General features: G+C 41.8%; 1 protein-coding gene across 1 annotated transcript; it reads right to left on the reverse strand.

Moving 5' to 3' along the window:
• Positions 1-27,768: 27,768 nt before the first annotated feature.
• On the reverse strand, positions 27,769-43,386 carry f2r (coagulation factor II (thrombin) receptor). Its single transcript, XM_072257159.1, has 2 exons — positions 43,006-43,386; positions 27,769-29,064 (listed from the first exon to the last, which is right to left on the reverse strand). The coding sequence occupies exons 1-2, from the start codon at positions 43,070-43,072 to the stop codon at positions 27,857-27,859; spliced, it is 1,275 nt and encodes a 424-aa protein (XP_072113260.1). The 5' UTR covers positions 43,073-43,386; the 3' UTR covers positions 27,769-27,856.
• Positions 43,387-72,089: the final 28,703 nt, after the last annotated feature.

A 72,089-nucleotide genomic window follows, 5' to 3' on the forward strand; every position in this document is an offset into this window, starting at 1 on the left:
CACCATTCACGGTAAACTGGGTGAAAGTCCTACTTTAGCAGGCCCTGTAGCTAACCCTGACCTTAAATTTACCTTATGCAAATGTACCGGCATAAGGGCACTCCCAGCTCCTCGTACATAGTTTACCTCAATGTCAGACTCATCACTAAACTTTAGAACACTCTCTAATATAAGTGATTGAGAAGCCCCAGTATCCCTGAGTATTTTTTTTGGCACAGGATTGGATCCCTCTTGCAAGGATACAAATCCCTTTGTTATAAAATGTTCATATCCCCTCTTAACTTGGTCAGACTCTAGCAAAACTTATTTTGTATTTATCGAACTCTGTGAATTTACAGGTTTTTCAATACGCTGCACACAAGCATCTGGGACTGCTTCCTTCTCTTTCTTTTTCAATCGAAAACAGTTAGCTATTACATGTTCAGGTTTCGTACAATAATTACAAATAGTACCAAAATGTCTTTCCTTCACATTTCTCCCTTCATCCTTACCTTTCTCACTAACTTCAGATTTAATTTCTGGTTTACCCTGACTGTCTGTGCTATTTTTCCTTTTAAAAATCCTACCTGGAGAAAATTTACTCTTGTGAATTAAAGCATACTCATCAGCTAATTTAGCAGACTCCTGCAATGTAGCGGTGTCCCTCTCATTTAAGTATGTCCTTACTTCAACAGGAATGCTCCTTTTAAATTCCTTCAATAAAATCAACTCTTAATTTATTATGCTCCCCATTCACATTTTTAGAGGAAATCCATCTCTCAAAACACACTGATTTACTGTAGGCAAATTCCACGTAAGTTTTCTCAATGGATTTCTTCAAATTTCTGAATCTTTCTCTAAAAGCTTCTGGAACCAGTTCATATGCTTTCAGTATATGCTGCTTCATATGTGATTCCACGATTTTTCTCTGAATTACGGGCCTTGTTGTAACTTTCGTAATTCCTTTAAGATCCAACCTTCTAGCAATCTCGGATACATCACCTTTTTTCGCCTTTGTTAATAACTCTGGGTCTGGCGATTCCATAAAGTCGTCAATATTCATTGCTGCCGAATACCACCCACAGTCCAATCAAACAAAAGAATCGGGTCTTTCTCTTTTCCAAATCAGATTGATAATTAAACAAGCACTTAGGTTCAAAATTGGGACAATCCCATGAGCCCCCAATTTACGTCACGTGATCGGCAACAATGAAGTTATCAATTGAGGCAGGTTTCATAAAAACAAACAAACATTTATTAAACTCTGCTCAACAAATAGCGAAAAGTATTCAAACGACTAACATAACCAGAAGTTAACTGCTATACGGCAACTCTGTTCTTGAAAGGGTAAATGTGAAAACAGTTCTTAAAGTGGTAAATTCGAACCAGTCTTAAATGGTAAATTCGAAAGTCCAAATGATTTACACAGTCAATAAGGAGAGACTTCTCTGGAAACTGATTTCTTCGAAGACGTGACATTACGCTGATTCTCCAAAGGATTCACAACGAAGGAAATAATATGGCTTAAAGGAAGTGACCTTGTCCTGGCAAGTGAACACTGCACAACTTCCCCACTTTTGCAGGAGTCATCTCAGATACAGGTCACTATATTATGAACGAATCCTCAATAAGATCGACCCTTTATAAAGCCACCGAACGACTCCAACTTTATTCCGATCCTTCATGTTCCCGTCCTTTAATAAAGTCTTCACTCTCCAATACTACTGAAAAGGGAAAATTATAGATGCAACACACAAACCTGGCAGCAACTGGCGAAACTGCCAGCACCAATCTTTGCACCTTAAAATAGAAAGGAAAACCCCGTTTTAAAATGAGACTGCATCATGACAAATACGCAGCATAACAGAGTAACTGACGAACTAACACAAATCTAAACTGAAAACTAACTGTGTCATGCCAGGGGTCTCCTTTATACCTGTTGAGAACAGATCATCATGTGACCTCACTGGCGGGAAAATTATATCGTGATCTCCGCAAGACCATTACCTCATGCTCATAAGACAGTCACAAGATACCCACGGGGTATGTAACACTATCAAAGAGCAAATATCCATTATGAAGGAAAGCTTCAATATGCTTCACATGCAGAAATGATTGTTAAGCATTTTGATGTAATTTTGGATCATTGTTATCAAATCTGTTGCTAAAATTCATGGCAGGCAGACGTACTTATTTTTAAGACAGCTTTGTCTTTAGGTTGGAGGAATAGTCAAAGCAGAATATTGTCTTGAGTATTCTCATTATCCATAAAGAGGAAGCTGCTTTCAAGAATTAAATTTTTCTGGTGTCAGTGTAGATTATTACGTACCTTATTTTGCAGATGGAAGTTGAACTATCCTCTGCTGGGTTGTGTTAATCATGCCAATTCAAAGTAATTGAAAAATGTTTAATTATTTTAATTGCTTCAACATAAGAAAATACACTTAGTGCCCTCTTTATTTGGTAGCTGTTATAACTAATAGTGACCATTCAGTCGATATTTATGCTTTTCTGCAGCTGTAGCCCATCCACCTTAAGGTCGCACATGTGCATTCAGATTTTTTTTGACAAAATTATAATGGTCTATTTACAACACATATACACAAGGTACAGACTTCCAATATTTACAAGACAGTAAGCATACTCAGATTATTACCATCTATGAAACAGTCAGTTACCCACGGGGCCCACCGCTCCCAGAAGTCCCCCGGTGTGCCCATTGCGACTGCGTGCTCCCTCTCCAAGGACAGGTGTGCACGAACATATTCTCGAAAAAGGGGTAGGCAGTCAGCCTGGGCAGCATCCTCCACTTTTTGATGCCTAGACCGTGAGTGGCCATCTTGGCCAATCCCAGGACCAAGTCCACCAGGAGATCCTCCTCACGCCCTGTCCCCTTCCGAACTGGGTGCCCGTAGGTGAGGAGCGCGGGACTGAAGTGCAGCCAGAACCTCAGCAGCAGCCGCCCCTTGAGAAAATCAAAGAGCGGCTGCAGCCTCTCACATTCTGTGTAAGCACGGCACACTGGCTCCTCCCACCAACAGAATGGACAGGTGCCCGGGGTGTCAGTGAACCTGCTCAAAAACCTATTGTATGGTACTGCCTGATACAACACCTCCTCCTCTGCCAGATGGCAACACGGACCACCAAGGCGAGTCTGGTTACCAGACAAAGGGAAGGAAGTGAAAGGTGTGAAGGTGCAGCCTGTACAAGAATCGCTTTGGAGCGTCACGGTGGGCATTGCGGAACCGACATTTCTCTACACCTGGCAGCCAGACAGCCACCTCGCGCCTGCCCGACCCACCTCAAGTTAGTGCGGAATGGCTCGGGAGTCGTGGCGACAGACTCGGACGTGAGCAGTGGCCTTTGTTTGGGGTAGGTATGGCAGAATTTGATTTGGCCAGGCAGGACGTGGATTTTCTCTCTTGTTCAATGCCTCCTGTTATCAGCACGACTGCCACTGGTCACACTCACCATGTGCCGCAGTCGCGACCTCTGTCACCTTCCTGTCAGCTTGAACCGGTCTGACCACTCTCCTCTGACCTCTTTCATTTACATGAGTTTTCGTCCACAGAACTGCCACTCACTGAAGGTTTGGGTTTGTTCGAACCATTCTCTGTAAATTCTAGAGATTGCTGAGCATGAAAATCCCAGGAGAACAGCAGTTTCTCAAATATCCAAAGCACCCTGTCGGGCACCAACTTTCATTTCACAGTCAAAGTCCCTTAAATCACATTCCTTTCCCATTCTGATGTTTGGTCTGAACACCAACTGAACCTCTTGATTCTGTCTCCATGCTTTTATTGGTTGAGTTGCTGCCACATGATTGGCTGATTAAATATTTGCATTAAAGAGCAGGTGCACTTAATAAAATGGCCCTTGAGTGTAGATGTATAACAGGCAGCAGCCTTAGTTGTTTATGAAACAGTTGGAAATAGTTCCCTCTAGTCATCAACAATGTGCATCCCATCAAAAAACAGTGAAAACTAGTAAGTTTCACATCCATTTTTGTTTTAAGATTGTTTATATACATTATGAGTTAGCAGTTAGCCATCATTTTCATCCTGTTTCTTCATGCTTCTGTAATGTCATCTCACTTGTAAAACAATAGGCTGTTAGATAACACCTATACTAATGTAGAATAGTATACATTATGTGTGGGCTAATTAAGATGCATGGTCCCCAGCATATATCGCTGCACTGAGATGCCAGCAGCTAAATCTATAGGAACAATGAAATGCAGAGCTGTGCATGTTTAAGTCCTCAGGAGACTTGAACACAATGTGAAGGTGCCAGCAAATGCTCAGATTATAACAATGTTTCAGCAAGTATCTTCCAATTTTATCAGAATGACGTTGTAAAGTTTTACTGTAAAATATACAGTAGATATCAGTTCAGTTCCGTGCTATTTCAAACAAAATATGCTTAAGTACATCTTGATGACATAGATGATAAACTATAATATTCATTACATTTTAGTTTCCTGAAAAGATGTTGAGAAAAATGAGGCACTGTCTTATAGCATTGAATACAATAACAATTGCCAAACATGGGTGTTTCATAAATGTGCTTGCACTAACATGATTTAGTAATATACAGTGGCATGCAAAAGTTTGGGCACCCCTGGTCAAAATTTCTGTTCCCGTGAATAGTTAAGTGAGTAGAAGATGAACTGATCTCCAGAAGTCATAAAGTTAAAAATGAAACATTCTTTTCACATTTTAAGCAAGATTAGTGTATTATTTTTGTTTTGTACAATTTTAGAGTGAAAAAAAGGAAAGGAGCATCATGCAAAAGTTTGGGCACCCCAAAAGATTTGAGCTCTCAGATAACTTTTACCAAGATGTCAGACCTTAATTAGCTTGCTAGGGCTATGGCTTGTTCACAGGCATTGTTAGGAAAGGCCAGGTGATGCAAATTTCAAAGCTTTATAAATACCCTGACTCCTCAAACCTTGTCCCAACAATCAGCAGCCATGGACTCTTCTAAGCAACTGCCTAGCACTCCGAAAATTAAAATTAAAATAAATGATGCCCACAAAGCAGGAGACGGCTATAAGAAGATAGAAAAGCATTTTCAGGTAGCCGTTTCCTCAGTTGGTAATGTAATTAAGAAATGACAGTTAACAGGAACGGTGGAGGTCAAGTTGAGGTCGGGAAGACTAAGAAAACTTTCCGAGAGAACTGCTCATAGGATTGCTAGAAAGGCAAATCAAAACCCCCGTTTGACTGCAAAAGCCCTTCAGGAAGATTTAGCAGACTCTGGAGTGGTGGTGCACTGTTCTACTGTGCAGCGACACCTGCACAAATATGACCTTCATGGAAGAGTCATCAGAAGAAAACCTTTCCTGCGTCCTCACCACAAAATTCAGCGTCAGAAGTTTGCAAAGGAATATCTGAATAAGCCTGATGCATTTTGGAAACAAGTGCTGTGGACTGATGAAGTTAAAATAGAAATTTTTGGCCGCAATGAGCAAAGGTATGTTTGGAGAAAAAATGGTACAGAATTTCAGTAAAAGGACACCTCTCCAACTGTGAAGCACGGGGGTGGATCAATCATGCTTTGGGCTTGTGTTGCAGCCAGTGGCACGGGGAACATTTCACTGTTAGAGGGAAGAACTAATTCAATTAAATACCAGCGAATTCTGGAAGCAGATATCACACCGCCAGTAAAAAAAGCTGAAGATGAAAAGAGGATGGCTTCTACAACAGGATAATGATCCTAAATACACCTCAAAATCCACAATGGACTACCTCAAGAGGCGCAAGCTGAAGGTTTTGCCGTGGCCCTCACAGTCCCCTGACCTAAACATCATTGAAAATCTGTGGATAGACCTCAAAAGAGCAGTGCATGCAAGATGGCCCAAGAACCTCACAGAACTAGAAGCCGTATACAGGGAAGAATGGGCAAAAATGCCCCAAACAAGAATTGAAAGATTCTTAGCTGGCTACAGAAAATGTTTACAAGCTGTAATACTTGCCAAAGGGGGTGTTACTAAGTACTGACCACGTAGGATGCGCAAACTTTTGCTTCGGGCCCTTTTCCTTTTTTGTTATTTTGAAACTGTAAAAGATGGAAATAAAAAAGTAATCTTGCTTAAAATATTAAAGAAATGTGTCATCTTTAACTTTATGCCTTTTGGAAATCAGGTCATCTTTTACTTGCTTAGCTATTCACAGTAACAGAAATTTTGACTGGGGTGCCCAAAATTTTGCATGCCACTGTATAATCTGCAACTGCCTATTAATTCCCAGAATTAGTATGAGTAAATTAGTTGCCTGTCAAATCTGAGATGATGAGAAAACAAATAAAGGAAATAAAACCTTCCATATTGTGTTATTTCATATATTTAACTGGAGAAGCTTCCTCATCTGATAGTTGTTATAATGTTAAATACCCATGGCAAGTTGAGCCTTTAAACTACTACTGATTAGTATTATGTAAGTATCTTAATAATGATCTGAAAATTGAATTTGGAGACACAAGAGTTTACCAGATCCTGGAATCTGGTGCAAAAAAAAACAAACTGCTAGAGAAATTTGGCTGGCGTCAAATGAGGGTCTCAACCCAAAAAGTGACTATCTATTACCTCCACAGATGTTGACTGACCCACTAGTTCCTCCACCAGTTTGTGTTTTTGTTTTGGCTAAAATCAAATTTTCTATTTTCTGACAACTGTAAGGATGTGTCTTCTAAATTAAGCAAAACTAGGAGGAAATATCCTGTAATTGGATGTAGCCAATTTAAAAAAGAATGTCTTCACAGCCCCAAAGAATGATATACAGTAGTCAATTTAAAACTTTGTTTATTTTAATCACTGAATGATGCAAGGAAAGTCATGTTAAGGAAATAGAGAGAGACAAGTCAAAAAATGTTTTGTTTGAGGAACATCACTGAAATTTTCAAAAGCTCAGCATTCTCCAAATTTGTGGTTTGTCATTTTGGAATATACAATTGAAATTGCGTTAGAACAGGTAGAAGAGGAGAGTTCAAAGAAAAGAGCTTGGAGTTGGGAAATGCATGGAAGAATATGAGAATCATTTGGGAGTGTGATGATATTGGATTTGCTGAAGGTCTTCATTTCAAGGTTGAGTAGAGACAATAGGCAATGCCAGTAATCGCAGTAGCCAATAAGAATGGGTCTATCAGGATCTGTGGTGATTTTCAGGTCATGATCAATCCAGTACTGAAGATAGATCAATGCCCTCTGCCCAGGATAGATGACATCTTTGCAAACCTTTCTGAAGGGAAACAGTTCATCAACTTGGACTTAGCTGCGGCCTACCTGCAGATGGAGATGGAAGAAGACTCCAAAGTGTTTTTCAACATAGACATTCACAAAGGCATCATCGCTATAATAAGCTCTGGCAGAAAGCTATGGACCAGATACTGCAAGGATGCCTGGGGACTCTTAAATGGATGATATCTGTGATACCGGTTAGGATGATAAGGAACATCTCCAAAATCTCAAGACAGTGTTAAAAAGATTAGAAAATTATGGGCTTAGAGCAAAACATAGAACATAGAATAGTACAGCACAGTACAGGCCCTTTGGTCCACAATGTGCTGACTTTCAAACTCTGCCTCCCATATAAGTCCCCACCTTAAATTCCTCCATATACCTGTCCAGCAGTCACTTAAACTTCACTAGTGTATCTGCCTTCACCACTGACTCAGTCAGTGCATTCCACGCACCAACTATTCTCTGAGTAAAAAACCTTCCTCTAATATCCCCCTCGAACTTCTAACCCCTTACCTTAAAGCCATGTCCTCTTGTATTGAGCAGTGGTGCCCTGGGGAAGAGGCGCTGGCTATCCACTCTATCTGTTCCTCTTATTGTACACCTCTATCATGTCTCCTTTCATCCTCCTTCTCTCCAAAGAGTAAAGCCCTAGCTCCGTTAATCTCTGATCATAACGCATACTTTCTAAACCAGGCAGCATTCTGGTAAATCTCCTCTGTACCCTTTCCAATGCTTCCACATCCTTCCTATAGTGAGGCGACCAGAACTGGACACAGTACTCCAAGTGTGGCCTAACCAGAGTTTTATAGAGCTGCACCATTACATCTCAAACTCTATCCCTCGACTTATGAAAGCTAACACCCCATAAGCTTTCTTAACTACCCTATCCATCTGTGAGGCAACTTTCAGGGATCTGTGGACATGTACCCCAAGATCCCTCTGCTCCTCCACATTACCAAGTATCCTGCCATTTACTTTGTACTCTGCCTTGGAATTTGTCCTTCCAAAGTGTACCACCTCACACTTCTCCGGGTTGAACTCCATCTGCCACTTCTCAGCCCACTTCTGCATCCTATCAATGGCTCTCTGCAATCTTTGACAATCCTCTACACTATCTACAACACCACCAACCTTTGTGTCATCTGCAAACTTGCCAACCCACCCTTCTACCCCCACATCCAGGTTGTTAATAACAATCATGAAAAGTAGAGGTCCTAGAACAGATCCTTGTGGGACACCACTAGTAACAATTCTCCAATCTGAATGTACTCCTTCCACCACGACCCTCTGCCTTCTGCAGGCAAGCCAATTCTGAATCCACTTGGCCAAACTTCCCTGGATCCCATGCCTTCTGACTTTCTGAATAAGCCTACCGTGTGGAACCTTGTCAAATGCCTTACTAAAATCCATATAGATCACATCCACTGCACTACCCTCATCTATATGCCTGATCACCTCCTCAAAGAACTCTATCAGGCTTGTTAGACACGATCTGCCCTTCACAAAGCCATGCTGACTGTCCCTGATCAGACCATGATTCTTTAAATGCCTATAGATCCTATCTCTAAGAATCTTTTCCAACAGCTTTCCCACCACAGACGTAAGACTCACTGGTCTATAATTACCTGGACTATCCCTACTGCCTTTTTTGAACAAGGGGACAACATTCGCCTCCCTCCAATCCTCCGGTACCATTCCCGTGGATGAGGACATAAAGATCCTAGCCAGAGGCTCAGCAATCTCTTCCCTCGCCTCATGGAGCAGCCTGGGGAATATTCCGTCAGGCCCCGGATTTTAACAACTCCAACACCTCCTCTCCCTTAATATCAACATGCTCCAGAACATCAACCTCACTCATACTGTCCTCACCATCATCAAGTTCCCTCTCATTGGTGAATACCGAAGAGAAGTATTCATTGAGGACCACGATCACTTCCACAGCCTCCAGGCACATCTTCCCACCTTTATCTCTAATCGGTCCTACCTTCACTCCTGTCATCCTTTTTTTCTTCACGTAATTGAAGAATACCTTGGGGTTTTCCTTTACCCTACTCGCCAAGGCCTTCTCATGCTCCCTTCTTGCTCTTCTCAGCCCCTTCTTAAGCTCCTTTCTTGCTTCCCTATATTCCTCAATAAACCCATCTGGTCCTTGCTTCCTAAACCTCATGTGTGCTGCCTTCTTCCAACTGACTAGATTTTCCACCTCACTTGTCATCCATGGTTCCTTCACCCTACCGTTCTTTATCTTCCTCACCAGGACAAATTTATCTCTAACATCCTGCAAGAGATCTCTAAACATCGACCACATGTCCAAAGTACATTTCCCTGCAAAAACATCATCCCATTCACACCCGCAAGTTCTAGCCTTATAGCCTCATAATTTGCCCTTCCCCAATTAAAATTTTTCCTGTCCTCTCTGATTCTATCCTTTTCCATGATAATGCTAAAGGCCAGGGAGTAGTGGTCACTGTCCCCCAGATGCTCACCCACTGAGAGATCTGTGACCTGACCTGGTTCATTACCTAGTACTAGATCTAGTATGGCATTCCCCCTAGTCGGCCTGTCCACATACTGTGACAGGAATCCGTCCTGTACACACTTAACAAACTCTGTCCCATCTAAACCCTTGGAACTAATCAGGTGCCAATCAATATTAGGGAAGTTAAAGTCAGCCATGATAACAACCCTGTTATTTTTGCACCTTTCCAAAATCTGCCTCCCAATCTGCTCCTCTGTATCTCTGCTGCTACCAGGGGGCTTATAGAATGCCCCCAATAGAGAACTGCTCCCTTCCTGTTCCTGACTTCCACCCATACTGACTCAAAAGAGGATCCTGCTACATCACCCACCCTTTCTGTAGCCGTAATAGTATCCTTGACCAGTAATGCCACCCCTCCTCCCTTTTTTCTGCCCCCTCTATCCCTTATAAAGCACTGAAATCCAGGAATATTGAGAATCTATTCCTGCCCTGGTGCCAGCCAAGTCTCTGTAACGGCCTCTACATCATAATTCCATGTATGTATCCAAGCTCTCAGTTCACCACCTTTGTTCCTGATGCTTCTTGCATTGACGTACACACATTTCAGCCCTTCTACCTTACTGTCTTTACACCGTTTATTCTGGTTCTCTTTCCTCAAAGCCTCTCTATATGTTAGATCTGGCTTTACTCCATGCACTTCTTTCACTGCTCTATCACTCTGGGTCCCATCCCCCTTGCAAATTAGTTTAAACCCTCCTGAACCATGCTAGCAAACCTACTTGCAAGGATATTGCTCCCCCTCGAGTTCAGGTGCAAACTATCCAATCTGTACAGGTCCCACCTTCCCCAGAAGAGATCCCAATGATCCAAAAATCTAAAACCCCGCTCCCTGCTCCAACTCCTCAGCCACACATTCAATTGCCATCTTCTCCAATTCTTACCATCACTGTCACGTAGCACTGGCAGCAATCCTGAGAACGTCACCCTTGAGGTCCTGTTCTTCAGACTTCCGCCTAGTTTCCAAAACTCACAGTTCAGGACCTCATCCCTCTTCCTGCCTATGTTGTTGGTCCCTACATGTATCACGACTTCTGGTTGCTTTCCCTCTCGTACCAGGATGTCATGCACCCGGTCAGAGACATCCCGGACCCTGGCACCCGGGAGGCAACAAACCATGCAGGTGTCCTTCTCACGTCCACAAAATCTCCTGTCTGCTCCCCTGACTATAGAGTCTCCAATGACGACAGCTCTCCTCTTCGCGGTCCCACCCTTCTGCACCACTGGGTCAGACTCAGTGCCGGAGGCCCTGCCACCGTGGCTCACACCTGGTCAGTCGTCCCCGCCAACAGTATCCAGGACGGTAAACTTATTATTCTGGGGAATGGCTACAGGGGTGCTCTGCACTACCTGTCTGCTCACCTTTGCTTTCCCCCCGCTGACTGTCACCCAACGACCTGCTTCCGACAGCCTAGGTGTGACTACCTCCCTGTAGCTCTCATCTATGACTGCCTCATTCTCCCTTATGAGTCGAAGGTCATCCAGCTGCTCCTCCAGATTCCTTACACGGTCTTCCAGATCGCCCAGCCATATGCACTTCTAGCAGATGTGACTCTGCGGGAGAGGGGCATTCCCCCAAGACTGCCACATCTCACATGAGAGGCATATCACCGTCTCAGGAGGCATCGTAAGACTAACTGCGAGCAAGCTTCTACTCCGCCTCTTCTCTTCGAAGCCTCTCGAGTCAAAGCCTCAAAGCTCCACTCCTTCACTGGCCCACTCACTCACTGGCCGCTTTCCACAAGGCAAGTGTGAATTCTTTAAACCAATCATCACTTACTATGATCACACCATTGACACACAAGATTTACTCAAGCATGCTGAAAAATTTCAAGCAGTAGTAGATGCCCCAAGGCCAAAGGACATGTCACAGTTGCAGTCCTTTTTAGGATTTGTCAATTACTATAACAGGTTCCTGCCAAACCCCATTTCTATGCTCCATCCATTGAACGCATTACTACAGATCAGAAAGAAATGGCAATAGAGGAAGTAGTATGAGATGACTTTCCAAAAAACAAATGAAATGGTGATGTCAGACACTGTATTCACACATTATGATCCACATTGTCCAATGAGGTTTGCCTGTAACACCTCACCTTATGTTGTAGGTGCAGTCATGTCACATGTTATGAGTGATGGAAGTGAACTTTGCCTCACGTTCCTTTATTGCTTCTGAGAAAAATTATGCACAGATTGACAGAGACCTTGAGTCTAGTTTGAGGTGTAATACATTTTAACCAGTACCTGCATGGGAAAGAGTTTACCCTCATTACTGATCATCAACCACTAGTGTCCATTTTCATTCCACAGAATGGTGTTTCACTAACAACAGTAGCACGAATGCAGAGATGGGCTCTGTTTCTTGGAGGGTACTATTAAAAAATCAAATTCAAGAGGACAACTAATGTGAAAATGCTGCTGGGCTGCACCCTTGGAAAATGAAATACCTGAAAAATTTACGGAAGAGGACATTTTCCTTGACATATTGCAAATTGAAAATCTGTTATGGCAGAGATGATCCAAAGGGAAACGAGAAAAGACCCAACACTATCTCAGGTCTACATGGACACCCAAAATGGCTGGAATATACAGCAGAAACTCCAGTTCCTCCAATTTTACCAGTGCTGGGATGAACTTGCCTTTGATGGTCCCAACACACTACACCACAATAAGGAATGCCCATTGTTCCTTTTCAAGATCACATTTTGGTATGTCAGATCATTCCCATAAGACCATAAGATATAAGAGCAGAATTAGGCCATATGTCCCATCGAGGCTGCTCCATTCCATGATGGCTGATCCAACTTTCTTCTCGGCACCAATCTCCTGCCTTCTCCTCGTATCCCTTCATGCCCTGACCAATCAATAATCTACCAACCTCTGCCTTAAATATACATGAAGACTTGGTCTTCACAGCTGCTTAAGGCAAAGAATTCCAAAGATTCACCACTCTCTAACTAAAGAAATTCCTCCTCATCTCTGTTCTAAAAGGATGCCCCTCTATTCTGAGGCTGAGTCCTCTGTTCTTAGACTCTCCACCAAAGGAAACATCATCTCCTCACCCACTCTGTCAAGGTCTTTCACTATTTGATAGGTTTCAATGAGGTCACCCCCTCATTCTTCTGAATTCCAGTGAATACAGTCCCAGAGCTATCAAACGTTCTTCATATGACATGACATTCAATTCTGGAATCTTTTTTGTGAACCTTCTTTGAACCCTCTCCAGTGTCAGCACATCCTTTCTCAGGTAACGGGCCCAAAACTACTCACAATACTCCAAGTGAGGCCTCACCAGTGCTTTATAAAGTCTCAAAATTACACCCTTGCTTTTATATTTTAGCCCTCTTGAAATGAATGCTAACATTGCATTTGCCTTCCTTACCACAGACTCAACCTGCAAATTAACCTTTAAGGAATCCTGCACAAGAACTCCCAAGTCCCTTTGCATCTCAGCTTTTTGTATTTTCTCTCCATTTAGAAAATAGTCAACCCTTTTATTTCTTCTACCAAAGTGCATGACCATAGACTTCTTGACACTGTATTCCAACCTGCCATTTTTTTGCCCATTCTCCTAATCTATACCTCTCTACTTCCTCAAAACTACCTGGCTCTCCACCTATCCTCATGTCCTCTGCAAACTTTGCAACAAAGCCATCAAATCCACCATCCAAATCATTGACATATAATGTAAAAAGAAACAGTCCCAAAATAGCCCCCAGTGGAATACCACTAGTCATCATCAGCCAGCCAGAAAAGGCTCCCTTTATTCCCACTCTTTGCCTCTGGCCAATCAGGCACTACTTTGCCCATGCTTGAATCTTTCCTGTAATACCACGGGCTAGTTACTTGTTAAGCAGTGTCATGTGGCACCTTGTCAAAGGCCTTCTGCAAATCCAAATACGCAATATCAACCAGTTCTCCTTTGTCTATCCTGTTTGTTATTTCTTCAAGGAATTCCAACAGATTTGTCAGGCAAGAGTTTCCGTCAAAGAAACCATGCTGACTATGGCCTATTATATCATGTTCCTCCTAGTATCCCAAAACCACATCCTTAATAATTGATTCGAATATCTTCCTAACCACTGAGGTCAGACTAACTTGCCCACATTATCCCACAACAGTACGAAATTGTCCACAGCGATTAAAGCTTTAGGCCTGAATGGGACAATATAAAATTTACTATGTTCTGGGTGTCTATATAATAAGTATATTATTTAGCATACTGTGTAACCCTTTGTTTACATAAATGTGTATTCCAAACAGGGATTTTGATCACTTTAACAGAGAGTTTTTATTTGAGAATCACATGCTTATTTTTTCACAGTAGAGCCCAAAAAACAAGAAAAATCATAAAGCATAAGGTAAGACCATCAGACCACAAGATATAGGAGAAGAAGTAGGTCATTCGGCCCATCAGGTCTGCTCCACCATGCAATTATGGGCTGATCCAATTCTTCCAGTCATCCCCACTCCCCTGCCTTCTCCCCAAACCCTTTGATGCCCTGGAACCTATCTATCTTTGAAACCTATCTATCTCGGCCTTAAATACACCCAGTGACTTGGCCTCCACAGCTGCTTGTGGCAACAAATTCCACAGATTTACCACCGTCTAACTAAAGTAATTTCTCTGCACCTCAGTTCTAAAAGGTCGTCCTTCAATCCTGAAGTCATGCCCTCTTGTCCTCTACTGTGGGAAATAACTTTGCCATATCTAATCTGCTCAGGCCTTTTTAACATTCGGAATGTTTCTATGAGCTCCCCCCCTTATTCTCCTGAACTCCAGGGGATTTAGCCCAAGAGCTGCCGGACATTTCTCATATGGTAACCCTTTCATTCCTGGAATCATTCTTGTGAATCTTCTCTGAACCCTCTCCAATGTCAGTGTATCCTTTCTAAAATAAGGAGCCCAAAATTGTACACAATACTCCCAAGTGTGGTCTCACGAGTGCCTTAAAGAGTCTCAACATCACATCCCTGCTCTTATATTCTATACCTCTAGAAATGAATGCCAATATTGCATTTGCCTTCTTCACAACTGACTCAACCTGGAGCTTAACCTTTAGGGTATCTTGCACGAGGACTCCCAAGTCCTTTTGCTTTTCTCCCCATCTAAATAATAGTCTGCCCATTTATTTCTTCCACCAAAGTGCATGACCATACACTTTCCAACATTTTATTTCATTTGCCACTTCTTTGCCCATTCCCATAAACTAGTTAAGTCTCTCCACAGGCTCTGTTTCCTCAAAACTACCCGCTCCTCAACCTATCTTTGATTCATTGATAAATTTAGCCAAAAGTCTCTTAATACTATAGTCCAAATCATTGACATACATTTTAAGAAGCAGCAGTCCCAACACTAACCCCTGTGGAACTCCACTGGTAACCGGCAGCCAGCCAGAATAGGATCCCTTTATTCACACTCTCTGTTTTCTGCTGACCAGCCAATGCTTCACCCATGCTAGTATCTTCCCTGGAATTCCATGGGCTCTTATCTTGCTGAGCAGCCTCATGTGTGGCACCTTGTCAAAGGCCTTCTGAAAATGCAAGAACACCACGTCTACTGCATCTCCTTTGTCTACCCTGCTTGTAATTTCCACAAAGAATTGCAATAGGTTTGTCAGGCAGGATTTTCCTTTCAGGAAACCATGCTGGCTTTGGCCTATCTTATCATGTGCCTCCAGGTATTCCATAATCTCATCCCTAACAATCAATTCCAACAACTTCCCAACCACTGATGTCAGGCTAACAGGTCTATAGTTTCCTTTCTGCTGCCTCCCACACCTCTTAAGTAGTGGAGTAGCATTTGCAATTTACCAGTCATCCAGTACAATGCCAGAATCTATCGATTCTTGAAAGATCATCGATAATGCCTCCACAATCTCTCCAGCTACTTCCTTCAGAACTTTGATGCCCTGGCTAATCAAGAACCTATCTGTCCCTGCCTTAAATACACCCAATGACTTGGCCTCCACAGCTGCTTTTGGCAACAAATTCCACAGATTTACCACCGTCTGACTAAAGTAATTTCTCTGCATCTCAGTTCTAAAAGGCCGTACTTCAATCCTGAAGTCGTGCCCTCTTGTCCTAGAATCCTCTACCGTGGGAAATAACTTTGCCATATCTAATCTGTTCAGGCCTTTTTAACATTTGGAATGTTTCTATGAGATCCCCCTCATTCTCCTGAACTCCAGAGGGTGCATTCCATCAGGTCCAGGAGATTTATCCACCCTCAGACCATTAAGCTTCCTGAGCAACTTCTCAGTTGTAATTTTCACTGCACATACTTCACTTCCCTGACACTCTTGAATATCTGGAATACTGCAGACATCTTCCACTGTGAAGACAGATGCAAAATATGCATTCAGTTCCTCTGCCATCTCTGCATTTCTCATTACAATGTCTCCAGCGTCATTTTGTATTGGTCCTATATCTACCTTCGACTCTCCTTTACCCTTTATATACTTAAAAAAATGTTTAGTATCTTCTTTGATATTAGTCGCCAGCTTCCTCTCATAATTCATCTTTTCCTTCCTAATGAGCTTCTTAGTTTCCTTATGCAAGTTTTTAAAAGCTTCCCAATCCTCTATCTTCCCACAAGCTCTGGCTTCCTTGTATGCCTTCTCTTTTGTCTTTACATTGGCTCTTCCACAGCAGTATCCTTCCTTTTGAAAATTTCTTCTTATTTGGAATATATCTGTATTGCACTTCCCTCATTTTTTGCAGAAACTTCAGCCATTTCTGCTCTCCTGCCATTGTAATTTCCTTTATTCCACTGAAATACTGACACATTGGATTTTATTTTTCCTGTCTCAAATTTCAATGTGAACTCAATCATATTGTGATGAAGGGTCCTGACGAAAGGTTCCGGCCTGAAACGTTGACTGATCGTTTCCACGGATACCAATCCACTTTCATGTTAAAATCCCCTTTCGTATTAAAACTCCCAATGATTATCATGACATTGCTTTTCTGACATGCCTTTTCAATCTCCTGCTGTAATTTGTTATCCACATCCCGGCTGCTGTTTGGAGGCATGTATACAACTGCCATTAGGGTCCTTTTACACTTGCCATTGCTCAACTCAACACATAGAAACTCTACACCTTCCAGTCCTATGTCATCTCTTTCCAATGATTTAATATTATTTCTTATACACAGAGCCACACCACCCCCTCTGCCTACTAAGCTATCTTTCTGATATACCGTATATCCTTGTACGTTCAGTTCCGAATGGCAGCCATCCTTTAGCCAAGTTTCAGAGGTGGCCATAATGTCATATTTATCTGTAGCTGAATTTCAAGACCATCCATTTTATTCCTTATGCTGTGTGCATTCAAATATAACATTTTCAGTCCAGTATTTGTTGCTTTCTGTTTTAATTGTACCACGCCTCTATTGCCCTGTAACTCATGCCACTGGCTTTGATTAAGCCTCATCTCCTGCATGTTCTTTCTATAATTTCTGTTGCACGCTATCTTTGATTTATTTCTGTTTTCCCCTTCCTCAGTCCTATCACTCCGGTTCCCATTCCCCCTGCCAAATTAGTTTAAACCCTCACTAACAGGTCTATTAAATGTGCCTGTGAGGATATTGGACCCCTTTGAGTTCAGGTGTAAATATTGAAATGAAATGGAATATTCAAAAACTGAAATGTAAGCATTTAAGGTTTCATTCCCCCTTTACTCAGTACTTAGTTGAACCATCTCTCGCAACTATTACTGCCAGTAATCTTTTTGGATAAGTCTCTATTAGCTTTACACAATGTGATGGAGAAAGCTTTGCCCATTCCTCACAAAACTGCTTTAAACTGTGCCAGGTTAGTTGGGGAATGGTGGTGGACAGCAATCTTGAGGTCTTGCCAGACATACTTGACTGGGTTAAAGACAGGATTCTGACTGGGCCATTCAAGGATATCAATTTTCTTCATTTGAAGCTAATCCATGGTTGCTCTGCCAGTGTGCTTTGGGTAGTTGTCCTGCAGAAAGTGGAACTTCCTCTGCAGTATAAGCTTTCTGGCAGAGGCTAGCAGGTTTTTTCCCCCCAGGATCTCGCTGTATTTGGGAGCATTCATCTTAGCATCTATCCTAACCAGATTTGCAGTCCCTACTACTGAAATGCATCCCTGTAGCATGTCAGTCCACCATACTTTACAGTAGGAACGGTGTTACCTGGCTGATGTGCAGTATTAAATTTACGTCACACGTACTGTTTAAAAGAAACATATCCTTGCCCATAAAAACTTTGCAAAGCATCACTTAGAAGATATTGTAAGCTGTGGAAGAAGTACTTGTGGTCAGATGTGATGAAAGTGAAGCATTTTGGCCTCAACACTAAGCCGTACATGTGGCACAGATCCCCTTTGTTCTCTGCAGAGGAGCTGATGGTGGAGGTCCTGTCTACCAAGGCCCTGGTTCACCGAAGCCATAATGTTTGGAAGAGGGCATGGAAGGCCATCCTCATTGCCAACCATGCCTACTGCCATAGATGACTCCGGCCTGGGGACTGCGCCTGGCTGTCCACCCGAGATCTGCCCCTATACACCAACTCCTGTGGACTCTTGCCCTGGTTCATTGGTCTCTTTGAGATTACCTATCTTATCAACCCAGTCACTTACCATCTCCATCTGCCACCCTCCCTCAGGATCACACCTACTTTCAACATGTTTTGTCTCAAGCCTGTTGTCCATAGACCATGCAATCCAGTTGAGCCCGCACTTCCGGAAACAAGGATGGTGGAAGGTCGTCCAGTGTACAGTACACGGTTCTCTGGTTGATGGATTCACATTGTTATAGATGCGGTGTGCATTACCTTGTCCGATGGAAAGAATACAGCCTGGAGGAGAGGTCTTGGGTGCCGTCTAGTTTCACCTTGGATCCATTGCTCATTGAGAAATTGCCCTGGGTCATCAGGTGCTTGCCTTGGAAGTGAGCAGGTGGGGATCCTATCAAGCCTGCATGGTCAAGCCCCTCCTAGCATCCAGCCAGCTAACAGGAATCACCTGCTACTAGTTTCCAACTTCTTCTTCTTCCTTGAATTTTTACAGCAGTTGGCATCCACAATGTTGCATTACTGCCATCTTCAGGATTTATTGTCCCTCATTGTCCAATCACTTTAAAGCTGTCTTTCCAGTCCCATCACCCTTAAAAAACTAAACAACCATTTCCTCCCCGATCACTCTCCCCATATTCCAATACACCTTTAACACTGTTCTCTACCAGTTCTATTTTGCATAATTGTTGTAACATTTGTTGTCTTTCCTGTGCGAATTTCCTGCATGAAATAAGGATATGCTGTACTGTTTCAGTCTCCTGACATAGATCACAAAAACCTGTTGGATGTTTATTTATGATGGCCAGAGTACCATTAAGGTTGTCGTGCCCAATTCTCAGTCTACTTATAATTACAGGTACTTGTTCCTTCTGCTTTACTCCCCTACTTCTTCCCATATCTACTCTGTTCTGAATTGGATGTAAATGTCTTCCTTTTATTGCTCTATCCCAATGCCGCTGCCAGTGTTGATTTATCCTTCTCCACACTATGCTCTTCCCCTCTGATTTTGATAGTTTAATATTGACCTCTACAGATCCTTTTTTGACTGCTGCTTTTGCCAGCTTATCTGCAGTCTCATTTCCCATAATACCCGAATGTGCTGGAACCCACATGAATGCGATATTTTTGCCTTGTCTAGCCAGTCTTGAATTTGCAATCAGGATTTCATAAAGCGGATCCTGGTGACTCTAGCTGTACCCGCCGTAATGCTTGCAAGGGCCGACACAGAATCGCTACATATCACAATACTATTACAATCAACCTGCTCACTCCATTCTAGTGCTAACAATATGACAAACATTTTAACTGCATATACAGTACACTCAAGCAATCAGGTGTTCTCTTGCTAATTTCCACTTGATAACTTGGCACAACAATTGCAGACCCTGTTGCACCTGTTTCTGGATCCTTTGATCCATCCGTAAAAATCTGTATGTCTTACCTTATACTTTATACTTTATTGTTGCCAAACAATTGGTACTAGAACATACAATCATCACAGCGATATTTGATTCTGCGTTTCACATTCCCTGGATTACAAATATTAAATATTAAAAATAGTTAAAATTAGTAAATATTAAAATTTTGAATTATAAATCATAAATAGAAAATAGAAAAATGGGAAGTAAGGTAGTGCAAAAAAACCGAGAGGCAGGTCCGGTTATTTGGAGGGTACGGCCCAGATCTGGGTCAGGATCCGTTCAGCAGTCTTATCACAGTTGGAAAGAAGCTGTTCCCAAATCTGGCCATATGAGTCTTCAAGCTCCTGAACCTTCTCCCAGAGGGAAGAGGGACGAAAAGTCTGTTGGCTGGGTGGGTCGTATCCTTGATTATCCTGGCAGCACTGCTCCAACAGCGTGTGGTGTTAACTGAGTCCAAGGACGGAAGATTGGTTTGTGTGATGTGCTGCGCCGTGCTCACGATCTTCTGCAGCTTCTTTTGGTCTTGGACAGGACAACTTCCATACCAGGTTGTGATGCACCCTAGAAGAATGCTTTCTACGGTGCATCTATAAAAATTAGTGAGGGTTTTAAGGGACAGGCCAAATTTCTTTAGTTTTCTCAGGAAGTAAAGGTGCTGTTGGGCCTTCTTCGCAGTGAACTCTGCTTGGTTGGACCAAGTCAGGTCATTTGTGATATTGATCCCAAGGAACTTAAAGCTTTTGACCTGTTCCCCTTGCGCACCACCAATGTAAATTGGGTCGTGCGGTTCGCTACTCCTTCTGAAGTCAACAACCAATTCCTTTGTCTTGCTGACATTGAGGGATAGGTTATTGTCTTCGCACCATGCCACCAGGTTCTTAATTTCCTCTCTGTACTCAAACTCATCATTACCCGAGATACGGCCTACAATTGTTGTGTCATCAGCAAACTTATATATTGAGTTCAATGGAAACTTGGCTACACAATCATGGGTGTAGAGAGAGTACAGCAGGGTGCTGAGTACACAGTCTTGTGGGGCACCGGTGCTCAGAGTGATTGTAGAGGAGAACTTGTCCCCTATTTTTACAGCCTGGGTCCTGTCTGTGAGGAAGTTGAAGATCCAGCTGCAGATCTGAGTGCTAAGGCCCAGGTTCTGGAGCTTAGGAATCAGTTTATTTGGAATGATGGTATTAAATGATGGTATTATATTTACATTCCCTATAACTATGATGTTCACTGAGTATATCAGCCATCTTATTACTGTGTTTAATTTTAAGCAATTCCAAATCTACAGAGGGATTTTCTAATACCCAGAAAGGTCTGACAGGCCACACCACATTTGGACAAACTCTTCATTGTATACACCCGTATCTTTTGCTGTTTCCTCTCCTGTCCAGCCAAAACTTTCTTTTTGTGTCCTCTCTTTCTCCCAGCATGTCTGCAACACCCTTTTTGTAGGATGGCTATCACCATGCCCCCTTAAATTAATCCAGTAATTGGCCTCCAGCTGCTTACGCCACAGCCCCAGTGGCATTTCATTTGCTTCAACTTGGAGTGCACACACTGGGGAAGTTCTAACCGCTCCCAAGCACCCTCTTAGGGCCCGAGCTTGCATGATATCCAGTTCTGCTAGCACAGATTTTGCTGCTGACCCATATACAATACTTCCATAGTCTAATCTTGTTCTTATTAATGCTACATAAATATACTTCAGTGATGCAAAATCAGCACCCCATTCCAATCCAGCAAGACACCTCATGACATTTATCACATTTTTACATTTACTAACTACATATCTAACATGTTCTCTCCATGTTAATCTCAAGTCAAAGTGCACTCCCAAAAATGGAAAACTTCAACTCTCTCCAGGTTACTTCCATACAGATTCAAATTAAGTCCCCTGAGCTTTTTCCTTGTAAAGAACATGGCTTTTGTCTTCTCCACTGAAAATTTAACACCCCACTTTGTCCCCCACTCTTCAACTTGATTAATTCCATCTTGCACTTCTGTAACTATATGTTCAATATTTCTCCCTCTCTTCCACAAAGCCCTGTCATCTGCAAACAATGACCTCCCCGTTGGAATATTTACGAATATATCAGTTATCAAAATGGAGAATAAAGTTGGACTCACTACATTCCCCTGAGGCATCCCGTTTTCTACAACATACTGGCTTGATAGCTCTGATCCTATCTTCACCTGAATAGTTCTCCTGTTTAGAAAGTCCTTAACCCAATTGAACATCACCACCCCCTCCGATTCCCATTAAATGTAGCTTGATTAGGAGCCCCTTTTTCCATAACATATCATAAGCTTTCTCAACATCAGAAAAAACTGCAACCACTGTCTCTTTATTTACTTGAGCTTTTCTTATTTCATCCTCTAGACACAACAGTAGTATTCCTTCCTTTCCTGAACACGCTTTGATACATAACCACCATAGCTCTACTTTCCAAGAAGTTAAGCCTATTTAAATCCAGTTCTCCGCCACAATCCTTGACCAGTCATACAAATCAGACAGCCTCAACCAGTTCCTGGTCTTCAGATCTGTTGTGAGTTAAGATTCTGTTCTCTCTCGCTTTGTGGCCCCTCGTGGCTTGTTATTTTGCAGTCTATTATTAAAGTCATCGTTCTCCGCTGAATCTTCTCCACTGCTCTGTCATGAGCCCTGTGGGCCTGTGCAGCAAGCCATGGGATGTTTGGTTCTGAAGTTTCTAGCGCACCTGCATTTGTTAATTGTTGGCTTAACTAGAGTGTTTAAGCCCTTGTGCTTTCTGTTTAATCTTGTCAAGTTTACTTTGACTTGGCACAGGTTTTCCACGTATTGTGATTATTTAAAGCAGCCTCCTGATGAGCATTTATCATGGGGCCCTTGTTCTGAGAATGATTTGTCTCATGGTGTTGCTCAGTTGAGCCACAGATGATCTGGCGGAATTCTGATGTACAAGTCCTGTTTCTGTCTCTAGGTGGGAGTCTGTCATTCCTCCACACCTCGGTTCGGTCATCGCCAGCATTCACTGTGACACTCCTCTGCATTTACATTTTCTGACATTGGATAAATCAGCTCAGGTGCTGTGGCCAACACCTTGTGTTCTATAAACAATGCATCTGTTTGTAAAGCTGTCCTTTTAACTTCAAACTGATTATTGCTTGTCATTTACATTAACAACTGAAAGCTGGCTGTTTACAAGAAGCTAAACAAAGAATAATAGTTTAGAAGTTTCTTACTCAAAAACAACCCTTTGATCTCTAGAAGTTTCATGGGCAATGTTAGAAAGCTGAGCATAGCAAAGCAAAAAAGATAGACCCCCCCCCCCCCCCCCGGACGGTGAATATCCATCACAGGAGAAGCAAAGGTTGGGAACATTGAGACCTAGGGAATAGGCTAATTTATCAGGTAAGAATCTCAATCAATTGCTGATATCAGGCTAAGCACTTGAGGGCTGGTGGTTAAAAGAGTATTAGACTGAGGATGACGTGCAGTGGTGGAGAGGGAGATATATATATGAGGAAGAAAATAAAGCAGAGGTACGGGATATCAAACTCTGAGGAGTCAGCGGATGATCAAAGCAGGACAGCAAAACAATGAAAGAAGATGAGATTAAAGCAATTATAAAACTAAGTGAAGACGGGGCGTCATTTGGTGATTGGAACCCGATTCGTTTGACGACGATGCTCAACAAAATTATAGGCGAGATTAAAGGAGCAAAGATTTTATGAAATGGATCACTATTAGTGATTTGTCGGGATAGCGCTCAGCAAGGTAAAGTGATAAGATTAAGTAAAATAAACAGCAAAGAAGTACAATGCTCAATACCCAACAATAGAAAGTGGACTAGAGGAGTTATTTCGGGGATACCAACAAAAGTTACTATGGATGAGATTAAACAGAACATAAAAGGAGCAAAAATTATTGAGGCCAAATGTTTGAAAGTTACAAGAAACGGGAGAAAGTGTGATAGTTTATCGGTAATGATTAACTTTGATGAAGAGAGATTGCCGACTAATATTTACTTAAGGTATATGTGTTATGCGGTTAGAATATATACACCATCGCCTTTAAGATGCTATAAATTCGGCCAGATTGCGGCGGTGTGCAGAGGAAAACAAAGATGTGTGAGATGCGCTGGAAAACATGAATATGGGAAATGTGAAGCGGGAGCTAGGCTGAAATGCTGTAATTGTGGCGAGGAACATAGCGCAGCTTATCGAGGGTGCATTTATAGCAAGAAGGCGGCTGAGATACAATATGTAAAAGTAACTCAAGGAATCAGTTATGCAGAGACAGTGAAAGAATTTGATGAAAAAAAGGCTGTCAAGCAAACAAATACAGGGAATAATAAACTGGTGAATTGTGAGAGCTGTAATGTGAAAAATAAGGATACACTATTAATGAGTAGAAAGGAGTTCGTGCTTTTTATGGTGGATGCAAGCAAGTGCTAACAAGCAAAAGAACTGAGAAAATTAAAACGATCGTCAAGTCTGCAGAAAAGTATCTTGGTGTTAAAGGAATTAGGTGGGAAGAAGTTAAAAGAAACGCTGAATGGAGGATCCAACAGTTCACAGGCAGGGGAGATGGAATCTTAATGGCAGTATATTTATCGCAAATGGTCAAGAATTTAAGAAATGTTTCAGAATTTAAGGAAAATCCTCAGATTTTATGGTTGAAGCCCAGGGTAAATGTGCAGAACTCCAACAACAAATAGAAGTACCCGACAAGAACAACTGTGAGTTGGAAAGAGATTGGAAAATGGAGGAAATTATTACAAGGATACAAAAGGAAAAGGAATTTGTTGCAAAGTGAATTATCCACATTCCGGTTATAAAATGAAAACATGGAAGCAAATGAAGAACTCCGAGGTCTCAGTAAACAACTGCAGGCTACGATCCAAGCAAAGGAAAACCTGAAAAAGCAGATAGACTTGGAAAAACAGCAATTTTAAAAGTATAACGTGCGATAATTACTATTCTTTAACAAGACGATTTTAGTCTTACAAGTGATGTAGATGAAATCAATGTAATTGGGGTAATGCAACTACGCAAAAACATGTGACATAATTAGGGAAGAATAGCAGTTTGCGGCATTATCTGATGAGCGGATTAAGCACTAACGAGGAATTGCAACTACAGAGTGATGCTAATAGAGAACTGCAGGCTGAACTAGATTGTTTTTAAAGTAGAGAACTCCAGGACATATTTGGTTGGAATACCACAAGTCTAGCAGGTAGCGGTAATGCCCTGAAAACGGGTTGCCAACCGCCATAAAACAAAAAAGAAGAAGAAGATGATGATGACTGGGGAGTTGGTGGGAAGTGAGGTCAGTTGGTAGATTAAGTAAAAGTTCTGGTGTTGGGGGTATCTGAAGAACAGATCAGTGGTTTCTGGAGATGATAGCATCTGTCAGACACACATATTGACCTAGATACACATTGATGGTCTGCTACATCAATGAAAAAGGCTGAGCAAGTTGGGTCTTTATTCTTTGGAACGTATAAGGTTGAAGGGGGACCTGATAGAGGTATTTAAAATTATGAGGGCGATAGATAGAGTTGATGTGGATAGGCTTTTTCCATTGAGAGTGGGGGAGATTCAAACAAGAGGACATGAGTTGAGAGTTAAAGGGCAAAAGTTTAGGGGTAACATGAGGGGGAACTTCTTTACTCAGAGAGTGGTGGCTGTGTGGAACGAGCTTCCAGCAGAAGTGGTTGAGGCAGGTTCGATGTTGTCATTTAAAGTTAAACTGGATAGCTATATGGACAGGAAGAGAATGGAGGGTTATGGGCTGAGTGCAGGTTGGTGAGACTAGGTGAGAGTAAGAATTCTGCATGGACTAGAAGGGTCGAGTTGGCCTGTTTCTGTGCTGTAATTGTTATATGGTTTCATAGCTCCAGATTATTCTATGTGTCAGTGCACTGTGTACTTGGAGAACCTGGAAGAAATGTGGTGGACATCTTGGTGCTATAACTCTATGCATTTCCTCTGAGAATTACTTTTCATTGAAATTTAATCCCTCTGGCATACAAAAAAAAACGTAATTCAGTTTCTGGGCACACCATTTTCAGTTTTCTCTTGCATGTGATAGGCAAAATGCATAGACGAATGCAGGTGCAGTACAAAGCTTGAATAGTGCAAACGGGCTACATCCCAGAAGTGAAGTTATAGATTACCTGGATCACTTTAATCTACATCACTAAAATAACATGAGATCTGTTGTATTTAATTCCTTATAAGTGTGAAAAAAATGTCTGACTACAGGTGCTTTGATAAGTTATGAATTTATAGAAAAACATAAATCAGAATCTAATTTTCTGAGGAAGCAATTAGATCACAGCTTTTCAATGAACGGGGATATTCAAATCTGTGGTACCAGATCTAAATATCAAAGCAAAGTATAGGTCAGGGGTCGGCAACCTTTTTGCCTCTGTGGGCCGGATCGCATATTACTGAGCAGACGGTGGGACAGATAAATGCCATTAAAAAACTTGAAATATGGGAATTATCCATTTAAATACATCTAGTTATGTTTTGCCTCAAATTAATGAATTACACATGATAGAAAATCATTTGTACTTGACTAAGGATGCCAATTAGTAATCAAAGAACTCAGTTTAGTTGCAATTTATTTCTACCATCTTTTGAATCTATTAAAAGGACACAAAGAACCTTTTAAACATAAAACATATGAACATGATGCATTGAATGGTGGCAAATTAAGTATAATAAAAAAGAAAATTTTAATGCAAAGAGTCGATAAATCAATGTAAAACTTGATGCTGTTTGTTGCTTGAAACTTCTCAATATTGGGTGTCAGACTTGTTGATGCCAAGAGCAAGACATTGTCCAGATGGGCATCAGTCAATCTTGTTCTCAAATGGTTCTTGGTGTGCTTCATTTTTTAAAATAATTGCTCACACAGATAAGTGCTGCCAAACAATGATGCCATCTTATTTGCATGGTCCATTAAGTTAGGATACTTCCCACTTGGATGAATATATTTTCTATAGAGGTCAAGCACTGACACATCTTCAGAATGAAATTTCAATCTCAATATGTCATCACACTGCATCTCAATCAATTCCATTTGAAAAATTTCTGATGCAGTGTCCACTTCCACATCAAATGGAGTAGCAAATAGCTTGAACTTATTTGCATGCAAGCGAAAATCAGCAAAACAAGATGAAAACTCTTTTCTCAATTCTTGGACCATAAGCGCAAAAAAAAACTCGTTTCCCAGCTTGCTCGATGAAGAAGTAATCTAGTGTCCAAGTGTCTTGGAAATTTTAGCACTCAGTGTCTACCTTCCTGCGTTTTGCATTCATTGCCATTGGAATTTTTTTCTTCGATTTTATTTCAAAATGTGAGTTATTCAACAAGTATCATAGTACATGTAAATATCTGGATATTTAGCATGGATTTCTTGTTAAAACACAGTGACGCTGTTTCTGTTTACAAATTTGAACGATCCCATTGGAAAACCTGTGCGTACACAGAGTATCTAATACATATTAATAAGGTAATCTGCCTTCCCGTCATTCATATATACTAGTGTTTGGTTTGGAACAAAACAGAACCTGGGGCCAGTGTAACAAGACACCATGCACATCCATCAGTGTGGTCGCTTGAAACACTCAGACTAAGGAAAAATCGCTCACAGGCCGGATAAGCATAGTATCCCAATATTTGCTCGAGGGCCAGTCAAAATACCTCCGTGGGCCGGATCTTCATGGGTAGGTTGCCTACCCCTAGTATAGGTCAAGAGCAACGAAGTATAGAGGCTGGTTTTAATCAAACCCCACGATCCAGATAAGCATGTAACTAATATTAAACTGTATGAAATGTGCAATAAAGTGTGTAAGCAATATTTACACTGAGTGGTAGTGAAATTGTGCTGATAACCATATTCTGAATGTACTCAACAAATATAATGTGCAAAATGAAATATTACCAAAATTGGTAAGTTTTAATTACATCATATTTTATCACAAGATAGATGTAGATAAAACAAAAAAAGCAACGAGCATAAAAATACAATGAAGCTAAAAAAAATTAGAGGATAGTTTATATATTTTCTTCCAAATTACATTTTACTGTACCTTTAATAAAATAAAAGATGGGAGTGCTGTAATAGATTTAAATTAGCAATTTTTTGTAGGCACTATCATTGAGAGGGGTATTTGTTGTTTTGCAGCTCTTGGATCCTGTTTGACTACTCCCAGATTTAGTAACATCCTGGGAACAAAAAAGATTCTTAAACTGCTTCTGGAACAGCGATGAGGCATAATAATAAATCAGCGGATCAAGGCAACAACTCAAGCTGCCCATGCACACACACAGCATATAAGCAAAGTAGAGGGCATCATTTGCTGCATGCTGAATATAAAGATAGTGTATGAGCAAAATGATATTAGATGGTGCAAAGCAGACAATGAAGACTGAAAGCACAATCACAGCCAAATTGATGGCTGATGTTTTCTTACATTCGCTTGCGACAGTTGTTGAAGAGAGGGTTGAAATTACACCCACATAACAGACTGTGGTCACCACCAGGGGAATGACAAAGAAAAGAGCACACAGAATGGGAAAGTAATAGGTGAAGTAGCTTTTTAGGGTAGAGGGGGGAAGCACATCATGGCAAGTTGTAATTTTCAGATTAGTGATGTACACTGTTTGCTCAATGAAGAAAAGTGGCATTGCACCACCAATGGCTAAAAGCCACATGATGACGCAAAGTCCAAGCGCGCGCTGTGGGCTCCTCCAGGAGGACGATCTTAATGGAAAAACGACAGCAATAAATCGCTCAATGCTAATACACATCATCAGTAACACTGAACAGTACATGTAAGCATAAAACCCGCCATTGACCAATCGGCAGAGGAAAGAACCAAAACTCCAGTCATTACCAGAAAGATAGTAGGAGATCTTCAATGGAAGCAACAGCACAAATAATAAATCTGCCAGGGCCAAATTTAACATGTAAATTATAGTTGGCTTGTCAAATTTAATTCTGAAGTGAATAGTTAAGATTGCGGTACAGTTGAAAAGCAGCCCGACTACAAAAATAATGGTGTAGACAGAGGGGATAAATACAGTAATCCATTGGCTGCTTAGATATTCTCTTGCTGAGGCAGAGATGACCAATTGGAGTTTCTTGGAGCCTTTACTGAGCACATCGGATCTATTTTCATCCAATCCAAATCCTCCTCCAAGTCCACTTCCATCATATTGGCCCGAACTCTCATCTTCAATTTTCCCTTCAAGATCAATATATTCACCAGGGTCAGGATCCAAACTAATACCTGAAAAGGTTCTGGGTCCAAGTTTACCTTGTGAATGGTTCCCTGAAAACCAAAAATAACAAGTATGAAATTGTCATTTTCTGAATTAATAAGCTATAAAAACATTAATTTCTCATGTACATTAAATTCATGAATTGCCAAGCATTGAAAGAGCCCAAGTTATGCAAGATAATAGATTATTAGGCTCTCCTGGAACAGAGGAACAACCAAAAGCAACGTTTACAAAAATCATAAAGCTTTTATTTCGGATTTCTGTTAATCTACTGTAATCAGTTAGCAATCCACTAATATGGAGAAAATTCCCAGCAAATGCCTCAACTATGAAGTGCTGTGAGTCAGGATTCCAGAGGAGATTGGAGCTTGAAGGTGTAGACACCCAGTGATCTGCCTGCTACACTGGACAACATTTTTTTTCTAAAGTGTTACCTCCTCAGAATTTTTGTTTGTTTGTGATAGACCACTTAAAGCTGAAGACAAATATAATTGCAAGACTCCTGTAAAATGTAGGATTTTGGAGAAACAAGAAACTAACTTTTATTGAATATAGAACATAGAACATTGAAAAGTTACAGCACATTACAGGCCCTTCGGCCCACAATAAGGTGCCGACCACGTAACCTACTCTAGAAGCTTCCTAGAATGTCCTTACTGAATAGCTCTCTATTTTCTATGTATCTATCTAAGAGGCTCTTAAAAGATCCTATTGTATCCTCCTCTACCACCATCGCTGGCAGTACATTCCACGCACCCATCACACTCTGTGTGGAAAAACTTAGCTTTGACATCCCCCTTGTACCTACTTCCAAGCACCTTAAAACTATGCCCCCTTGTGTTAGCCATTTCAGCCCTGGGGAAAAAGCCTTTGGCTATCCACACGATCAATGCCTCTCCTCATCTCTATCAGGTCACCCCTCATCTTCTTTTGCTCCAAGGAGAAAAGGCCAAGTTCACTTAACCTGTTCTCATAATGCATGCTCTCCAATCCAGGCAACATCCTTATAAATCTCCTCTGCACTCTCTCTATAGCATCCACAGCCTTCCTGTAATGAGGTGACCAGAACTGAACACAGTACTCCAAGTGGGGCCTCACTAAGGCCTTCTATAGCCCTAACATACCTCACGGCTCTTGAACTCAATCCCATGGTTGATGAAGGCCAACACACCATTCGCCTTCTTAACAACACATAATGCATTTAAATGGCATAACAGTGCAAACAATTTGCAATTGTTCAACTAAGCTAAAATATTTTGTTGATGATTTTCACTTGTACTCAGTGTCTGAGGTTTTTTCTGCACGTGTCCAACAATAATCAGCCAGCATTGATGGATTCCAGTGGCCCTGATACCATTTCTCCATGATTGCAATGTCCTGGTGAAATCTTTCACCATGCTTGTCACTGACAGTGCCAAGATTTCCAGGGAAGAAGTGTAAATGGGAATGCAGAAAATCAATTTTTAGTGACATGTTGCACTTCATACTTTTATATGCTTGAAGCATGTTGTTGACCAGCTGCGTGAAGTTTGGTGCTCTGGAGTTGCCAAGAAAATTTTCAACAACAACCTTGAATGTCTTGCATGTGATTTTTCTCCAGTTTCACTAGAAGTTCTTTGAATTGCCTGTCATTGATGACTTGTTTGATTTGCGGACCAACAAAAATGCGTTCCTTAATCTTAGCATCGGTTATTCTGGCAAACACCTGTCTCAAATATCGAAATCCTTCAAAGAAATTTTTGTGCCTGGTGACAGCAGATTCCATCCTTGCAGTCTTGAACCCAGTAATTCTGCTTTTGCCTTTGACACACCTAAGTCTCTGACTACATCATTTAACTCAGATCAAGTTATCAAATTTGGCTCACTTAACATAAAGGCTTCCAAATCTATTATCAGTATCAGTGTCATTTTCCATTCCTGGCTTGTGTGTCATAGCGTCTTCAGCTACCTCCTCCAGAGCCAATGTTTTGTTTTTCTAAAACCTGTTTGTCATACAGCATCCTAAGTGAGCCCAGGCCAAGATTAAAACTTTTCAGCTTATATTGTCGGCAAAATTTTAATTGACTTGAATTATGAATTGAAATTGATTAATCCTCCTACCATATTTCATTGGTTTTCTCAAACCATGTTGTGTTTAAATTTGGAAGAAATTAGAAGTGTTGTTTATGACCCCTCCATTAAATTCAAAAAGACTTAGAGGCCATTTATTCAGCATTTTCATATGATGTAATTTAACCATTTCCAAACCTACTTTACTTCTCTGTAATGTTGGTTGAGAGGAACGGAGTCATTGACACTAGGGATTTCTTTTCTCCCTTTTTTTACAATGTTACAAAACAGCCCAGGACTTTTTTTTTTCAGCTTCTGTTTAGATTAGTTTTTTTGGGGGGGGGGGGGTTATTTTTTTTTCCTTTTTCATGACTTTAAGGATATTTTTCTTTGTTTTATATTATTCATTTGTATCTTATATGATTGGGAGTTTTATCATTTAAGTGTTATCTGGCTTTATAATCACTCATGTTAATTATAACAATGTATTCCCAATAACTTTGTACTACTACCATGTTGTGTTTATTTTTATGAAACTAAAAAAAATTGAAAAAGAAACAATGAAATAACAAATATAGACGATTTCAAAAAACTGCTATGTGATAGGTAAATTTCATGATGATTTTCAAGATCAGCAGCCCAAGGTCCATAAGATACACCTAAAGTGTTCAGGTAGCAAAAACTTTGTTGTCTAGTGTATTTGTTCTTGGTTGTCCTTTGCTTCAGATAATTTTTGGTCACTGAGACCAAATAGTTTTGATAAATCAGAATCAAGTTTACTATCACTGACATATGGAATAATTTTTTTTTTGTGGCAGCAGTACAGTGCATTAAAATTAAATAAATAGTAAATAGTGCAAAAGAGGAACAGTGTTGATGAGTTCATGGACCATTCAGAAATCTCATGGCGGAGGGCAAGAAGCTGTTCCTAAAGTTAAAATGGGGGTAGCACTGTAGCATAGCAACCTGGCTTCAATTCCACTGCTGTAGGTATGGAATTTGTACATTCTTCCTGTGACTGTGTGGGTTTCCTCCAGGTACTCCCATATTCCAAATATATGTGGATTAGTAGGATAGCTGGTCACCTGGATGTAATTGGGCAGCAAGTGCTCATTGGATCTGAAGGGCCTGTTACTGGGCTGTATTTCTAAATCTAAACCTAAAATTAAAACTGTACCTTTTATTTCCTGATCAATTTCATATAGGAACCCAACTCATTAACACCCAGTGAGTTTCTGACTGGCCATATCAGGATTATATTGTTCATTGAATTGTGTACTTTAATAACTATACTTGTTCATATCTTGTAGTTACTTCATTGACCAGACTCTTATCTTCTCCAATGTCAGCATTTTGGAATCACTGTTTCAGAGATCTGATTGAAATCCCACTATATAATCTACATTCCTTTCAATTACGTATAAATGCCTAAAATTATGTTTAAATCAATAAAGCATACATTCGTCAGGAAACAGCTGTGTTGTCAAACAGTTTTCATGGAATTGAACTGAAAATTAAACAATTTTATTTTAAAACAGATCATTATAATCTGGCAAATGTATTAGCTCATTCAAGCTATTGGCAATGCAATATTTAATTTATATGAGTAACTACTGTACCTTTCAATTTCTGTTACTGATAATGATTATCAACCTAGAACAACAAACTTTGAAAAAGTTTAAGAAAATGCATTTTATATATAAATTGTAAAATGAATGATTAATTCCATTCACCAATGAGAAATGTCTCCTGAATTAATTTACTTACCTAGCTCTGATTTGCCAACTTCTTCACAATAAAGAAAAATACTTTGGCTTGTATCTGTAGGCTAAAAAATGTGGGTAATTGGATTGACAGTGTCTATTGTTTTGAATAGAGGTCTACTGAAATGTGAGCTTGCACACCAGAATATATGTATGCCAAAAGTTGTGCACCAATTACTAAATCCATTTGCAAGAAATCTCTAAGTAGACAAAAAAAACCTCAAAGCACTTCAGATTTGCAAAAAGATTATTCTCATGCCAAATCAGCAATCTTACATTCTAAATCCTTGTGTGAAATTTGATTGGTTGACACTCTAGCCTCTAATTTTGAATTAGTAGAAATGTTCATAAACTATTTATGCAGTAATATAAAAATAGAAATAATCTAACCCAAAATATTGAATATGCAAGCTTCAAAGTGTTTGTATCCATTTACATAGCTGTAATACTTTTGAAAAGTATTGTGGTGGCCAGTGCTATCATGTTTGCTGTTGTGTGCTGGGGCAGCAGGCTGAGGGTAGCAGACATTAACAGAATCAACAAACTCATTCGTAAGGCCAGTGATGTTGTGGGGATGGAACTGGACTCTCTGACGGTGGTGTCTGAAAAGAGGATGCTGTCTAAGTTGCATGCCATCTTGGTCAATGTCTCCCATCCACTACATAACGTACTGGCTGGGCACAGGAGTACATTCAGCCAGAGACTCATTCCACTGAGATGCAACACAGAGCGTCATAGGAAGTCATTCCTGCCTGTGGCCATCAAACTTTACAACTCCTCCCTTGAAGGGTCAGACACCCTGAGCCAATAGGCTGGTCCTCGACTTATTTCATAATTTACTGTCATAATTTCCATATTACTATTTAACTATTTATGGTTCTATTACTATTATTTATGGTGCAACTGTAACGAAAACCAATTTCCCCCGAGATTAATAAAGTATAACTATGACTAAAAGGAGGAAAAAGTAAACAGTATGTCTTAAATGAGAATGTGCAGTAGAATAAGAGCTAAACCAGGTAAGAGGCCAGTGAAGCAAATTTCTTCCCTTAGTGTTCTTTACCCTGAAAGCTATGGAGGCATAGCCATTGAATATGTTCAAGGCAGAGAACGATAGACATTTGAATTACATGAGAATTAATGTGTTTTGCTGAAAAATACATGAAAACGAGATTCAGGCTGTAAAAATTTTTGGAGGAAAGATTCTGTTATCTCCCTTGTCCACTCAGCCCTCCCCACTGATCTCCCTCCGGGTACTTATCCTTGCAAGCGGAACAAGTACTACACCTGCTCCTACACCTCCTCCCTCACTACCATTCAGGGCTCCAAATAGTCCTTCCAGGTGAGGCGACACTTCACCTGCAAGTCTGCCGGGGTCACTTACTGTATCCAGTGTTCTTTGTGTGGTCTCCTGTATCTCGGTGAAATCCGAAGTAGATTGGGAGATTGCTTTGCTGAGCACCTATGCTCTGTCTGCCAGAAAAAGCGGGATCTCCAGACGCCACCCATTTCAATTCTACTTCCCATTCCCACTCCAACATGTCAGTCCTTGGCCTCCTCTACTGCTGTGATGAGACCACACTCACGGTGGAGGAGCAATACCTCGTATTCCATCTGGATAGCCTCCAACCTGATGGCATGAACATCAATTTCTTGGACTTCCAGTAATTGCCCCCCTCCTCCTTCACCATTCCCCAGTTATGTTTTCCTCTCACCTTACCTCCTTACCTGCCCATCACCTCCCTCTGGTGCCGCTCCTGCTTCCCTTTCTTCCATGCTCGTCCATCCTCACCCCTCCCCCTCTCCCAGTTTCACCTACCACCTATCTCCTTGCACTTCTTCCTCCCCTCCCCCACCTTCTTACTCCAACTTCTCATCTTTCTCTCCAGTCCTGATGAAGGTTCTTTGCCTGCAACATTGACTGTTCACTCTTTTCCACAGATGCTGCCTGGCTTGCTGAGTTCCTCCAGCATTTTGTGTGTGTTGCTTTCAGTTATTACAATAGTTTTGCACTAGATTCCATCACAATTTGTATAATTGTCTAAACTAGCAGGAAATTGGGAAATTTAAAATTTAGGTGAATTATACTCAAAGCCACCTATCCTTGAGTTTAGAATAATATATTATATCAAATGATTTAATTCATGTAAATAAAGTCCCATCGATAAAACTGACTCATATCCCCCAAGTCAAAACAATTATATTTCCCTGATCATATTGGTTTGGCAAGGATTCGCAATTTTTGCTCAGTTTTTTGTTGAGTATATTGCCATTAACAAAAATCTGTTCAAAATATCTTTCAATAAAACATCATTTAGCTATTCAGAAACTGACTGGGATGTACCAAATGAACTATTAACTGGGTTAGGGCTGCTCTTTAAGGTCATTTTTAGTGATGTTATATCCAATTACTCATAAGCAGGGACCTGTATATGTTTAAGTATATTTGTTTTGGAAGAGTAACCAATTTTCATAAGAACACAGGAAAATAGAAAGCCTTTTTTTCCTGTTTTGCCATTCGATATGTTCTTCCCCAGCTTCATCTAATCTTCTGTGCCAGTTCCCTATGGTCCTCAATTCCCAGCTCTTCCTAAATTGTATCTACTTCCTCTTAAAGACCCCATATGTTCTCGTCTCCACAACACTCAAGGGCAGAGAATTCTAGAGATACACTGTTCTCTGCAAGTATACGTTCTTGCACATCCAATTTTAATGCCACCCCTCTATCCTATAATAATGATCCCTCATTTCAGATATTCCCACTTATGGAAACATCTTAACATTTACCCTGTTATGCCCCTTAAGGATATTACATTTTTTCCAATAACTTAACCATCATTCATCTAAATTTCAAAGAATGAAGAACTCATTCTTTTAGCTGTTCATGATAGTGTGACAATTTAATCCCAAGAATTAGTCTACTAAATCTCTTATGGGCTATTTCCAATGTTAGTATATACTTTTTTAAAAACATAAGGGGACCAATATTACAGGTAGTATTCCAAGTGTGGCCTCACACTGCATTTAAGTGTAGTGATATTTCTGAGCTTGAACCCCCCCCCCCCGCAATAAAGGAAACTTGGTTACTTCACTTCCTACATCTGCTTACTAACATTTTTGTTCTATTCAAATGAGTGGAATACTGAGGTCCTCCAGTACTCCACTTATTTGCAGTGTGCATCTGTTTAAAATATAGCCTGTCTTTTGACTATATCACATGAAATTATACACTTCCAGATAACTTGATCAAAGCATCAGCTTCCACATTTTTTCTATATCATCAGTAAATGTGGACATCTCAGATTCTCTGAGCCAGTAATATAAATAATTAAGGGCAGAAATTGATCCTTGGAGAACTCTGCTAGTTATATCCTACCAACCTGAAAAAAATCTGCTTATTCCAACTCAACACATACAAGATGCTAGAGGAACTCAGCAGGTCAGGCAACATCTGTGGAAATGAATAAATTGTCGATGTTTCAGGCCGAGACCCTGCTGCTTGACCTGCTGAGTTCCTCCAGCATCTTCTGTGCGTTGCTCTGGATTTCCGGCATCTGCAGACTTTGTCATGTTGACTTATTCCAACCATCTCTGACATCAATGTAATTAGTAGTTTTCAGTCTAAGTTAATATTTTCCTTTCTTATCTTGTCCATCAGTCTTTCATGTAGTTCCATTTTCAAATGTGTAGACACAACATTGTCAACTAAGCATACAAACTATTTTAAAAATGAGGGAGGAGGGTTGAACATGGATAGAACATAGAACATAGAAATCTACGGCACATTACAGGCTCTTCTGCCCACAATATTGTGCCCATCATGTAACCTACTTTAGAAACTGCCTAGAATTACCCTATTTTTCTAAGCTTCATATACCTATCTAAGAGGCTCTTAAAAGACCCTATTGTATCCACTTCATCCACCACTACCAGCAGGGTGTTCCATACACCCACCACACCTGTGTGGAAATCTTACCCCTAACATCCCCTCGGTACCTATTTCCAAGCACCTTAAAACTATGCCCCCTCATGTTAACCATTTCAGCCCCGGGAAAAAGCCTCTGGCTATCAACACAAATCAATGCCCTTCATCGTCTTATGCACCTCTCACATCCTCTGTCACTCCAAGGAGAAAAGGCCAAGTTCACTCAACCTATTCTCATAAGGTACACCCTCCAATCCAGGCAACATCGTGGCAAATCTCCTTCGCACTCTCCCTATAGAATCCACATCCTTTCTGTAGTGAGGTGACCAGAACTGAACCCAGTACTGCAAGTGGGGTCTGACCAAGCTCTTGTACAGCTGTAACATTACCTCACGGCTCTTGAACTCAATCCTATTGTTGATGAATTCTGGATCCACAAAGCAAGGTCTCCTTGGATCCGATGCCCCCTGTTACGGTCTGGTCCATGAACTCAGAACTCCGAGTCTTCCAGCAGACTCTTGTTTGAGTTAATCATAGGCACCTGATTCCCATCTTGGGGCTTGGAATATAAGTAGCCTTGGGGTTGAGTGTGGGCTGCTGGTTTGTTTTGTCAAGATCCCCTGGGAGCAACCTGCTGGTGGAAGGCTAGAGCAGCCAATTGCCATCTTTAGGCCGCGTTGCGGAACCATCTCCTCATGGAGCCTTGCTGTTAGTAGTTGGAGCTGTCTTTGCGGTATGGATTCGGCTGTTTCCCGGGCCAGCTGAGTGGCTGCCAGCTACTCTGAGCTAGGTAGGGATCTGGCTGTTTCTGTAGCCAGCAGAGGTTGCTGGCCAAACTGAGACTCAGAGCTACCCTGGAGCAGAGATGGAACTGTCTGTTGTTCTTTGGTGTTGTCTCTTCTTGTCCTCACTGCTGTGAGGTAAGCCAGGCCATTTTGCTGTTGCCCTGCAGGGGGATCTGTCTTGTCTTGTCCTTGCCTCTGTGGGTTAAGTCAGGCCATTCTGCAGTTGCCCTGCGGGAGGTCTTGTCTTGTCTTCGCCTCTGTTGGGTAAGTCCAGCCGTTCTGCTGTTACCCGACGAATGGTTCTGTCCCACCTTAGTGTGGAGAGGTTGAGTCCTGGCTTGTCTAAGTATAAGTCCCGGCTCTATGTCTAGGTACCGTCCTGTCTCATGTTGGTGTCGTGTTAACGATGAGTCCCAGCTTTTCGAAGGACAAGTCCAGGCTCTATGTTGATGTTCAGTTCCCAGTCGGTCTCGCAGCTCCATCCTCTGAGTTATCAGCCTCCACATTTCAAGACGAAGATCCCGCAGCCAAGCTCCAAGCTCTCTAGTCCTGGTCCCGCTTTCCCAGCCCAAGTCTGCGTTCTTGTCCCTGCTCCTGGTCTGAATCCTGTCACGTCTCTACTCTAGTCAAGTCCTGTTCTTTGTATGTCTATGTCTCGCATTTGGGTCCGTTCCCAGCACCTCATTGTGACACCTCCTTACTTTCTGAAGGAGCCTTGCATGGGAAACCTTATCAAATGCCTTAATGAAATCCATATACACTACACCCACTGCTCTACCTTCATCAATGTGTTTTGTTACATCCTCAAAGAATTCAGTCAGGCTTGTAATGTCACAAGTGCGGAGCACGGGTGGACCCAAGTGCAAGGCAAACACGTCTTGTAGCATTAACAAGAACAGAGTTTATTAATTGTTACTAGGAAAGCAGGGAAGCAAGGTTTGTTAAGAGGGAGATCAAGGAGTAAGCAAAACAGAAGCGGGAATAAGCATGGCTTGACTCGGACCCGGACTTAGAACCCGGAACACAGAACTCAGAACCCAGACTTGGGCTTGGAACTCGGGACCCAGTCTTGGAACTCGGAACATGGAACTCGGGAACCGGACTTGGGCTTGGAACTTGGAACATGGAACTCGGGAACCGGACCTGGGCTTGGAACTCGGAACATGGAACTCGGAAACCGGACCTGGGCTTGGAACTCGGAACATGGAACTCGGGAACCGGACCTGGGCTTGGAACTCGGAACATGGAACTCGGGATCCAGTCTTGGAACTCGGAACATGGAACTCAGGACCCGGACTTGGGCTTGGAACCAGGAACACCAGAAGCCTTGACTTGGAAACAGGAACATTGAAACCAGGACCTTTCTTAGACACAAGACACTGAGCCGGGGCTCCTCTTTAGATGCAGGACATAGAGCCGGGACTCTTCTTTACACACAGGACACGGAACACTGAGCCGGGGCTTCTCCTTGGACACAGGACAAAGAGCCAGGACTCTTCTTTTAGACACAGGACGCAGAACACTGAGAGACAGGATTTCCCAACTCAGAGTAGCGGCAAAACGGCCAGACCTACTCAACAGAGATGAGGACATGAAGAGACGGTACCACACAACGATAGACAGTTCATACTTTGACATGAAATGGTTCCGAGTAGTGGCAAGCCCTTGACAGGGCCCAGGAACTACAGACAGCGGCTCTAGTCTCACTCCGGCGGGTTAACCTGACGGACCCGCTCCGGCGAGGAGGGGGCGACTTACTGGCACTCGCTTCGGGGAGAAGACTTGAGTAGCTCTGGCGATGTAACTTGGCTCGTTCCAGCAGGGTGACTTGCTTCGGTGACGTCCAATGATGATCTAGCGCTGAGTAGCTGTAAGCCCGACACTAAATACTGCTCGTTCAGCTGAGACTCAAGTGCCTTTAATTACAGAGCCCAGGAAACACGGGGAAACAATGAATTAAGGAAAACAAGGAGTCAACGGTCCTGATCGTGACACAAAGTAAATTTAAAGGGACCCAGGGAATAACCGATCAGGACCGTGACACGTAAGGCACGACCTGCCCTTGACAAAGCTATACTGATTATCCCTAATCAGGTTATGTCTCTCCAAATGCTCATAAATCCTGCTTCTCAGGATCTTCCCCCAACAACTTGCCCACCACTGAAGTCAGATTCGCTGGTATGATTTCTTAGGTTTATCTCTACTCCCTTTCTTGAACAAGGGAACAACATTTGCAACCTTCCAATCTTCTGGTATTTCTCCTGCCCCTGTTGCTGCTAAGATCATCGCAAGAGGCTCAGCAGTCTCCTCCCTTGCTTCCCACAATAGCTTGGGGTATACTTCATCCAGTCCCATGACTTATCTAACTTAATGCTTTTCAAAAACTCCAGCATATCCTCTTTCTTAATGTCTATATGCTGAAGTGTTTATGTCCGCTGTTAAGTCATCCCCACAATTGCCAAGGCCTTTTTCCCTGGTGAATACTGAAGCAAGGTATTCATTAAGTACCTCCGCTACCTCCTCCGACTCCATGCACATGTTTCCACTCTCGCTCCTGATTGGTCCTATTCTCACACGGCTCATCCTCTTGTTCTTCACATACGCGTAGAATGCCTTGGGGTTTTCCTTAATCCTGCTCACCAAGGCCTTCTCATGGTCCCTTCTGGCTCTCCTAATTCCATTCTTTCACTCTTTCCTAGCAACCTTGTAATTTTCAAGAGCTCTAACAGTACCTAGTTTCTTGATAAACAACTAGTTTCTATTACTCCACCCAATTAGATTGTTCGATTGGATCATGAAACACTGCATTGTGATTATACTATAAAATGAAGAGACTGGAAGGCATTCTTCATCTTACCAGCATAAAATCATTTTTTGTTTGATTAAAACTATCTCAGAACCATGAGGAATTGTTTTGAGTTCATTAAAGTATTAATTTTTCTTTCTGGTCTTGTTCAACATGCTCCATATCTCCACTCATTTCAATATTTAACCCATTGGTATATTTTTATTTTATATACACCCAAGATTACTTCACTAAAATGTTCATCCCATCCTGAACGCAATTAAAAAGCTAACAGAAGTTTCAACATCTGGCTTAGCTTTCAGAGAGAAAAAATATCCAAAGAAAAACTTTAAACGAAAATAATCTAAAAGTGAAAAGTCGAAGTATTTAACACTTGACAGTAGAATTTTTCAGAAAATAAATAGAATTATAATCTTCGAATTGATTGATTAGACATTGATTTGGTCCTTTTCATTTTTCTTTGGTTTTCTGTGAATGCAACTATTTATATATTACACATCTTGTAAATGCTACATATAATGGCAATGGCAATTGTCAATGTCAAATATTTCCTCCATCTCAGCTACATACTGTGTTACAGTTCTTTATTGACTGAATGGTACTTAATGGTACTTCTCTGTTGTTTTCTATCGTTGTTTTCCACTTTTGTTTACGCAAATCCCATCCCCACGTCCAGCAGCTATATATTTTCTTTAAATCCTCAGGTTTCTATTTCCAACTCCCAGACCTCAAAATAAATAGCTGTAGCAAAATAGCTTTGAGATATGAGGCAAAAGGAAAACCCACTCCTGTTTTAAGTTCTGATACTGTAAAGGGTTTCGGCTGAAATATTGACTGTTAATTAATTTTCATACTTGCTGCCTGACCTGCTGAGTTCCGCCAGCATTTTGTGTGTTGCTCTGGATTTCCAGCATCTGCAGAATCTCCTGTTTAAAAAATACACTACTTGTTTTTTCTCCCCCGGAAAGTCCAGGAATCTCATGAAACACAGGTTCTCGGAGATGCCGCCCTCACCCCGCCCCCAATTAAATCCACACAAGCTGGAAGGACATCTGGAAAATCTCTGAAAACATTTAAGAATTACTCTTTAGCCACAGTTAATGAGTCATGTTCCATTTCAGGCGTGCGATATCTGTTTGCTCGCATGTACTTTCATTTGCCCTGTCTGACTTGTTAGCGATGGGGAAACAACTCAATTCCTTGAAGTAGGCAAACACATAGTATGAATTCTCATAGATAGGCGAGGATCCACCTTCGACCAAAGTACAACTGTAGGACGTGTCAAATATTTCATGGTAGACGAGTCAACAAGCTATTTTGTTCTTTACACACTGCGGGATTTGTGATATGTTTCAAGTAAATTTCAGGCGTATGTGAAGGTTTTTCATCTTATTTAGGTCAGGACTGTAAGTGTTGATCCAAGGAACGGGGTTGAGTGGCCCGAGTTAATAGTACTTGCAAAATAAACCTATTTGCAGTCTTGAACAGTAATAGTTGACAACACCTGACTAACGAATAAATAACATGGCGATGCTGGGGAAGATTTTACACAACGTTGCCCTCCGCTATTGCAAATTACCAGTCATTTCAAAACAAGTCCTGATGCATGGTGTCCACCCGGAATGTTGACTACCTGTCTGCCTCCGCAGACGCTGCTCGACCCGCAGCAACTCTAGCAGTTTGTGTTTTTTTTTGCTTTAGATTCTGAGTTTCTCGAGTCCCCATTTCTAAATACTTCTCAGTATCTGGAATGACGGCAACAAATGCCTGACTGAGGGTAGGAGTGTTGTGGGGGAGGGGGATGGGTTGGGGGCAGGGCTGAGGGTAAGAGCGGGGCGGGGGGGGGGGTGCAGATAGGAAGTAGGTGGGCCGGAACTGGCAGGATGCTTCTGTTTGAAATTTGCCTAAATTTGATGGATTGAGTACATCCTCTTGTGCTTTAACAATTTCATGCCTTCCCAACTGTTTGCTGCATCCGCTTACTCACTTTTTTGTGTTCCCTTCAAATAAATGGAATACTGAGGCCCTCAGTGCGCCACGCATTTTCAACGTTTCTGTTTAAAATATAGTTTGTCTTTTGGAATGTGCGTCTTCATAGGCGCCAGCTGTTTACTTGCTAACCTGTATGACAACGAAAAGCCTTGGACGAGGTTCAAAAGGCATTGTCTGCCCACATTCTAACACCGTGCAGGACGACCGTAGCAAACTAAGAGTTGGGCTGTCTGGACTTCGGAGTTGCACAGACACCGTCTGACCCTTATCCCCAAATCAGTCTTTTGCTCTGTGGGCAAACGGGAAAAATATCAGTCCGGCGGCTGCACCTCTCTCTACCCGTTCCTCACCTTCCCGGCCGGGCATCAGACATTTGATTTTTTGTGAGTCGCTGGTAACTGGTCTCGCTGACTAGGGCAGATCGCGCGCTGAAATATTTATACAAGATATAACTGGAAACACGAGAGATGGCAGATGCTGCAATCTGGAGCAACAAAGCAAGTCAGCCCCCCTGCCGCGCGGCTCAAGCAGCATTTGTGGGGTAAATGGATGATCGATGCTTCGAGGCGAACTCCTGCAACAGGATTCCCTCCAACCACCTTCAAGTGATTTGTTTTATTTCCATTCCCTCTCTATAGAAAACTCCGAATTTGATGTGATACCACACCTACCTGAATGAAGAGCAGCGACCAGGGGAAGCAGGGCGACCCACACAACAAGCTGAACTTTCCAGGGCATCCCGAGGGAACGGGAGTTCACAATTCTCTCCACAATCGGGCTTGGACTGCGTGTATAAACGATGACCGCCTTTTCCCCGATCCGTGCTGGATAAATCCGCAGGCAACTCGGAGCTAGCTCTCTGCTGTCCCCTGTAGAGTCGGAACTGACGAGGCTGGAGTTCACAGTGTGAGCGCAGCTCCCTCTAGTCCCGCACCTCGCTGGCGGTAGCTGATGGCAACAGATTTCGCAACTTCGCTGTTTCCGGAGCCTATTTAAGGCAACATGTTTCAATTGCTTCGGAGGGAGAAACAACGTTAACCTTTCAGCAAAACCCGGGGATAAAATTAGAGATTAAAAAACGGAAAAGAGATAAAGCGAAAAAGGCTACAGAAAGTCCACACACAAGGTAATGCCTCCCCACCATTGAGTATAGTTAGAGGGAGCGTCGTCACAAGAAAGCAGCATCAATCACCAAAGACCACGCGTTCCAGGCCATGCCCTCTTCTCTCTACTACCATCGGGCAGGAGATTAATTTAGAAGCGTTAAGTCCCACTTCACCAGGTTCGGGAACGGGTCGACCATCGGGCACCTGAACCAGAGTGGACAACTTCACTCACCACGACGCCGAACTCAAACTATGGACTCACTTTCAATGACTCTACAACTCATGTTCTCACCATTACTTTATTATTATTATTATTATTATTATCGTATTTTTATTTTTTCTCTCAATTCAAGCTGACAACCTGACGTACAGGCATAGCCAACCACGTTCATTTCTCAATTTGCTAGGAACTATTGGACGATTCATTGTGGCTTTCTGGAGATTTACATAAATTTTATACCTGTAAGCCTAATTGTTTAATGCTATTGCGTAGTGACTTTGAGATGCTAGCAGTTTTAGATACTACTATCCAGACAATGCATACCCTGTTCATGTTCCATAGTCTTTCAATTTCCTCTTTTAATTTAGCACATTTCTGGTGATTTTCACTTGTTAATTTCTGTATGTTATGTGTGTTTGGAATGGCTATATCTATTTAGTAAGTTGTTCTTGCCTGTTTATTCTGTAATATGATATTTGGATGGTTCTTATGGATTGCCCTATCTGTAGTAATGGATTGGTCATGATATAATTTGTGTGACTCTGACTCTAAAACTGGATCAGGCTTGGATTTATAGTAAGATATGGTGTCCTTTATGAGTTTATATTTTAAAACAAGATTTTGGTGAACGATGTTTGCCACTTGATTGTGCCTATGTAAGTAATCAAATTGAGTTAAATTGCTGCAGGATCCTATAATGTGTTGGATTGATTCTAGTTTCTCTTAGCATTTTCTGCATTTATCATCTTGAATTTGTTGGCCTTTTATGTATTTCTGATAGATGTGTATTTTAACCACTTGGCCATGTATTGTCGCAGGGAACGTAATCTCCCTCCCCCCCCCCCCCCCCCAGTTTCTGGGAAGAGGTTTCCAACTCTGAGACAGCTGATCAAGGCTTCCTTCTCAACATATAGTCTGCTCAGATCGTGGGGATCTCTTCCATGGAGGGTCATGGTCTTCCATTGGTTAACTTTTTCTTCTGTGGTGATAATTCCTTCATTTTCTGAGTTGTGCTCATTTAAGTTTAGTGGTGTGTACTTCCTATCAGATTTGCATATGCTTGCGTGGGGTGCTGGATCCTGTTTTCATTGATGAAAAAAATATCCTTAGAAGTTTTATCTGTTTGTTGTGTAATTTGTTAGTGTCTGTTATTCCTCTTCCTCCTTCTGTCATAGGTAGCGTTAATCTAAGTGTACTTAGTGTTTTCTAAAATTTGTCATTTCAGTTCTTATATTTCTTTGTAAATTTTTTAGGTCAGTTTTGGACCTGATCAGTATTATGCCAAACGAATATGTTAATATGGATATAATGAAAGTATTCATTGCCTTTGTTATATTTTTACTATTGACCAGTTTGACAGAATTTCTTAAGCCTTGAAGTAATTTCTGGCAAATATTTTTCCCTTATCGCACTAAAATCTATTTTCTTTGCTTGTTGATATCCCAGAGACTTGTATGTTTCATATAATCTATTTGTTGTATTGTATCCCGTTGCCTTGTTTTATATTCTACTGGCTCTATTGTCCCTTTCTTTATGTTTAATGTTTTGCATTTATCTAATTTAAAGTACGTAATCTGAAGTACCTTTAGAAAATAGTTCTCTTATTTGAATTAATTGCTTTAGATTTACTGATGAAGCTACGTATAATTTCAAATTATCTACATATAGATCACATGTCAGGGTTTAACTCATTTGGTTTTCTCTAATTTGATGCCTATTTTTGTCCAATTCAATAAATTAGAGTGCAGGTTTAAAGCTGGACAAAACCATAATGGGCTTAGGGAGTTGCCCTGGAAAATGCCTTGGTTTATTTTGATAACAATGGTTGTTCTTTTTGGTTGTAAATATATAGGTGACACAATGGCGGGGGCATAGGGAGCAAGGGTGGACCCAAATGCAAGACACATCTTGTGAGGTTAATTAAATTTAGATTATTGTTCGATATCAGGAGAGCTAGGCAGGAGCAGGTGTAGCGAACTGGACAAGGACTGAGGACTATGACTAGGCTGGGACCAAGGGTCTGGGCTTGGACTCGGAATTTGCTCCCAGAACTAGAGGAGACATGAAGAGGCTAGGGTATGGACTCCAAGCCGAGACTGGGCAAGGACCCAGTACCTGGGTCTTGCCTCGGGCTCGGACCCCAGAACCAGGCATGGACATGACATGGGCTAGGGAGAGGAGGAACATGGAAAACAGAGCCTGGGTCTCGGGAGAACAGGTACATGGAACCATAGACACATACACAGAACACAGAGTCGGGACCCCTCCTTGGGTACAGGACATAGGGCCGGGACTCACACACAGAACAGAGAGCTGGGACCCCTCCTTGGGTACAGGACATAGGGCCAGGACTCATGACCCTCCGTGGGGCAATGGAAAGTTGGCCTGACTTACCCTACGGAGGGGAGAACAAGACAAAACAGAATATGACCCCCCGCAGGGCAACGGCAAGACAGCCTGACCTACCCCATGGAGGCAAGGACAAGACAAGACAAGACAAGACATGACTCCCTGCGGGGCAGCGGCAAGATGGCCTGACTAACCCCACGGAGGCGAGGACAGGACAAGACATGACTCCCCGCGGTGCAACGGCAAGACGGCCTGACTTACCCCACAGAGGCAAGGACAAGACAAGACAAGACCAAGACAAATGAACACCAGACAGTACCTATCTAACTCCGGCGATGGAACTAGACCAAAGTGCAGGCGGGGGCTGCAGACGAGGGCTAGAGGCGAGAGGGGCAGAGAAGGGATTCAGACAAGGGGGTAGGACAGGAATCACAGACTGCCAGGGCCAGGACTTGACTTGGTGCTTGAATGCCGCCAGGGCCAAGACTTGACTTGGTACTTGAATGCCGCCAGGGCCAGGACTTGACTTGGTACTTGAATGCCGCCAGGGCAAGGACTTGACTTGATGCTTGCAGTGCCACCAGGGCCAGGACTTGACTTGGTGCTTGAATGCCACCAGGGACAGGACTTGACTTGGTGCTAGAATACCGCCAGGGCCAGGACTTGACTTGGTGCTAGAATGCCGCCAGGGCCAGGACTTGACTTGGTGCTTGAATGCCGCCAGGGCCAGGACTTGACTTGGTGCTTGAATGCCACCGGAGCCAGGAATTGACTTGGAGCATTGGTTCTTGATTCCCTCTGGTAGGTTAACTGATGGACCCACCTCGGTGAGGAAACTTAGCAGGCTCGCTTTGGCGAGGTAACTGGACAGGGTTGTTCCGGTGAGGAAAAGGCGAATTACTGTCACTCACTTCGGCAGAGACCAGGCTTGCTCTGGTCCGATGACATTGGCACACCGTACCTTAGATGACTTTGCAAACAGTCCCGCCCGAATGGCTGAAAACCGGAGGCTATAAACTATCGGTTCAGCCGAGCGTTAATTGCCTCTAATCACCAAAGTCGAGGGACACAGGAAAACAGGGAATCAATGGTCCGGATCGTAACATAAACAAGGTAAATTTAAAAGGACCCTGATCCGGACCATAACAGTACCCTCCCTCCCAAATGGGAGCCTCCAGGCGACCAACAAATTTGCCTGTCTTATTGATGACCCGGGTGGGTGGGGGGGATTTGGCCGGCGGGCAAAACAGAACAACACCTTGACTTTCAGGCTGAAAAGAGTTTGGAAAATAAACAGTTTGTGTCTGCTGGGTCCATGTTTGGCGAGAGCGTTCTGTCACAATGGCAGGGGCATAGGGAGCAAGGGTGGACCCAAATGCAAGACACATCTTGTGATGTTAATTAAATTTAGTTTATTGTTCGATATCAGGAGAGCTAGGCAGGAGCAGGAGTAGCGAACTGGACAAAAAGTTCTATTCTAAAGGTTCCAAGGAACATCTAAACAAGCCTGGTGCATTTTGGAAACAAGTCCTGTGGACTGATGAAGTTAAAATAGAACTTTTTGGCTGCAATGAGCAAAGGTACGTTTGGAGAAAAAAGCGTGCAGAATTTCATGAAAATAACCCTTCTGCAACTGTTAAGCACGGGGGTGGGCTTGTGTTGCAGCCAGTGGCACGGGGAACATTTACTGGTAGAGGGAAGAATGAATTCAATTAAATACCAGCAAATTCTGGAAGCAAACATCACACCGTCTGTAAAAAAGCCGAAGATGAAAAGAGGATGGTTTCTACAGCAGGATAATGAACCTAAACACATCTCAAAATCCACAATGGACTACCTCAAGAGGCGCAAGCTGAAGGTTTTGCCATGGCCCTCACAGTCCCCTGACCTAAACATCATCGTGAATCTGTGGGTAGACCTCAAAAGAGCAGTGCATGCAAGATGGCCCAAGAATCTCACAGAACTAGAAGCCTTTTGCAAGGAAGAATGGGCGAAAATCCCCCAAACAAGAATTGAAAGACTCTTAGCTGGCTACAAAAAGCACTTACAAGCTGTGATACTTGCCAAAGGGGGTGTTACTAAGTACTGCCATGCAGGGTGCCCAAACTTTTGCTTCGGGGCCTTTTACTTTTTTGTTATTTTGAAACTGTAAAAGATGGAAATAAAAAAGTTTTCTTGCTTAAAATATTAAAGAATTAAAGAAATGTATCATCTTTATCTTGATGCCTTCTAGAAATCAGTTCGTCTTTTACTCGCTTAGGTATTTACCATAACAGAAATTTTGACCAGGGGTGCCCAAACTTTTGCATGCCACTGTTTATGTACTTTGAACTTTGAAGTGGGAAGGGAGAAGAGAACAAGGAGGAATTTCTTCTGTAGGACTGAGAACGCATAACCTCCAGCTGGGTACTTTGAGCTTTGGAAAACCTGCTGAGACTGAGATGGGATCTGCAAATTGCTGCAGATGGGGAAGGGGTAGTTGGTAAGGACGTAGTGCATCATTTCATTGTGTCCTAGTACATCTGTCTGATAAAGAACAGGAGATTGAAATGATACTGAGTCAAAATGAAACATCAAATGAATGCAGAGGAGTGCCCATGGGGATAGTAAGTATTATCACCCACAGCTGCAAGCTGGAAAACGTTTGTGATCTGAAATGATAGCACCTCCACTAGCTGCTCCAAAGTGCTGTCATATTCACTTGAGGAACTTACCAAATACCAATTGGGAAACACTTTTCAGTCTACACGCATACCCATGGATTTTCTTGGCTTGTCTTTTAGTTTCATGTCCCTCTCCTGTGGTGTTGAGGCTCTAGCTTCCTGTAATGAATCTCACTGAAAGCTGAAATAACTGCGTCTCCATTTTCCATCAGGCTGGCTTCAACGTTTTGCACTCGGCAATGGACCATAGCTTTCTGAACAAAACCACTGGTATTTTCCCACTAAGTGGAAGCAGGCTCAAAACTAGAAGCCCTAAATTTACTGACAGATTGTAATATTAACTGTTTTCGTTTTGCCATTAAGATTCTTCGTAAAATGGAGGGTTATGGGTAACCCTAGGTAATTTCTAAAGTAAGTACATGTTCGGCACAGCATTGTGGGCCGAAGGGCATGTATTGTGCTGTATGTTTTGTGTTTCTGTTCCCCAGGATATTTCTTGGTGAATTGGCCCGCTGATCCAGGTCAGGATTTTCAATCCATTTGAAATCCAGGGGAATGAAAGCTCTCTTGAGTGATATGTAAAGGGAAAATAAATTTGTGTCTTTTAATTAACCCAGTTTAGTATTTAATTATTAATGTATTTTTATTAATTTTATTTGCGTTTGTTTTAAAAGCTTTTGAAAGATTTTTTTTACTCAAAATTGTTTCAAAGGTATTCTTAATACTTAAAAAAACTAATAATTACAGGGGTGGAGGGCACAATGCAAGCCTATAGAGGTGGGTGTAGATTTTGCTGGTTGCTCCCTATGCAGAACCTGCTCTCTCCTTGGCATTATGGGGGCTGCAAAGAAAAGAGCCATTAGGACCATCAGAGAGGCTGTTGAGCGAAACTCCAGAGATGGCTATTGTTCAAGAGGTGTGAACCATGGCCCAGTGCTGCTGGGACCCAAGCCAGGGCATGATCAACCCTGGCTGGGTCACCTGGGTGAGAGAATGTCTTGTGTTCAAAGACCTGAAACAACAGCTGACCCCAGGTTATATCACTGAAGATGTATCCCAGTACCTGAGCATCAGGCTTAAAACCTTTGACAAAGGTGTTTAAATACAATGCTTTATCAATACCCCTATGGGGCACTTCCACCGTTTAGGGCACACTCTTGGAGTTTGAAATGTCTTGAGCCAGCAAAATTTGTCCTCAAGATCCAGAAAGATAAATATGCATGTGGGGAGACCCTGGGTAGTGATTTCTGGTGTTCAGCAATGTTTACTCCTAAACACCAACCACAGTTTTTGAACATCAGCTATTGTTTTAACTGCCATCTACAGCTAACTTTATTTATTTGTCCCACGCCTTCCTCACCTCTTCAGCTGATTGTCATTTAAACTTCTCCATTGCTGCTCCTCCTTCACTTTCCCTTTCCCTGTCTCTATTTTTACTTAACCATTGTTTTGTTTCTTGTTTGTCATTGAACTGAAACTTCAAGCAGTGTTTGTTCCAATGCTGGAGCCTGGATCCTGAGTTTATTATCCACAGACTCCCCGCCTCCCCTCACCCAGAGAAAAAAGCTAAGTTTGCACAAGGAATTTTCCCAGTTTGGATTTCTAGAGCAATGTTAGGGTCTCGGAGGTCTTGAATTCATTGATGAAGTGACCTCATCCCACAACAAGCTTTAAACCTTAAAAGCACTCTTCCTCTGCCTGTCCGCCAGGAAGTCTCAGCAGACAGTATCAGTATTAGGAATTTCTTGAAGCATCTTGTAACGAGATCTGGATTTGCTATATTTTCATGCACACTTGTAAGATGATGAGAGAGTAGGGAAAGAAGAGATCATCACCACATAGATTAGAAAATCCATATCAAGACTTATCCTTCACATTTCCTTCCCATGGTTTTGAATAATGACATGGTAGACTGAAGGGGTGTTAGTGTGCTGATGACTCAGTAACAGCTGCTCTTGAATGTTCCATGGGGAACATTACTGACTCCAACCCTACCTATAATCCACATAAAATAAGGGGCAATTTTTGCGACTGAAAGATTACTTTTCTCAGTAGGAGGTTGGTTGGAAAGCTTATTCTCACAGCTTGTACCAATCTGCAGATTCAACATAAACTACTTATTTCCTTCTTTCTTTATCCTGGAAGCATTATCTAAATTCTGGCAAGCTATTTAGCTGTTTGCTTTCAAACAGCTTTTATTTTTATGGATCTTGTAGTATTTAAAATAACTGAATAAATTGAGGGCTGAAAAGAATCAGCATTTCAGTTCCATAAATATTTTCTTTCTCTGATTTTGATTTGCATATTTCCACTATCTATAGTACTGTACAAAAGTCTTAGGCACATGCAAAAAATCCTGTAAAGCGAAGATGCTTTCAAAAATATCAAAAAAACTTGCTATAAAGATCAGTAATCAGTAAAAAAACTAATTCAAATCAATATTTGGTGTGACCATCCTTTGCCTTTAAATCTACATCAATTCTCTTCGGTATACTGTCGTGCAGTTAAATAAAAAGATTGGCTGGTAGGTTGTTCCAAACATCTTGGTAAACTGTCACAGTTCTATAGACTTTGGCTGTCTCACTTGCTTCTGTCTCTCCAGGTAATCCCAGTCAGTCTTGATGATGTTAAAATCAGGGCTCTGTGGAGGCCGTATCATCTGGAACCATATTTTAAAAAAAACTAAGATGCCAAAGATAATCTGGAGGGAGTGTCACAGGGACTTATTTATAATTCACAATCCTTTTAGCTAATGGTAAAAAATTTATTAGAAACCATAGAAAAACTACAGCACAGAAACAGGCCTTTTGGCCCTTCTTGGCTGTGCTGAACCATTTTCTGCCTAGTCCCACTGACCTGCGCATGGACCATATCCCTCCATACACCTCCCATCCATGTATCTGTCCAATTAATTCTTAAATGTTAAAAAAGAACCCGCATTTACCACCTCATCTGGCAGCTCATTCCACACTCCCACCATTCTCTGTGATAAGAAGCCCCCCCCTAATGTTCCCTTTAAACTTTTCTCCCTTCACCCTTAACCCATGTCCTCTGGATTTTTTCTCCCCTTGCCTCAGTGGAAAAAGCATGCTTGAATTCACTCTATCTATACCCATCATAATTTTATACACCTCTATCAAATCGACGCTCCAGGGAATAAAGTCCTAACCTATTCAACCTTTCTCTGTAACTGAGTTTCTCAAGCCCTGGCAACATCCTTGTAAACCTTCTCTGCACTCTTTCAACCTTATTAATTTCCTTCCTGTAATTTGGTGACTAAAACTGAACACAATACTCCAGATTCGGTCTCACCAATGCCTTATACAACCTCATCATAACATTCCAGCTCTTATACTCAATACTTTGATTAATAAAGGCCAATGTACCAAAATCTCTCTTTACGACCCTAACTACCTGTGACACCACTTTTAGGGAATTTTGTATCTGTATTCCCAGATCCCTCTGTTCTACTGCACTCCTCAGTGCCTTACCATTTACCCTGTACGTTCTGCCTTGGTTTGTCCTTCCAAAATCTGATACCTCACACTTGTCTGTATTAAACTCCATCTGCCATTTTTCAGCCCATTTTTCCAGCTGGTCCAAATCCCTCTGCAAGCTTTGAAAACCTTCCTCACTGTCCACTACACCTCCAATCTTTGTATCATCAGCAAATTTGCTGATCCAATTTACCACATTATCATCCAGATCATTGATAGAGATGACAAATAACAATGGACCCAGCACTGATCCCTGTGGCACACCATGAGTCACAGGCCTCCACTCTGAGAAGCAATCCTCTACTACCACTCTTTGGCTTCTTCCATTGAGCCAATGTCTAATCCAATTTACCACCTCTCCATGTATACCTAGCGACTGAATTTTTCTAACTAACCTCCCACGCGGGACCTTGTCAAAGGCCTTACTGAAGTCCATGTAGACAACATCCACTGCCTTCCCTTCATCCACTTTCCTGGTAACCTCCTCGAAAAACTCCAATAGATTGGTCAAACTTGACCTACCATGCACAAAGCCATGTTGACTCTCCCTAATAAGTCCCTGTCTATACAAATGCTTGTAGATTCTGTCTCTTAGTACTCCCTCCAATAACTTACCCACTACCGACGTCAAACTTACCGGCCTATAATTTCCCGGATTACTTTTCGATCCTTTTTTAAACAATGGAACAACATAAGCCTTTCTCCAATCCTCCGGCACCTCACTCGTAGACACTGACATTTTAAATATATCTGCCAGGGCCCCTGCAATTTCAACACTAGTCTCCTTCAAGGTCCGAGGGAATACCCTGTCAGGTCCTGGGAATTTGTCCACTTTAATTTGCCTCAAGATAGCAGGCACCTCCCCCTTTTCAATCTGTACAGTTTCCATGATCTCCAGACTTGTTTCCCTTAATTCCATAGACTTCATGCCAGTTTCCTTAGTAAATACAGACGCAAAAAATCTATTTAAGATTTCCCCCATTTCTTTTGGTTCCACACATAGCCGACCGCTCTGATCTTCAAGAGGACCAGTTTTATCCCTTACAATCCTTTTACTCTTAATATACCTGTAAAAGCTCTTTGGATTATCCTTCACTTTGTCTGCCAAGGCAACCTCTTGTCTATTGTGGTCAGTTTTATTTGCTGAAGAAGATGACATTACAAAAATTAAGGGACACAAGAAGGTTCGCAGGATACTGTCTGAGATAAATAAGAAAGATGCCTAAAAATGTGGACGGGATCTATTCCTGGAGAGAGACCGATAGACGTGTGGTGGTCCTAACAAGAATCTAATAATCCTCCTTTGCTACAAAGGTGCTGCTAAATAATTTGTAAGTTAGAAATGTTACACTTTCATTAAGTCTAAATTAGGGTTAGAGTGCATCATTCTTGTGAAGAGAAATCTTATGTACTTTGTTTGAAATGCTTTGAAAGGATGTTCAGAAATTATTTATATAATTACCTCTCATTTTTAATGTTGTGAAAATGCCTTTATACAACAACTGAGATCTTTCCTAAAGGTGTTCTGAAGAGGGGGACACAACTCTGAGAAGTTTGTTTTGCATTCCATGCACTGCCAAGGTCAAATATGCAAATCGTGCAACAAATCACACACTTTTGGCAAAAAGCAATGATACATTGGACATAAATTTTTAAAAACTTGAGACATGATAACACTAGATATACATTTTCATGGCCATACTTTGTCAGTGTATAATATTTGGCAATATTTTATTACAATTTAACAAAACATTAAAATGACACATAACAATAATAGGTATTCAATCTTAAAATGAAAGGTTTACATTCACATTCCGATTGAAGAGCTTATTTTCTCTTCTCATAAGGCTATGGACGTCTTGTAGAATTGTATTTACCCTTTTACTGGTACTGACTGTTTCATGCAGTACTCTGAAACTCTCCATCTGTTTTTCATTTTAAATTGAGAGTTGTATAAAATACACAGTATGTTGTACAATGGGTAAGGATGTATTCAGTAGATACAAAGTCAGATAGTTTGACTTAAAAGCTGCCCACTTCGGACACCAATAAAAGAGAGAGCTTCTCCTTTTTAAAAAAAAATCAGTTGCTTTACAGTTAGTAAAATGTCAACACGACTCTCGTATGTCAGAGATCTTAGAAGGCAGATGAATTATGGATATTCAACAAGTTGTAATCTATTACACCGTCAGGGGCTACTGCACAGAATTGAAGCAAACTGCAGTGAGTTATAAGATGTCTCTCATGGGCACTAGCTTCTGTATTATTCGAGACATCTTCAAGGAGTGGCGCCTCAAAAATGCGAACGTTCACAGGAAATACTCTCTTCTCATTGTTACTGTCAAGAAGGAGGTATGGAGACCTAAAGGCACACACTCAGTGATTCAGGAACAGCTTCCCTTCTGCCATCTGATTTCGGAATGGACATCGAACCCACAAACACTACCTCAGTATTTTTTCATTTGTTTTTGCGCTGTTTATTTATTTTAACTATTTAATATACTTACTGTAATTCACTTTTTTTTCTAAATTATGTATTGCATTGTACTGTTGCCGGAAAGTTAACAAATTTCACAACTAATGGCAATGATATTAAACCTGATTCTGATTGGTGGGGCAACATGTGATTTATGAAGCTCCCCATGTAAAATAAAAGCAGGAGCACTACAATTGTGAACATTGTCCACGTGAAAGGCCTCGACCTGAGACTTCAGTGTCCATTTCCATCCACAGATCACGTCTGACCAAATGAGTTCCTTCAGCAGTTAGGCCTTTGCTCTAGATTCCAGCATCTGCAGTTTTGTGCCTTCCTGTCAGTGGGACGTTCTCATACAAGAGAAGCAGTCGTCACTGTTACATATCATTCTGTTCTCAGAGTTTTTATATATGGAAGTGCTTAAGGCATTAGTAAATAAAATTGCTATGGTTGGAACCTTCCACTCCATTGTAAAACCAATTGGCTTAAAGGATGCATAGATACTGTGAGAATCACAGAACAAATAAGATGGTTTGGCCAAATGTAGCTGTGATACTTGTGCAGACATTCACAGTGAAAAAATATGCAAAAATATTCAACCTAATTTGGTTTTAGTTGTCTGCATCTGAGTGTTGGAAATCAGCTATAGTTCATGAGATTACCAAAGTGAAGCCCTCAGATATAATTGTTATGCTTTCCTAATAACATGCTGCAGATTCATGGATGAGGAGTGGAAGTTTTCATTTTATTCATCAGCTCTCTTATTTGAAAGCTTTCAACTTTAACTGAATGTAGAACGTGATGCAATTGTTTCTAGACCATTGATGAAGCATAATAATAAATCAATGGATCAAGGCAGCAGCTCACACTGCCTATGCACACACATTGATAATAGATAATAAATTTACGTTGAACATTTGAACTTTGGAGGTACAAGACAGCAGATGCTATAATCTGGAGTTACAAACAATCTGCTAAAGGAATTCCGCGGGAAGCGATGCTGCTTGACTCAGAGTTCTTCCAGCTGATTGCTTATAGTGTTACGTACCCCGTAACTGGGTTGCCAAACCAGCAGAAATGGAACGCTCGTTGGAGTCTGGATTACTAGGAACTAATAAAGTTTTATTAAAGACATAAGTAATACAGTACTCTAATCGTAAGGATATCAATGTAACAGGTTAGCAGTGATAATACACACATATACACAGAAATAGGGTAATAGGAATCAACCAAGCTCTATCGCGGTCTAGGGGTAAAATGATCAGTCTTAACTGAAGCAGAGTTCAGTTCAGTTTAGTGCAGTTTGCAGTAATCACTGTTGTTGTACAATTGGAGAGAGAGAGAGAGAGAGAGATGCAATTTGGCTCAGGCAGACCTTTAATGTCTTCGCAGTTGGTTTCGGGCAGACCCTTTTATGTCTTCTAATCCCCGCTGTGGTCACCGACTGTGACCCCCTCCATTCTGGATACGATCGTTCTTCCGCAGTGAATCCGGCACCCAGGCAAGGGCGGACACACACTCCAGATTCCCACCGATCGTACCTTTACACCCTGTGAGCCTCTGGTCAGTTCCCGTGAACCGGACCTCCAAACTCCCACCACTTTTGGGGGTACACTGCTCTTTATAGGGTCTCGTGGTCTCCTGGTGTGATGCGTGCCTTAGCAAACCTGCTCTTTTTATAACCCCCTGCTGGGGTATCACCTGTCCATCAAACTTCAAACAGTTCAGGTTCAAAGCAACCGGTCTGTCAATATTCTGAATTGTGTTTCTTTTCCGTTAATCCCTCTCTTCTCTCTTATTAGCATTTTGAATGTTTCTCCATTGCCTTTCTTATCTCTCTCGTTAGCGTCAATCGTCCGATAGCTTTGCTTGGCATCACACCCCCACCCTTAAAAGGATTTTTACCAGGGTAAAAATTATGGGCATGAATGCACATTATTAGATACACACTAATATACAGGTAGTCATCAGCTATTCGGCTAATACAGAGTACTTTAAGTTTTAACACCTTGACAGACAGTCAGCAATCACATTGTCTGTTCCTTTTATATGTTTTATTTTACTATCAAATTCCTGTAAGACCAGGCTCCAACTTAGTAACCGTTTGTTTTTATCATTCAGAGTGGCCAAAAACACTAATGGATTGTGATCAGTGTAAACTATCAGTGGTGTTGGTGCCGGACAAATATAAACCTCAAAATGTTGTAATGCTAGTATGATTGCCAGTAATTCCTTCTCCACAGTGGAATAATTTCTCTGTTGGACATTAAACTTCTCAGAAAAATAAGCCACTGGGTGGTCAATCTCCTCTTTGGCTGTCTGTAACAGCACCGCCCCAGCCACTTCGTCGCTAGCATCTGTTGCTAGGGAGAAGAGTTTTGAAAAGTCAGGTGCATTCAACACAGGGTGGTGACACAGAATCACCTTCAGACTCTCGAAGGCTTGTTGACAAAGGTCGTCCCACATAAACTTCACATTCTTCGGCAAGAGCTTAGTAAGAGGGAGGGTAATATCCGCAAAGTTTTTGCAAAACTTCCGATAGTATCCCACCATCCCCAAGAACCTTCTCAGGGCTCTCTTGTCTGTCGGGATGGGAACTTCAGAGATAGCCTGCACCTTAGCCTGCATCAGTGCCAACTGCCCCTGTCTTACCACAAATCCCAGATAAGTGACCTTCGCGTGGCCAAATTCACTTTTTGCAAGGTTCACTGTCAGGTTGGCTTCAGACAGCCGTTTAAACAGATCCTCTACTGCCACAATGTGCTCCTCCCATGTTTCACTCCAGACCACTAAATCGTCAATATACGCTTCTGCGTTCTTTGACCCTTTTATCACTGAATTAATCATCCTTTGGAAGGTCCCTGGGGCATTTTCATGCCAAAAGATAAAACATTATACTCGTATAACCCAGATGGAGTGACAAATGCTGAGATTTCTCTAGCCCAGTCAGTTAAAGGAACGCACCAGTACCCTTTTAGCAAATCTAGCTTTGTGATGTACTTAGCTCTCCCCACTTTATCGATGCAATCGTCTACCCTTGGGATGGGGTAAGCATCAGTTTTTGTGATGGCGTTCACTTTTCTGTAATCTGTACGGGATCGTATGCTCACATCGTATGCTTTCATTGTTATGACATCTTTTAAATCCATATTTAATGTTTACATACACAGTGATGATGAATGGTTAGTTAAGCTGCTGGAGCTACTGACCTTGATTCTGAATCTATCTATGGCCTCCATCTGAGTACAATGCCTTCTATGTAGCTACTTTTTTTATTTTAATAACTGTAACTGTTCTTATTGTAGCATTTGTATTTTAGTGACTATTTATGTTTGTACATTTCACATTTAACATATTTTTGACATAACATTTTCCAACCCCTACTAATGTTCTCCTCAACCCCTTCATTAAACTATTTCATCTTAGGGTACAAAGGCACTGTACAAAAGCAGTCTCCAACACCAGCTACACGTTCAACCTCTCCCCACCCCGCAGCTCACTTGCTTTCAATACTTGATCTTTGCTTGGCTATGTAAAGCAGTCCATGTACCTAGCTTTCCCTGGTAATGCTCCCCAGTGCTTAGCCTGAGCATTGGTTGTGCTCTGTACACCATGCAGAGCTCTCCAATTTCGTCAACTTTACCTCCTACTCCACCTGGCCCATAAATTCACTTGGTTCATTTCAGACACCCCTCTCCCCTTTCTTGATCGTTCTGTCTCTAACTGCTGACCAACATCTTTTATAAACCTACTGATTCCCATGGCTACACACATCAAAGTTGCTGGTGAACGCAGCAGGCCAGGCAGCATCTCTAGGAAGAGGTGCAGTTGACATTTCAGGCCAAGACCCTTCGTCAGGACTAACTGAAGGAAGAGTGAAGAAGGAAGATTCCCATGGCTATCTTGACTATACCTCTTCCCACCCTATCTCCTGTAAACATATTATTCCCTTTTCTCATTTCCTTCGTCTAGAGCGCATCTGGTCCCAGGATGCAGCTTTCCTTTCCAGAGCATCAAAGATGTCCTCTTACTTCAAAGAACAGGGTTTCCCTTCCTCCACCATTGATGCTGTCCTCAACCAAATCTCCATTTCCCAAACATTTGCGCTTACCCCATCTGACCACCACCTTAACAGGGATAGAGTTACCTACCACCCCATGAGCCTCTGCATCCAACACATCATTCTCTGCAACGCCTGCCACCTCCAAAGGGATCCCATCACCAAACATATCTTTACCATCCCCCTCCTCTACTTTCCACAGGGATTACTCCCTCTGTGATTCGCTTGTCCATTCAGCACTCCCCATTCCCCACCCCCCCGCCTACCTTCTGCTTTCCACAGAGTTCACTCCCTCCATGATTCCCTTGTCTGTTTGTTCCACCCCACTAATCTCCCTCCTGGCACTTTTCCCTGCAAGTAACCAAAGTGCTACACATGCCCATTTACCTCCTTGCTCACCTCCATTCAGGGCCCCAAACAGTCCTTCTAGGAGTGGCAACAGTTATTCCTGATGACAGCAATGAGAAGAGAGCTTGGCCAGGATGGTGGTGGGGGGGGGGGGGGGGGGAGGCATGAGGGTCCATTATGATGGATGCTGCTTTCCTGTGACAGCACTTCATGTAGACGTACTCAATGGTGGGGAGAGTTTTACCTGCGATGGACAGGGCTGTATCCATTACTTTTAGTAGGCTTTTCCATTCCAGGGCATTGGTGTTTCCATGCCAGGCCATGATGCAGCCAGTCAATAAACTCTCCACCACATTTATAGAAGTTTGTCAAAGTATTAAATGACGTGCCGAATCTTCACAAACTTCTAAGAAAGTAGAGGTGCTGCTGTGCTTTCTTTGTAATGGCAGTTACATACTGGACCCCCGACAAATCCTCTCTAATGATAACACCAAGGAATTTAAAGTCGCTGACCCTCTCTGCAGAAAACATTTTCTTCTAATCTCTAATATACATTTTGATAATTATTAGCATTGATCTTTCTTCATCACTGACATCACAAGCAAATTCTTTCCCTACATGCCTTTAAAGACTTTTATATTTTTTAAAAATTCTATTTAACTTTTATAAATGTGGTATTCTTTGTATTTAATATATATGTAGCCAGTTTCTCACTTACTTCAATTATTAACTACGAACTGTATTTTATTTTCTCATTCTAGATCAGGGGTTTCCAACCCTTTTTTTATGCCATGAACCAATACCATTAAGCAAGGGGCCCATGAATCCCAGATTGGGATTCCCTGTTTTAGATAAAGATGCTGTTTTTTCATAAAATAATAATTAATAGGAAAATATGGGAACTGGTATGAAAGTCTATTTTTGAATTCACAATCCAAGCTACATAATGTTCCAGGTTACTTTAAACTATCACTGGTGAAATGAAAGAAATGTGTCAGAAAATTAATATGTGTTTTTTCCAGAATTAGCAATGCAGCAATGAGAGTTATTTTTGTGCAGGCATTTACAGGGGAAAAATAAATTGAACAGAATGTTACCAAAAAAACTTCACAAAAACAAACACTGACAAACAACCAATGAGCAAAAAAAGGCAAACTGTGCAAATTTTAAAAAATACTGACAATATTAGTTGCAAAGAGTCCTTGAAAGTGAGTCTGTAGATTGCTGAATCAGTTCAGAGTAGTGGTAATTGGAGTTATCTACACTGGTTCAGGAGCCAGATGTTTGTGGATATAACTGTTCCTAAACCTGGTGGTGTGCAACCTAAGCTTTCTGTACCTCCTGCCCTCTATGTGTTACTTGTCTTCTTGACAACATTATTAGATGTTTCCATTGATCCAACTTTACCTTTAAATTTTCTAGTTAGTTGCAATGGGGCGACTTGGGTTTTTGTGCCTTAAAACAATATTATTTATTGCAAATTATGTATTATTTAATTTATGACAGTTGTTCATACCTTTCCATGCAGTTGCCAATCTAATATAGCTAGCTAATGCCTCATTGGCTTATTTAGACTTCTGATACTGGTTTCGGATTGGACTGAGTCACTTGCAATCTTCATATACATTTCTGTCATATTATCCTTTCTTAAGAGCTCCTTAACTACCAGATCATTAATTAATCCATTCCTAATCCACAATGCTAGATTTTAAAAGGACCATTGCCTAATCTGTTCAATAATGAGTTAATTGTCCACACATTAGAACTCAGAATAAAACAACACAGGAAGAGACTTCTTGGCCTTTGATGTCTGTGCAGACCATTATGCCAATATAAACAAATCCCATCTGCCTGCACATGGTCTACATCCCTCCATTCCCTGCACATTTATGTGCCTATCTAAATTGTTGTTTAATGCTGTGTTTGCATCTGCTTTCACCACTGTCCCTGGTAGGGCTTTCCAGGCACCAGCTATTCCATCCATCCATAAAAAACATGCCTTGCAAGTCTCTGAAAGTTTCCCTCTCTCACTTTAAAGCTATATCCTCTAGTATTTGATATATACATCATGGAGAAAAGACTTTGATTATTGCCACTATCTGTGCCCCTCATAGTTTTATATATTTCTTTCAGGTCACCTCGCAATCTCTGATGCTCAAGAGAAAACCATATAAGTTTGTCCAAACTTTCCTTATGATCTAATATGGGCAAGATTTTGATGAATCTTTTCTCCTCCCTCTCCAAATTCTCTGAATCAGAATCATGAAATGTGTTTTGTGGCAGCAGTACAGTGAAAACATACAATATTACTATAAATGACAAAAAATAAATTGTGCAGAAAATAAAGAAACAATGAGTGTTCATGGGTTCCTGACCTCCACGAGGACAACAACCTTGTCGTGGTTTGGAGGCTTGCGTGCCTCAATGACACAGAGAGCTATGTTAGCTGGAGCTTTATGCTTTGGCACTTGGTAGGGTCACCCATGCCAAACAGGATAGAGGCCGGACTAAAAGTGGTCTTCTTGTCCTCTAGGTTTAGGGGTTCAGATCAAGGCTAACAACCTGACTGGTAAAACGAAACTTAGGGAAACAGCAATGTAGAATCCTTCTACACTTGAGTGGCCAAGGACAGAAAGAGATGCTGGACCTTCATTGCTGCCCTAAATGCCAGTGGTGTAACGGACAGTAAGTATAAGTAATGGGCTCTTGAGCCCATCCTCCCTGTGAATGGGTGATCAAAACTGCACAGTTTTGGTAATTTCATTTGTGCAGTCTACGTAAAGTCTTGTCTGTTTATTGTACTACCCTCACTATATGCCCCTGTAATTCCCAGATTTATGCTATATGTTTCACTGACACCATAATGTTCCGGACTACTCCCATACATGTTTCCTGTCCTTTACTCCTTCAAATTCTGCCCAAATTGATCTGCTATTTGATTTTGTAATTCTTTCCTTCTACAACCTTTATTCTGTCCTTTATTAGCAGAGTTACCCTTCTTTTTTGCTTTGCCTATCTCTTTTATATGTTAAATATACTGGTGTATTTCATTCTTGGGTCATTTTGTAACTATGTCTTTGTAATGACTATTAGAATGTACCTCGTTAGTTATTGTGCCATTAAATCACCTTTCCTGTTATAAATTTTTCATGCAATCCGGAATAGGAACTTCAGATATATCTTTCACCATTTTCCCAGCTCTCAGCTATTTGGCGGAAGACCTTTTTATTTCTATACTCCACCTTTCCTCTGAGGCTCTGGTTGTCATTATCCATTTTGCAACCCTTCAATATCGCCTTGTCTTTTCTACTTCTCCACATCAAAAGTCTCACTATCACAATTTGATTTAAAGTTAGGAAATGCTTATTCATATAAAGACCAGGACATTTTTAGAATTCTCTTTTGTGACAGGCAATTGTTTTGAGATCATTTGTCGATTTTACATTGAACATTTTTCTTGTCAAAGATATTAAGGGATTAGGAGCAGGGGCCAAATAGCTCATAAGTGGCAGAGGAGGGGGGCCAAATTCCATACTCTGAATGCTCTTACTTTCTTGACCATTCTTCACACAGTTTCAGTGCTAATTTCCAAATTTGGAAGACTTTCCAACTTCTGCCACTTGCAGTGTGAATTATTTTCCAAGTTCTCTCCTGTAATTGACTGCCTCTGACATTAGGATCATGGGCTCAAAAGGAAGAGGTTCCATTTCATTTACAGGAACAAATCCTTTTAAAATGAAAACACAAAATATTCTGCAGGTGCTGGGGTCACAGCAACACGCACAAAACGCTGGAGGAACTCAGCAGGTCGGGCAGCATCCGTGGAAAAGAACAGTCAATATTTCGGGCCGAGACCCTTCGTCAGAACTGACAAGACCTTTCCTAAGTCCTGATGAAGGGTTCCGGCCCAAAACGTTGACTGTTCATTTCCACGGATGCTGCCTGACCTGCTGAGTTCCTCCAGCGTTTTGTAAATGTTCCTTTTAAAATGAACAATGATATTCTTGTTTTTATATGTTGAGAGCTGAGTACTTGAGGCTGTGCACAGTTAATAGACCCACCCTTTTAAAATCATGATATTCTGCCTTCACTGTTTTATGACATAAAAATCATATGTGTCAAAACGTAAATGACTATATCTTCTGGCACAGGCTTATCCACTTAATGATGAATGTGAAGTACAAATACTCAGAATTGTGATTAGCAGAAATCAGCAGGGCTGTGCCATGTGAGGTGAGCAGATCTGCAGCCAACATCCTCAGTACTCAACATTCCCAGTGGTACATTGGCCTTCATCAATCATGGGATTGAGTTTAGGAGCAGAGAGGTAATGTTGCAGCTAAATAGGACCCTGGTCAGACCCCACTTGGACTACTGTGCTCAGTTCTAGTCGCCTCACTATAGGAAGGATGTGGAAACTGTAGAAAAGGTGCAGAGGAGATTTATAAGGATGTTGCCTGAATTGGGGAGCATGCCTTATGAGAATAGGTTGAGTGAAGTTGGCCTTTTCTCCTTGGATAGACGGAGGGTGAGAGGTGACCTGATAGAGGTGTATAAGATGATGAGAGGCATTGATCGTGTGGATAGTCAGAGGCTTTTTCCCAAGGCTGAAATGGCTAGCATGAGAGGGCACAGTTTTAAGATGCTTGGAAGAAGGTACAGAGGAGATGTCAGGGGTAAGTTTTTTTTTAAGCAGAGAGTGGTGAGTGCGTGGAATGGGCTGCCGGCGATGGTGGTGGAGGCAGATATGATAGGGTCTTTTAAGAGACTCCTGGATAGGTACATGGAGCTTAGAAAAGTAGAGGGCTATGGGTAACCCTAGGTAATTTCTAAGGTAAGAACATGTTCAGCACAGCTTTGTGGGCCGAAGGGCCTGTATTATGCTGTAGGTTTTCTATGTTTCTGTTCCAGCTGGTGTCCACTTCACCCCCAAGGAGAAGTTCATAAAACTGGAGCCTGTTCAACCAATCAGTTTGATTCATCTTTAATGAGGCCTATAGAGTGCAGAGAAGAAGAAACATCAATTTTATTTAAATTGTTGCACAAGAAAGTACATGTATACGCATAGGATATAGAAGGGATATAGAAAACAAAACGATTAAAGTGAATATGTATGTAAAAATCTGCATCAGTTTAACTAGATGTACCCTTGGGCAGTCTTGCAGAGAGAGCAAGGTAGAGCTAGTCTCATTCAGTTATTACGGGTAATATGTTTCAGACATATTGAGAAACCAACAGCTAGATATTCCTATTATATATGCACATTCTGTGCTGGGGTGGGCTGATTTTCCATATGTTCTCCCAAATATTCATCACATCTTATAGTCTGACATGAAGAATTCTACCCAAGTACAAGACAATCGGGATAAATTTTGACAAAACTGAACTTTGAATAGACCAGAACAGTGGATTAGGCCATTTGGCCCTTCAAGCCTCTGCTGTCAGACATCAACATTATAGCATTATTTCCCTACATGGCTCCCATGTCACTTGACTTCCCTATTATCCATAAATTCATTGATCTCATTGAGTAAACTCAATGCTTTGCTCTCCAGAGCCTTCTATCTAGTTAATAAAGTACGTTCAAGGTATGAAATTTACTTAAATGTACATACTTGGATTAAAATTTAGAGTAAACCTCTTTAACTTGAATGTGAAAAAAACTAAAATTTCACCATCTAAGACTAACTTTTGGATTAAGTCACTGAGTTCAAAACAATATGGTACTTTTCAATCTGACTGTGCAAAGTTATACCCTTTGCCCTCAATTCCTCAAAGTCCTTCACTCACCACACTCATGGGCACGTCGACTGGATTTTGGCATAACCCAGAAGTTGATATCCCTAGGATTCACAAGTTTTGTGTTGATTGACAGCAACTTGTTTACCTAATGAATTAGGAGAAAGGCAGTCAATTCTGTTTTTCTCCCATTTCCTAACTTGAGGGGTAGCTATGGCAGCTGCATGGGCCCAGCATTGCCTGCCTCTTCACTGGCCATGCAAAACAGTGCATGTTCTTAGCCTTCCCTGGTAATGTTCCCCAACTCTTCCTCTGCTACACTGATGACTGCATTGGTGCAGCATCATGTACCCATGCTGAGCTCGTCAATTTTATCAAATTTGCCTCCAACTTCCACCCTGCCCTTAAATTCATTTGGTCCATTTCTGACACATCTCTCCCCTTTCTTGATCTTTCTGTCTCTATCTCTGGAGACAAGCTGTCAATCTTTTATAAAGCTACCAGTTCCCATGGTTATCTTGACTATACCTCTTCCCACCCGTCTCCTGTAAAAATGCTATTCCCTTTTCTTGGTTCCTTCATCTCTGCCGCATCTGCTTCCAGGATGCAGTTTACTTTTCCAGGGTATTGGGGATGTCTTCCTTCTTCAGATAACGGGGTTTCCCTTCCTCCGCCATTGATGTTGCCCTTACCCACGTCTCTTTCATTCCCCGAACATCTGCACTCACCCTGTCTTCCCGCCACATTAAAAGTGATAGAGTTCCTCTTGTCTTTACCTACTGCCCCATGAGCCTTCGCATCCAATGCATCATCCGCCACAACTTCTGCCATCTCCAAAGGGATCCTACCACCAAACATATCTTTACCTCCCCACCTCTGCCCCCTCTGTGTTTTCCTTGTCCATTCGTCCCTCCCCACTAATCTCCCTCCAGGCACTTATCCCAGTACGCAGTCAAAGTGCTACATCTGCCCATTCACCGCCTCTCTCACCTCCATTCAGGAGTCCAGACAATCATTCCACGTGAGGAAGCACTTCACCTGTGAATTTGTTGGGGTTCGTTGTCTATTGTGTCTGGTGCTCCCGATGTGGCCTCCTCTACATTGGTTGTAAATTGGGGGACCACTTCGTTGAGCAACTCCACTTCATCCACCAAAAGCAGAAAATCCTGGTGACCAAACATCTTAGTTCTGATTCCTATTCACATTCCGAAATGTCCACCGATGGCCTCCTCTTGTGCTAAGGTGAGGCCAACATCAGGGTGGAAGGGACCTTATATTCTGTCTGGGTAGCCTCCACTCTGTTGGCATGAATATTGATTTCTCCTTCCGGTAAAGATATTTTTCCTCCCCCCCCCCCTCCACCCTTCTTCTATTTCCCACTCAAGCCTCTTACCTCTTCTCACCTGCCTATCACCTCCCCCCTGGGTTCCCCCTTCTTCCCTTTCTCCTATGGTCCTCCCTCTTCTCCTATCAGATTCCTTCCTCTCCAGCTGTAACTTTCCTACTCACCGGGCTTCACCTATCACCTTCTAAGTATACTCCTTCCCCTCCCCCCACCTTTTTATCTTCTGCCTTCTCCCTTCCTTTCCAGTGCCAAAGAAGGATCTCGACCTGAAACATCAATGGTTCATTTCTGTTGATGCTGCCTGACCTGCCGAGTGGGGCATTTTGTGTGTGCTAATCTTGTTTACTACTTGTTATTATTTGCTTAGCACAAATTCACACTCCACCGGCGCTGACGTGGGTAATTTAAAACCTCTCTTTGTTATGGTTACACCAGCCTACCAACTGACTGCAAAATGACTTTACCTGAAAGAAATTGACGTTTGCTTGCTTATGCCACAGATCTGTAGGAATCTGAATACTGACGGGATCATGTTGCATCATGTTATGTGTGGTTAGTTCCACGGACACAGTTCAGGTTAGACTGAAGGTTGGAATCTGCATTACAGTGATGTTACAGCATAGGTACAATTAACTCAGTCCATCTGATCATCTTTCCTTCACTCAAGCAGGGATCCTGGTTTTATACACTTGGCCCATTTTCATATCCCTTCAGTCATCTATCTAACCCTATACTTTTAGTGTGTTTTAATTGCTAACACTGGTAGGACATTACATTAAATATTCGTAAACATTTTCTGTATTGAATATATCTTAAGTCCCTAACATCTACGTATGTTCTTTTTGAGAATCTGAGAAAATATGTTGTCTGTGGAATGTGACACGACAAATGTGAATCCATAACTTCCCTATTAAGTAGTGTGACTAAAACGTAAATTAGCTGGAGCTGTTATAAGTGAATAACCTTGAAATTTGATCCTTTCTATACTATTCTCTGCAGTTAGGTATATTGTTTGTCCAGGATTAGCAAATATAACTGTATCATCCGTCTTTTCCAAATGCAACCAATGCCTTGCATTTGCCTCAAGCTAAAATAACAAAAAAGAAACAGTAGTCACTAATTAAGATCACTGCTAATCCAATCTTGCCCCTTGCCCTCAGCACCACTTACCCACTCTCCCTACAACCATCAATGGACCTGTAATTTAAATGTCTATAAATCTCCACCAAATACTCCATTTCCATAGTTCTGAATGGAGATTTACAAAGAGTCACAGCCCTCTGAGAGAAGAAATTCCATTTCATTTTCATCTTGCCTGGGTGACCTCTTATTCTGAAATTATGCCTTCTAGATTCAGGTACCCCTAATGAAAGTCATAGAATAACCCAGCATGTGAATGGCCTTTTGGCCCAATTGGTCCATGCGGAACACAACACCCTCTCTGCTAGTCCCAGTTGCCCGTGTCCAGCCCATAACCCTCCAGGCCTCTCCCTTCCATGTACCCATCCAAATACCTCTTAAATGCTACGATTGTATTCATCTCAACCACTTCCTCTGGCAGCTCATTCCAGATATTGTCTATAAAAACAAAAAGTTACCTCTCAGCTCTCTTTTAAATCTCACCCCTCTTTTCTTGTACCTGTACCCTCTAGTTTTGGACTCCCAACCCTAGGGACAAGACTATGATTGTCCACCCTATCCATACACCTCATAATTTTATAACTTCTGTGCGATCACCTCTCATTCGCCTACACTCCAAGGAATAAAGATCCTGTGTGGCCAACCCCTCCCTATAATTCAGGCCCTCCAGTCCAGGCAGCATCCTTGTAAATCTATTCTGCACCTGAGCTTGACAATGTCTCTCCTTTAACATGGTGACCTAAGCTGTGTACAATACTCCAAGTGCGGTCTCACCAAGAACTTGTACACTGTAACTGCAACATAATGTCCATACTCCTAAACTTAAGTCTCTGACTAATGAAAACCAACATGTTAAATGTCTTCTCCACCACCCTGTCTATTTGCAAGGCTGCTTTCAGCGAACTGTGAAGTTGTTCCCCAGCTCCCTCTGTCCCAAACACTCGTTACTGCCTCACCATTCACTGTATAGGTTCTAACCTAGTTTGAATGTTCCAAATGCATCACCATGAGTTGAAATCTATTTGCCATTCCTCAATCCATCTCCCTAACTGATCAAGATCTCTCTGTAATTCATTATAACCTGCTCCACTATCAACAAATTCCCCTAAATTAGGATCATCAGCAAACTCACTCATTGTGCCATGTATATTCACATCCAAATTATGTACATAAACAATGAACAGCAAAGGTCCTAACACTGACTTCTGGGGCACACCACTAGTCACAGGCCTCCAGCCAGAAAATCAACCTCACTAGCTCTCTCTGAATCCTACGTGACTTAATCTTCCAGAACAGACTGCCATGCAGGACCTTGTCAAAGGTCTTAATAAAGTCTAACATCCACTGCCCTGTCTTTGTCATAAGGAGGTGGCTGGGAACGGACCCAAGTGCAAGACACAGACACTGAAGTACTAGGGACAGGACTAGGATACAGGGCGATGGCAAGGACATGGACACGAAAACCGGGAACGTGGAACAGGACTGGACAAGAGAGCTAGGAGCCTGGGCTTGGACTCCGAGTCAGAGACTGGACAAGGACCCAGTACGTGGGTCTTGCCTCTGGCTTGGACCCCAGAACTAGGCTACCCTTCTTGAACAATGGAACAACATTAGCACCCTCCTGTGTTATAGATCTTTACCAGTGGTTAGCAACAAAGCAAGTATCTCTACAAGGGTCCCCACAATTTCATCCATGGCCTCTCATAAGATTTGGAGTGCACTTGGTCAGGCCCTGGGGATTTACACTTCAAGGCAGCAATGACCACCTTCCTCATGGTATGCATATGTTCCAAGTCCTGACTACTTACCCTCATTCCTTTGGCATCCATGATATACTCCTTTGCAAAAACTGAGGAGAAATAGACATGAAAAATGTCAGCCATCTCCTGGAGCACCACACAAAGGCAGCCCTGATGGTTTTTTAGAGGACCTAGTCTTTCCCTTGTCAATCTTTTACGGTTATTACTATAAGTGTTGCTTTGATCCCAGCATCTGCAGATTATTTTGTGATTACGAGAGGATGCTGGGACTGGCTATGTCAAAGACATCCTTCAGGAGGGCAGTGGGGACAATGTCAAGGGGGCAGGTTGCAGGTTTCATGGTGGAAACAATCTTTGTAAGGGAGGGTAGGGTGGTGGGTTGGAAAGAGTCCAGTTTAGATCAACAGACCAGTTCATCTAAACTGGAGTGACCAAAGGGGGAGTGACCAAAGGTTTAGTCTGTACTGGCTGTTTAACCCCTGCCCCCTTCTTGACTGCCACCATGCTGCTGTGTTCTGAGACTGGGACAGACCCTGACAGACATTACCCACCCCCACTCTGACCCATCCCCAGTGAGAGAAAGACAAACCCAGGCAGACATTTCCCACCCTGAAAATACTGAGGTCACTCCACTTTGATGAAAGGAGGGAGGCAAAAGGCAAGAAATTATAAGCCAGTAAATCTGACATCAGTTGTTGGTAAAATGCTGTAATCCTTGACTGAAGATGATATTTCACAGTAGTTGGAGACACTTGTGTATAGTCAGCTGTTTTGGGCCCTTATCTAAGAAAATAAATGATCTGTTGTTACTGGAAAAGGTCCAGAGGAGGTTCACAAGAATGATCCAAGGAATGTCTCACTTTCCAGAAATTTTTACAATTCATGTTCTCAGCATGGGCCGAATGGCCTACTTCTGCTCCTTTGTCTTCTGGTCTTATGGTCTTTTTACTTCCTGCACAGTTTGTCTTTTGCGCTTTGGTTGTTTGTCAGTCTTTCTGGGAAGTTTTTCAAAATTGATGTTGCATTTCTGTAAGTGCCTGCAAGAAAATGAATCTTAAGGAGAAATACAGTGCATTGAAATAGTATTCAGACTGCACAAATACAGTATTTTCATGTTTTACTCAGTCATTTTCTAAATATTTTGAAGTAGAATTTATTGAGCTAATCTACAAAGCAGTATGCATCATATCAAATCAAAAGAAAAATTCCAAAGTTTCTCAATAATTTACTAAAAATTAAAAGCAGAATTGTGAGTCTGAAAAAGTATTCATCCCTTCCTTTGTAATGACCACACTCACTTTCCTCAGGTGCCATTTGTGATCTCACCAACTCACCTAATTTGTCAATGCAGAACATTGAATTCATAAGAATAAAAACCCCTCACTCTGTAAGGTCCAGCTGTATGAGAGACTTAAAACAGACCAAACCAAAATGAAGATAGCAGCTGCTTTTGATGGGGGGGGGGGGGGGGGAGGTTTTGCACCTTCTGCGGAGATGTGATGGCCGGGAAAGTCAATGGCTGATAACCCAGCCTGCTACTTTGCATGGTTAGTAATCAATCCGTGTTGGCTGAAGTGCTCGTAAAGTGTGCAGAGATGTGGTTCATGTTTGGATTTGGATGCATTGGTGACAAGTATGTCATCCAGGTGAACAAAAGGAAAATCTAATTTTTTAATGCAGAGTCCATCAGCTACTGGAAGACTGTAATGCATTTATCAGCCCAGACGGCATGCGCAGAATCTCAGAGAGGCCAAATGGGATTATCACAGCCATATCTAATCTGTACAGGTCTTTTAGGACTTTTAACATTTGAAATGTTTCTATGAGTTCCCCCGTCATGCTCCTGAACTCCAGGGAATATAGCCCAAGAACTGTCAGACGTTCCTCATATTGTAACCCTTTCATTCTTGGAATCGTTCTGGTGAATCTTCTCTGAACTCTCTCCAATGGTGTGGTCTCACAAGTGCCTTGCCATGGGGGGAGTGCAGAGAGGGGTCACCAGATTGATTTCTGGGATGGCAGGATTTTCATATGATGAAAGACTGGATCGACTAGGCTTATACTGTCTGGAATTTAGAAGATTGAGGGGAGATCTTATTGAAACGTATAAAATCCTAAAGGGATTGGACAGGCTAGATGCAGGAAGATTGTTCCCAATGTTGGGGAAGTCCAGAACGAGGGGTCACAGTTTGAGGATAAAGGGGAAGCCTTTTAGGACCGAGATGAGGAAAAGCCTCTTCACACAGAGAGTGGAATTCTCTGCCACAGGAAACAGTTGAGGCCAGTTCATTGGCTATATTTAAGAGGGAGTTAGATATGGCCCTTGTGGCTAAAGGGATCAGGGGGTATAGCGGGAAGGCTGGTACATGGTTCTGAGTTGGATGATCAGCCATGATCATACTGAATGGCAGTGCAGGCTCGAAGGGCCGAATGGCCTACTCCTGCACCTATTTTCTATAACTGAAGAATTTCTGGGGATTATTTTTAACCCTGTCTGCCTAATCCATCTCGTAGCCTTTTTTTGCCTTCCTGATTTCCTCCTTAAGCCTACTCTTATTTTTTTTAATATTTGTCAAGGGACTAATTTGTGCCCAGCTACAGAAAATTGATCCTTATCCTGACTAGAGGCTCGATATCTCTCGTCAGCTGGGGTTCAATGAACTTAGTGCTGTATATCTCTACCCTTCACCCTAACATGAATATGCCACCCCTGGACCCTTAATATGATCCTTCTTAAAACCTCCTTTGCCTTTAAATGGAGTTACCCAGTTGGCCCCAGCTAGAATCTGCCTAATGCCCTCAAAGGTTGGTTCTAGTCCAGTTCAGGACTTTAACTTGTGAACCACTCTTATCTTTTTCTATAGCTACTTGGAAACCAATAAAATTGTAATCTCTAGACCCAAGTGCTCCTCAACTCCCACTTCAGTTACGTGGCCCGACCCTAAGAGGAGGCCCAGTGTTGCTCCTTCCTGAGTAAATTCCTCCACGTATTACATGAGGAAACTGTCTTGGATGCACTACACAAATTCCTCCCCATTCAGACCATTAGCAC

The sequence above is a fragment of the Mobula birostris genome, chromosome 5 (assembly GCF_030028105.1).
Source record: "Mobula birostris isolate sMobBir1 chromosome 5, sMobBir1.hap1, whole genome shotgun sequence".
Classification (NCBI taxonomy): domain Eukaryota; kingdom Metazoa; phylum Chordata; class Chondrichthyes; order Myliobatiformes; family Myliobatidae; genus Mobula; species Mobula birostris.

Bases quoted from the DNA above. Each gene is read 5' to 3' on its own strand.
- f2r (XM_072257159.1), bottom strand. From the start codon at position 43,072: ATGCCCTGGAAAGTTCAGCTTGTTGTGTGGGTCGCCCTGCTTCCCCTG. The intron at 29,065-43,005 runs GTAGGTGTGGTA...TTTGGTTTTCAG, and splicing joins GGTCGCTGCTCTTCATTCAG to GGAACCATTCACAAGGTAAA.